The sequence below is a fragment of the Lytechinus pictus genome, chromosome 19, assembly GCF_037042905.1.
Source record: "Lytechinus pictus isolate F3 Inbred chromosome 19, Lp3.0, whole genome shotgun sequence".
Taxonomy (NCBI): Eukaryota; Metazoa; Echinodermata; class Echinoidea; order Temnopleuroida; family Toxopneustidae; genus Lytechinus; species Lytechinus pictus.
Genome location: NC_087263.1, coordinates 1,377,234 through 1,449,322, shown reverse-complemented (window position 1 = coordinate 1,449,322; position 72,089 = coordinate 1,377,234). Strand labels below are relative to the sequence as shown.

The 72,089-nt window shown below is 37.0% G+C and overlaps 1 protein-coding gene and 1 long non-coding RNA gene across 2 annotated transcripts; both read right to left on the bottom strand.

Annotated features, from left to right (window-relative positions):
• Positions 1 to 20,143: 20,143 nt before the first annotated feature.
• On the bottom strand, positions 20,144 to 52,250 carry LOC129283258 (sialidase-4-like). The gene is made up of 10 exons (XM_064113658.1): positions 52,141 to 52,250; positions 51,375 to 51,643; positions 49,218 to 49,257; positions 46,236 to 46,406; positions 38,139 to 38,274; positions 37,273 to 37,366; positions 36,626 to 36,712; positions 28,682 to 28,824; positions 23,600 to 23,794; positions 20,144 to 22,600 (listed from the first exon to the last, which is right to left on the bottom strand). The coding sequence occupies exons 2-10, from the start codon at positions 51,607 to 51,609 to the stop codon at positions 22,241 to 22,243; spliced, it is 1,461 nt and encodes a 486-aa protein (XP_063969728.1). The 5' UTR covers positions 51,610 to 51,643; positions 52,141 to 52,250; the 3' UTR covers positions 20,144 to 22,240.
• Positions 52,251 to 61,881: 9,631 nt separating this feature from the next.
• LOC135157640 (uncharacterized) lies at positions 61,882 to 70,301 on the bottom strand. The gene is made up of 2 exons (XR_010296626.1): positions 70,229 to 70,301; positions 61,882 to 65,238 (listed from the first exon to the last, which is right to left on the bottom strand). It is a non-coding gene; the product is annotated as an uncharacterized LOC135157640 (long non-coding RNA).
• Between the last annotated feature and the right edge of the window lie 1,788 nt (positions 70,302 to 72,089).

Below are 72,089 nucleotides of genomic sequence, written 5' to 3'. Positions count from 1 at the left end.
AGAGGATATAAAAATGGAGTCAAAGACAAAAGAAAAGAAGAAAAAACGCCAGGGGATCGCTGCACGGCCATGAACTAAGTCGACATACCAGACCATAACAGTACACTCAATGCCTGGGTGTTGTGTATACTAGTATTATGCGTTCAGCGCGCGCTGAGCTAGCCGCCGGAATTACTTTCCAGCTACTCACTTGATTGAACATCGTGATAAAATAAATGAGAAATAGTGAAAATATCATTCAATAACTCACTGTTTGCTATCTTACATCATGATTGAAGAGTTCATGGTGGTTATTCATACTGTTTTTTATACAGGGAAAGTAAAGATTTGTACATATCAGTCCTATTTGTTTGATTTGCAGAGTTGCTTTGAAAAAAAATTGTAAAATATCTTTCTCTCTCTGCATAGCATTTCTGTATGACATTCAGGCACCTCTTATACTAAATTCCCCCCGGTGACGTCACACTCCGAGTGACTTTTCTGTACACTCGTCTCTCGCGACAGGTGGCTAATTTCATAGACTTTCAAAGCAAAATATCGAGAAGGCAGAGGATTATTGTGACATGCTATGTGTTTGAACAACTTATATATACTATATATTGTATGTAGAACCTATATTTATGGAAACTCACCCCCTTCTTAATTCAACTTTAAACAAAATGGATAGGCCTAATCAATATAAGGCCTAGAGCGGACAACATACAATGGATATATTACATTTCTTCAGTGTTCAGGTTCAAAGATCCATAAGGAAAACACAAATAACATGAATAAACTGTATTAATGACCTAATGGGAATAGCCCAACAACCATCATTCCAAATGGAATTAGACCAAGTGGCATATGTAGACGAAACGAATAGACTATCTGGAAATTAGCCGAACGGGAAATTAAACCAACTACAATATAGACCAAAATGAATAATATAGTGAGGATGGGACGAATTGTTATTAGACCAACAAGAATTAGACCGAATGCAATAAGACCAAGTGACAATAAAACACATAAGACGAAATGGCAAATAGACCAAATGAAAATTAGACCAAGTGACGATTAGACCAAGTGACGATTAGCCCAACTGGGCATTAGACCAAATGGCTATCAGATCAAGTGGTCATTTAGACCAATTGGCTTGTAGACCGAATGAGATTTGGACTAAGTGGGTTAATTAAGCTCGAATGTTGTTAGCTCATCTGAAGACTAGACCAAGTGATATTATAGACCAACCGTCAGTAAACCCTAAAATACCCCCACCCCCCGAGAAAAAATGACAAGAATCAAACCTTTCTTTGACTGCGGAAAAAAATATATCATCGGATTTCAGTTTCTATTTTTATAAATCTGTTGCTCAGCGCTCATCATTTTAATGTAAGCTAAAAGGCTTTTATCTTGATTTAGAGGTTTTGTGGTTTTCATATGACTTGGTCCAACCATGGACCTACTAGGTCCATGGTCCAACCAAGACGCTGGCTGGCCCTTCGAGATTTTGTCCCCCACTCTTACTACGCTCTGTATCAATTGAATGGATTGAGCCATGCATGGACCAATTACTAGTGCCATCATGGAGCGCAGTGAGAGTATATAGAGGGGAATAATCTCGAAGCGCCAGCGCGCATCTAGACTTATTAATATGCCAAACCTTTCCAGGGGATGCTGAAGTAAATTTGAAAAAAAAAAAAAACAGTTTTCACCACAAAATTGGGATCAGTTGAAATTTTAAATTTTCCCCACATATCTTCTAGAATATACCTGGGGTGCTGCCTAAAACGGGGTACACGCAGCACCCCCTAGCCCCCCCCCCTCGCTTCCCATGGCCATGAACCTTCCACTTCAACTTTGATGAGAACTTTTCGGAACCATATTTGTTATTCTACCTACTTCTTGCTTTATCATGGGTTTTCCTCAGGACTCATAAACAAAGGCATTTACAAAGCATTGTGGGATAGAATGACGTAAATGATTCATTGGTGATTACACAAGACCAAAACAATATAGCTTTATTCATATCGGATATCCTCATTTCATTTTATTTTGTAGAAGTAGAGCTCGTCTCGTCCTGATAACCCAATTAAAGTTGTATACATCTCATTTTATATTGTGAATAGGATTGTCATCTTACACCAATAAAGATACCTTTTACTATGTGAGTATTCCTAAAATTACATATATTATCATGTCTATTATTCTTTTTATTATTTCTATTATGGAAACCTGATGTAGAGCCTATCCAAATTTCATGGCAACATGTATGCAATGGAGTTGGGGTTTAAAATGGTTATTCTTTAAGTGTGACATAAATATACTCAATATGCAAGTCTATGCATTTTCTTTTCATTATTACATATACCCAAGTACATGGGCGGAAATCCCAGGGGGGGACAGGGGGACGTGTCCCCTCTACTCAAAATAGTAGGGGGACACAATATCAACTGTCCCCCTACTATTTGTGGTCTTTTATGAAATTTTAAGAAATACATCATTCAAAATCGAAATAAAACATGTATTTTATAGGACGAGATGACCTTACTTTTTGGATGATAACCTTTTTTTTCTTTTTTTGCTTGTCAAATATATTTTCGTCGAAAATACCTTAAGTTTGAGAAGAAAACCTTTTTTTTGCTTGTCAAATTTTCCAGCCCCTTGCCCCCCCCCTACCTTCTGGGAGAGATTTCCGCCCCTGCCAACCAAATATGTATTTCTTCGGTTCTTCCCTTGTCATGTTTGTATGCCTTGAATATGTCGTGCAAACGATGTTTAAATATTGCTATACTTCAAAGAAAAGGGAAGAAAAGTAAATAGAGGGGAACAACATTGCGATGCCAAATCAAACTTACGTTATTACGTGTAAAACATTAAAAAAATAAAGATAAACATGTTGATGGGGAATTAGTCCGGGAGCAAGGACCTGTGAAAAATGAGTTCGTACAACCCACACCACAGAAATGGTTTGATACCATAGGTAGTTAGTATGGACCCTCTAGATCACTGCTAGTAGACTCAAATTGTGGTATCACGTTATTACTACCGTTGAATTCAAAGAGCAATGCAAGATAGCAAAAAATGAAGAAAAAAAATCAATAACTTTTAAGGAGAAGGTGACATGTAACTTGCCATATATCTCCGCTTGTATATGTCATAAATAGTCATTCATGTATCAAAATTTTGCTGGGTGACAGCTCTAACGTTACAGCAACATTCAAAAGTGAACTTGGGTATCGAACCTTCAAAATAGGAATACACTGATGGCCTGTGTCCATTTCCATCTCAAGTAGATATGAAAAAAGAGACGATAAATTGATTTTTGTGTTTAAATATGAGGCGCTCTATAAAACTATACTTGGATTATATATGTGTTATTCAAAACAAAATGAACATATTCAAATATATTCTAACTAGCTACTACAATCTTGTAGTGCCGTTAGTTTGGGATCCAACGCTGCTTAAATAAATTAAAATTACTTTTTACTGGCGATATAATCTGATCCAAACCAAATTCTTTATCACTGGTGTAGGACCCGCTGCACTCAAAAAATAAAATAATGGGGCCAGACATGGAGTATAGGACAAAATGTATAGTATAGTATAGTATTTATTTTCCGTATAAAAAACACAAAAAGCAAAACGGATGGATAGCCCATTTTCAGTTTAGTCGACATGACTATACTGTTCTTCCATGGTGTCCATATACAATACAAAGTAAAAAGTAAACACATATGAAAGAAGCATAACATATACGGTAAATCAAACAAAATAACGAAAATGACATGATATATGTTGTTACTAATAAGAAAAGATCATAAAATGAAATAGTTTGGCAAGAATTTACACTAAACATTTTTAAAATGAATGAATTGAATAAATTAGGCTGCTATATCACGTTATTGAAAAAGGTTTTCACAAGGAGCAAGGAATAATAAAATGAATAATATGAATATACATTGAATAAAAATTAATATGTAATCATTGTGACCTGTCATAATAACACAAGATTCTGGTTCATGCATACAATTTTAAGAGGACAACATTAAGAGTCTAAGGGTCTAAGGAACTGTGCGCTACCAAAGCGATGGGCCAGAAATTACGTTTTTAATACACCAATTTGTTTTTTGACAGATTATGACATTATCCACAACCTTTTACTTTCCTTTTCTTTCTTCTAACTTCGTTTTTTTAATCGTGAAATTTGTTTAGGGGTCAACGGCCCCAAGACCCTCATTTTTACAGCAGTATTCATTACTGAACATCATAAAATGTAAATATTTCCCAAGTCGTTTAGGCTTCAATTTCCTAGCAATTCTTTTTATGCAGCTGATAGAGAAAGAAGTACTATCCAAGTATCTTTAGGACGATTTGAAAGACTTGCTTTGCAACGGAAACAGCTTTTTGCCTGAATTGGGGCTCCAAAATGGCAGATTTTCACATAAATAGGCAGAATACGGAAAGGGGTGTGGAACTTCGCCAGCCCCTCAGTGTGGCAGAGGCTTTCATGTCCCAGCACTTCTCTGTTTGTAGCTGATAGAGAAAAGCCTACTCTTTTGTCCCAAAGTGATTTTATGACAATAAAAAATGGCTTTACTACATAGAAGAAATTTTATTTTTGCCTCGATAGGGACTTCAAAATGACAAATTTTCCAAGAAATAGACAAACTTACTTTGGCAATCTCCCCCCCCCCCCTAGGCAGCGGCGTAACAGGGGTCGGTGGCCAGGGGGGCAAGAGCCCAAAATTTCCCGGTCATATCATGGTATGAACAGGCGTAATGGTGTAATGAGGTGACTATTTTGAGAAGGCCAGATATTGCGTATCGGGCAGAATTTATCTTTAAAAACAGTTGCGAGTGAGCGAAGCGAGCGAGCAAAAATTTGGACCTTTTTAATACAAAAATCCGATTTTGTGATAGATTTTGACATGATATCCAGAAAGCAATATATTTCACTCTTCTCTCTTTAGATATTTTTTTTTGTGGTCTGTACGATACGCCACTGTGAACAGGACTCTTTGTGGCGTGAAGAGTAAAAAAAGAAGAAAAAAACAGGGGAGCAGTATAGCACATGTGCTAAAAAGCTGCTTTATATAAGTCCCGAGCGAACGAAGCGAGCGAGAAAAAAAATCACCTTTTCATGAGAATCTAACTTTGAGCTATTTTTTGACATTATATTCAGTAAATAAAATCATATCCTACATTTTTCCTTTGCTTTTCTTTCCTCCTTTTTTAAAATTCTTGTTTGTAGAACTTTTTGGGGCCATGGCCCAACCCTTCCATACGCAGTGCTGTGCGGTTGGGGTCCGGGCGGAGCCCCCGAAACTTTTTGGCATCAAAGCCATTTAAACCTCGCAGATTGCCGCTATTTTAATCAAATCGCGGTCATATACAGAATATAGCTTTTACACAACACATTTATTCAACCCGGTTGCATAATGAACCAAATATTTTTAAAGGGAAAAACATAGCAATGTGGGAAAATTTGTATAAACAAGTCGCCAGCATGCAAAGCGAACTGGAAAAAAAATTGCCAATTGAAATTAAATTCTAATTATGTGATAGCTTTTTCCATTATATTCAGCAAATAACGCATTTCATTGTTTCCATTCATTTCATGATATACGTTGTCTCCTACAATTTCTTTCATTTTCTCTTGGGTGTGGAACCAAGACCCCCCCCCCCCGCGCCTGTATGCCAGTGATTGATTGTGATTGAACGGGGGGCGTTATATAGAGCCATTTGAAGGTTATAAATGAAGAGCCCCTACTGCGTTGGGTCTGGGGCAAAGCCCCTGTAGCTTATTTGCATAAAATTTAGCAAGCTTATAGCACAATGTTTTATGCAGTCCATCTTTTTTCCCGCTCTTTAATTTCAACCATCGGCAGCCCGGTCGTGTTATTATTTTTTTTCCTTGTCCCTTTTCTTTTCCAAGTTAGTTTTTGACTAATTACTCTCCCTTCGTTTCCCGCTATTGGTTGCCATTTTGTCATCTTTTAATTCATTTCCCATCGTGCTATTGCATTACATAGGCCTATTTCGGAATGATTTGTTCCTTCTCAAATGTCAGTTCTTCTTTCGTACATTTTCCCGCTTTCCTTCCTTTTCCATTTGAAAAAAAGGTTTTCTTCGTTTTCTTTTCCCTTTCCCTTTTCTTTCCCCTTTCCTTCCCCTTTCCTTCCCCTTTCCCTTTCTTTCTCCCTCCTTTTTTTCTTTTTCCCGTTTTTCTTTTCTTTTCCCGGTGAAATCCGCCAGGGGGGGCAACTTGCCCCCCCTGCCCCCCCGCCTGTTACGCCACTGCCCCTAGGGTGAGGCCTTTCGGCCAATGAACCCCATAAAACTATTTACAATTTAAAGATATTAGAAAAAAAATAGTTTGAAGAAACAAATGGAATATGGTTGGGATCAGATTATATCCCCAGTGAAGAAATGCTAATTGATTCATGCAGCGTTGGATCTCAAACTAACGGCACTACAAGATTGTGAAAAGTAGCCCATATATGGTATTTAAAACATATCTAAATTGTTTAAAAAAATTGCCAAAATCTTCATTTTTTATAATGAATAACGCATATTTAGTCCCACTGTAGTTATATTTAGAGCGCCTCATGTTTAACAACACAAAATCACTATATTTGTATAATTTTTTTCATATCTTCTTGAGATGGAAGTGGATATTGGCCAGGCGTGTATTCCTATTTTGATATCGAAATTTTACTTTTCAAATGTTACTTTAACGTTAGAGCTGTCATTCAGAAATATTTTGATACATAAATGACGTATTTATGACATACAAGCGGAGATATGGCAACTTACATTTCACTTTACCCTTAAAGGTTATTGTTTTGTCAATTTTTTACTATTTTACATCGCTCTTTAAATTCGATTGTAGAAAAAAGGTGATACCACAATTTGAGACTACTACCTACCTAGCAGTAATCTAGAGGGTCCATACTACCCACTATGATGGTGTCAAACCTTTTCTGTGGTGTGGGTTGTACGAACTCCTTAAATATGGCTCCGATGAGATTTTGCTCCCGGACTATCAAGCTTCGACGGCAAGACAGCACGAACGGTATACTTACCGACGTCTTTACGTACTTACTCACTCTGCTAGGCCCCCTCTGGGTTCAAACCTCGAAGAGCTCATTAATGTACTTTGCTCTATCTTCTGACATCAATCGTCGACATATCCATCCCGAATCAGACGTCCGTACTGTCCGCGTACTGTACTGTGTCGAATTCGTTCAGTGAATTCCGAAGGGTTTAGGATTTCAGACACTCCTCACGCAAGCATTGTTATGCAATTAAATCGGATACTTTTGCTATGAAAAAAGGATCTCCCACATTGGTCCCTTCATGCTTGAAAGCACTAGCGTATCTACGGGGGGGGGGGGGGGCAGACTGCCCCCGACGAGTCACAACCCATGCAAGTGACGTATCCCTGCCCCCCCCCCCCCTGACGTCTGACGAGTCACAAGTGATCCCTGGGCCCCTCTCCTTTCAACTTGAAGACTTTTTTTTTTGCTTGTCAAATTTTTTTCTGGTACGAAATCCTTTATTTGTGGTTGAAGACCCTTTTTTTTTGGGCTTGTCAAATTCTTTGGCGGACGCAATTTGCATCTCCCCTGTTGAAAGTCTAGAACGTGTATGAAGCCTTTTTTCTTCTTCTTCTTCCAGGGCTCACAAGTGTGACGAAGACTCATTTGTCGGGAAGATCCTGAAAGAGTTTATTGAGTGCAACCTGCATCCGCATGAGGATCGGTTTGCGTATTGGAAAAACACCACTGTAGGCGTTTGTCTCATCACCAATACCAAGCCCACCGGTTGTGATGATACAATCTTCATAGCTAGTTGGTCCATTATCATAGTAAAGAACGAGCCGGCTGGGTTACACGCAGAGGAGATTCTGCTCAAACACATCAAGGAAAACGGATATCCAGATGATGCAAACATTAAACTGTTCTTAAGCTATTCGCCATGTAATGACAAAGACCATGAATGCAGCACTAAACTCAAGGAACTGCAATGTTTTTTCAAACAAGTAACGATTAAATTTAGTGGATTCTATTACATAAAAAGACCATCATGTCATTCGTATGGTAAATGTAATTGCAGAACAACAAACGCCGACTCATTCCCCAAACTGCTTGAGTTGGGCGCTGCACCTTTTGAGAAGGATGACTGGGAGACGCTGATAAAGTTACTAACCGAGTACGACAAAAATAGGCAGGAAATAGATGAGACGCGTACCCTGATAGCTGCTGACCTGAACGGCATTCGTTATGGAGAGGAGTACGGAGAGTGGCGTGACTGGGGGGATGACCGGATGATGGAGGATTACAATGAAATGCGCGATAAGCTACCGCCAGGCACACATCCTGATGAAGATGAAGAAGATGACATTTTCGGGGATGGCGCCGAAATAATTAGTATATAGACACGGTTGCTAGGCAACGCATTGCCTTTAGCAACCAGTACAGAGGAAGGCTATGGACCAATAATATCCAGTGCTAAGGATGCAATTTTGCATTAAAAACTCCGAAATTTATATTAAAATTATTTTTGAAGCTTTGTTGCTTTGGTAGTTCGGCATATACAACAATTTACATGTAAATTTCTTGCGGACTGTACTGCTGTATGTACTTCGTATTTATACAACTTGAATTGCATTGTTTATTTGTGATTTGTTACACAAAATCATGAAAACCCAATAAAAACTTTTAAAACAGAAGAATAAGAAAACATAGGTCCGTGACGATAGCAAAAAAAAAAAAATGATGTGGGGTGCACCTGAACTTTGGAATTTTCAGTTCATATTGCTTTCATCATGTTCATCATTCCTCCACTATTCGGACCGGATATCAACACAGAGTTTATGTTACAATAATTTACATGTATTTAAATAGGAAATAATGTTTCTGACTTTTTGTAACTGGAAGCCATCTTGCATGAATAATGGATTAGATCTATTTTCTTTTTAGGGGGAACGTGTGTCTTGGGGGACATCTAGGAAAGTTGATAAATTTGAATTGGTTATTGTGGCAATTAACAACGGAGTCGGGGGGTTTCATGTGTATTTAGCTCTCTTTATGGTGTCTTTTTATGGTAATTTTGTTACCTATAAGCAATGGTTATTTAGGGAAGTGTTAGAAATTCTGGTATGAGCCCTGAATGATCACCATGAGGTAAAGAAACAATTGTCCCAAGTTTTATGCTTTTAGCATGTTCTAAACAATGATAGGCGCTATACTTTGCCATGGCCCTTGGAAACAGGGGTGCTGAATCATTTATGGAGAAGGATGGGGCGCTGCGTTTGTCATTCACGACAGGCAGCATCATTCATATTTTTTTCATTTAAAATACGTATATGATGGTTACATATTATTTTTTCCACCAGATATGAGTAAAAATACAGAAAATGAATGGCTATATGCAGTATAATCAGAATTATGATACATTTTTTCAAAGCAAATATGAACCCCTAGTTAGCAATGTGTGTAACATTTCCATTTATTCGAACATGTTGAATGCAGGATAAAAGAGGTTTGTCGATTAAATGCCTTTCTCACGGGCATATGATTACGTGCGGCGGCCGAGCTAGGATCGAACCCCTGACTTTCATACACTGGTTTTTTGGTCTCACCCCCCCCCCGAAAAAGTCTGAGAACCTCGAATTACTGCAAATCTATCGTTTACCCTTGAAAACATGTAGCTTTAATAAAAATAAGCCTGCGCATGTTTGGTTATAGTGAATTTTGCAGGATGAAAAAAAAATCAATATAACCTGCAGTAATACACATATTTAAAAAGTTTTGCTACTTGAAATTTATTTATTTGAAAGAAATTATACTTGAATGTAGAACTTGTATATAATGCAGAAAGAAATAATATCTTATTATCAATGTATGTATTTTGAACTTATTTATGTATGTATAGGCCTATATTGAAAAAATTTAATAATGTTGAATAATTTATTTAGTATTTTAAATTTTATTGTAATATAGTAACTCGGGGTCTTTGATGGGTAAACTATAGAGTTTGACTATATATATATATATATATATTAATGAGGCAAAGTGGTAATGCATTGTACTTTGTTCCAACAGTTTATTTTGAATTCCAAATTTTCGACGTTAAACATACGTCTTCCTCAGGGATACAGGGTGAGCTTTATTGTATCCCTGAGGAAGACGTATGTTTAACGTCGAAAATTTGGAATTCAAAATAAACTGTTGGAACTAAGTACAATGCATTACCACTTTGCCTCATTAATATCTTCTATGTCCAACACGCGGAACGTAATATCGTTATATATATATATATATATATATATATATATATGTGTGTGTGTGTGTGTATGTGTGTGTGTGTGTGAGGGTGGGTGGGTGTGTGTTGAAAAAAAAAGTGTGTGTTATATTATACAATTAATGAATATTTATGAGTGCAATGGACAAAATGGACAGAGGTGAATGATGAAATGGTCCATTCAACAAGACCTACATGTATAGGGGAGAGTGGGTGTAAATAAGGCCATCTTTTTTATAATTCCAAATTTAAAAGCAGCCGAAACATGATTAGATGTCTATTACTTCATATATAGTAAGAGTAGACCGACAATATCCATTGAAAATGTTAGAAATAATCAGCTTAATTTGCATATTAATGAGCCAGTAATAAATTAATGTTAACAATATGTTTGCTACTAGTAAATGTTGAATGATTATATCGACCGCATTAACTATTTTTACTTCGAATACAGCAACATAAAATGGGTTTTGATAAGGCGGCCTCATTCGCCCCATTTCGGTGGGGGAAAATAAGGCCACCCGACAATAGTATTTATGGCTCATTACACTCTAAAAAGTTTACCCAATATTGGGTAAAATGGGAAACATACATATTTGTTGGGCAAAAAGATACCAAATATGTAAATTTTATGCAATCTTGCGTTGAAAATAATTTACCATTCATGCATTTTGCCCAAAAGGTGGGAAAATTCCCGGCAAATATGCATATTCCAATTCTACCCAATATTGGGTAAATTTTTACTGGTTCTTAGAGTGAAATAGGCAAATTGGGCTGATTAGTATTTCTAATGGATAATGTTGGTCTCCGGAGAATCTTGTAATAGACATATAATCATGTTTCTGCTACTTGACATTAAAATGATATAATTAGAACTACAAAAAGGTGGCATTATTTACCCCCACTCTCCCCTTTACTAATTAGAATTAGTTAATTACTTTTAGGGGGTGGGTAATCACATTTTTTCTAAGACTAGGAATTAGCTAAAAGTTTTGCCAAAACTACGATTGATAATGGAATATAAATATAATTGTATACAGCCCATCTAACTTGCCAATTAATCATGTTGTTGTGAAATACCTTATCTTATGAAAGCTTTGTATTGCCCAATAAAGTCACTTCTGTTTAGTTTTATTTAATCTACTTCAAATTTTGATCATTATGATACAGGCTATATTACATTTTTAAATATTATTTTGTGATATTGTCGTGCAAATTCAAAACACATCTGAATTACATAATTTCGTTTATCCATTATGTTGATTGATCAAAAGTAACATACATATTATTTCATTCAATTGTATATGATTTTATACACTGAATAAAATTGGTGGGAAATCAGTGAGTTACTAATTTGTTTTGCAAATTTGAATGGCACTGTTCAGTTTATACTTAAATGAATCTTACTAATGTGATACTGTGAATATCTTCAACAGAACTGCCTCCCACGGGGGGGGGGGGGTTCAAAAATATTTGAGAGTGACAGAGTCGGTTTCAAAATTGAAACGGCAACATAAATCATGATTGAAAACATGATTATAAAACGCTGATATAATGAGATACAAAGGGTGAGTTCTATGTCCTCCATTCCCACTCGTAAAATTTAGATATCGAAAAAGATAAATTCCATACAATATGCACATCCGACCCCATATTATGTGGGACTTTCATGAAAATTTTATCCCTGATTTCTGGTTCTTTCGACAGTCTGTAATACTTTCAAAGGACCATGACTTGGTCAGTTTACGAAGTGAAGTAAAACACTTGAGAAAAATGGGGGTCGGATGTACTGAAAGGTTGAGTATTTTACAGGAATTACCCGTTTGCAACAGCTTTATATTTTCGACATTGGACAATGCATCATTGGTCGTGTTTGTGTTTTGTGACTGACTTTTCAATCATGATTAATGTTGCTATTTAAATTTGAGAAAAAAACCTCGACATTGAACACACCCTAAATCACACTAAAATCTTTGTGAAGCACCCCCTTGTCATATAGTACACAAAGAAAAGGACAAAGCTCGTATCATAGATTAATAATCAAGCAATATATTCAAACGACTATATAATGCATTTTACATTAAAAAAGCAGATCCCGATATACAGATACAATAAATTTGAACAGTCTCATCCAGTACTTTTCAAGCAATTCTCAAATGGGTGTATTTTCACAGGAATGTATGTAGGTTTGCGATAGAGACTGAGCCCTCTATAGAAATCATGGGCCCGTATTCTGAAATCGGATTTAACTTAAACTCAGGTTTGAAGTTGTGGTTTAAGTATATGGAAAGCCAAAAGTACCAACATTTTTATTAAGTTGTATGTTTCTTACACAGCAAAAACTGTGGTGTTAACCGGTGTACATAGAGGACCACACCAGTTATTTTACTCCGGTGTTAAATTGATGGTGTTAGTTTAACACCTATAGGTGTTATTACAACACCTTTGGTTGTTACATTTACACTCTTTGGTGTTATGTTCCATCTCTAGGGTGTAATTTTAACACCTCGGGGTATGGTCCTCTATTAACACCAACTGGTGTCAGTTTTAACACCACAGTTTTTACAGTGTATGTTTACTGTGCTCTTTCCTTATTCATCGATGGTGAAGACAATCATCCATTTACACTTCCTAGACAATTATGAATGATTTGAGAGCCAAATGAGCTGAAGTATGATATCTCTACTGTTAGTGATTTATGTAACAATTGGCTATCCATACTTAAACCACAACTTTAAACCTGAGTTTAAGTTAAACCCGACTTCAGAATACGGGCCCATGTGTCCTACCAAAATCATTGGCCGGAATTCACGAAGGTGGTTTTGAAAACCATAGGGTGAACCCACGGTTTATGCACATTTCCTGTATAAATTTATACTCTTATTTACCACATACATTAAAAATAGTGTGCCAACGGTGCACTAAATTTACACCTGTTGCCATGGTTAAGTACACTACTTTATTCATTAATCCATTGTTTTTTTAAGAGTGGACTCATGAATATAATAGCATAGTTAACCATGGCAACAGGCATCAATTTGGGGCACTGTCACAAAAGCGAGTATCAGTAATGGAATTATTTTTGAGATACGCTGTAAATTAAAATAAGAAAGTTATGGCATTTTAAAGTTTCGCTTATTTTTCAAAAAACAGTGATATGCACGACTCAGTGACATGCAAATGAGACAGTCGATGATGTCCCTCACTCACTATTTATTTTGCTTTTTATTGTTTGAATTATACAATATTTCATTTTTTACAAATTTGACAATATGGACCAACTTGACTGAACCATATAATATTAATAAAGCCTAATTCCATATGTTCAGGGAGGAATTACTGTTGTAACACTTGACAATGAGGAGAAAATATTATATTTCATATAATAAAATACAAAACAAATAGTGAGTGGATGATGTCATCAGTCTCTTCATTTGCATACCGACAAGGATGTGCATATAACATTTTTGTGAAAGCAAAACTTTAAAATGCCATAACTTTCTTATTTCACATCCGATTTTGATGAAATTTTCAGTGTTATGTTCGTTGGAGTTTTCTCTTTTTATTCAAATAAACTTTTTGTTGGGATGGACTTGTCCTTTTAAGCATGATTTATACATAAAATCTGCATAAACCATGGGTTCAAGACTTCAAGCGATAGTTTTCAAAACCACCTTTAGGAGTTCGGGCCCTTCAGTCTAACAGGCTTGAAAGGTTGAAAGCAAAAATTCTCACTTTATGCATCAAACTGCAGGCACCTCGTCAAAATCACGTCTTCCCGCAGGAATCCCTCAAGTAGCTTGCTATAACCAATCCTCACATTTTATAGGGAAGGTGGGAAAATAGTCTGCAAACACAGACTAATATTTGTCACTTTAACCAAACCATGTCTAGAATGAAGACTAGATGCCAAACTCTCTGGCCCGTATTCTGAAGTAGGGTTTAACTTAGACCATGGTCTAACTCTGTGCTAAAATTATGGGAAGCCAAAAGTGTCATTTATTTTATTAAGTTGTACGTTTCTTATATTTACTGTGCTCTTTCCTGATTCTTCAATGGTGAAGACACTTCCTAGACAGTTATGAATGATTTAAGAGCCAAATTAGCTGAAATATGATACCTCTACTGTTAGTGATTTATGTAACAATTGGCTTTCCATACTTAAACCACAACTTTAAACCTGAGTTTAAGTTAAACCTGACTTCAGAATACGGGCCTCTATCTGTGTCAAATAAGAGTAGAGTAGAGCAAACCACAGTACCTAGTGAATGTACTCTCACGTACTACTTCATACTCGGTATTATGCTGGTCTGCAGGCACAGACCCTGATTGAAACTTTGATCATCAAGTGTGCCTCCACGCAAAGACTAGCACATACAAAACTTGCTGTTCCCATACAGGCGAGAGAGCCTTCAGTACAAAAGGCATGAGTAGGCTGCACATTCAGACTCTTAACTCTAGTGAAAGGTTTGCCCAGCAGACTAGTAGTATGCACTATATGCCAAGGGTCTATGTCTGCAGACTAATGAGAAAGCTGCAATGAGGATTGCTGTAAGAAGAAACAGTACAGACTTTTGAAAAGTTGCCTTTTACTGGCTTTCATTGGTAAGATGCCAAAAGGACCACAAAAAACTTCAGAATTTTGCTTTATTGCGCAAACTTTAAAAAAAGAATTGTTGACACTTATGAAACACCTCTAAGTTTGCCAAACTGTCAAGAGGATATAATTGCAAAATTACTGTATAGGATTACAGTATGTCATTTCTGGACATTTATGTATTTTACAAAATACCAGTTTGCCTGTGAAAAGCACCTAAAAGATCTGTGACACTATGGGGTGTTGCAAGAAAATATGTGCGATCAATTGCAAATATTCTGTTGCAATTTTACAACTGATAGATCAATGTTTGCTGTAGCAAATCGGATTAAACTTCTTGTTTCAAGCAGATTAGCAATCAATCACTAATTTGCAATTAACTGCAAGACATAGGGACCAAAAATAGACTTGCAATTGACCGCAAGTTTCTTGCAACACCCCATAAGACATTGCCAATATGACTTGACAGCACATAGAAACATTATATGCAGACTTTGGAGGTATTTAGGGCCCCGTCTTACAAAGAATTAAAATTGATCCAATCAATCTCAACTGTATGGAAATCTATCTATACCATAATTTTTTTCGACAGGAAATTAGCTCAATCTCCTTTTAAACAAAGAGAATCACACTGAACCTTCAAGAGAATTATTAAATGAATGAATATACATCATATCTGGAATATATTTGAAATAAATTGCAATTTAGATAATGATGTTGCTGGCCGTCCATAGCTGTGGTTGATCGGATCAATCACAACTCTTTCTAAGCCAGAGCCTTGCTCTTGCATCTAACTAAAGGGAATGTCTCGGTAATATTATACAACCTAAATGTGTATGTGACCAATATACAGCATCACCTTTATTATCATTATCATAACCTCACTAACTGTTGCCAATTTGATAATGATCTTAAAATATATCTCTTCTAAAGTCGTCAGTGTAAAATGAGAAACAAACACTAATAATTGCAATTCATTGACATCTTTTTGATGTTATGTACTAGACATACACAAATACCTCAGCAGTGTTGAAAAATTGCTTTGAAACCTCACAAAACGTTGCAAATTGAATGATTAAAAAAAAAAAAAGAATCTACCTTTCCTGAAAATTATTGGCGCAACATGAGACACATCAGCACCAATGTTAATTGTGATCGATTGTCATTACTATGATGTTAAGTATCAGTGCACAAATATTCACACAAACAAGAAAAAAATATATTTTCATGACTGCCTTGGGAACAAGATAACACTTTACATTTCTTTTGAAAACAGATTAAGTATTACAAATAACTGATGATATACATGTACAGTGCGTCCCAGAAAAGGGAAACCAGGATTCCCATGTATTTTCTTTAAAGGCAAATGAATTATGATGTTTCATTTACATCATACAGTTAAACAATTTCTCTATAGTTTTAAACTTAATGTGAGATGAACACTCGAAGGATTAATGAGCAACACTGTAGAAAATACTGGGTAAAATTTTAACCAGCACTAGAGTATATGTGTCCAACCAATTTGGGCAGTTTTTTACCCAATGCGGGAAGCATATTGTCCAGCAAGGTATAAAAATAAGGAGCAATTACTTTAGAATGGGCAAAATTTTCATCACATTGGATAAATAAAATACCACAAAGAAATGCCCAATGTTGGTTGGACAAGTAATTACCATCATGGAGCATTTTTACCCAGTATTTTTTAGAGTGAAGATGAGGTTGAAATTTTAATGCCAAAATGCAGACTGTTGAACAAGAAAAATTGGACAAGATTGGTTTGTGGTATGACGACCGTGCTTATTCGATGATTGGCTCATAAGCATTTCTTTTGAATTCTTTGTAAAATTTCTCTCACTGATCCCTGAAATGAGAGTGGATTTGGATCCACATGAGTTTCTGCGCAAATCGTTTCTGATATGCCTGTAATCTGCCGTGCATGAACAATTTGCTTAGCTGTTGGTCTCAAATTAAAGATGAGATTCCCCTCTTAGCATAAGCATCAAATTTATTGTGAGAAACATATTCAATAATTGTGAAATCTATCTCTGAAAACAGATTTCCTTTTTTGTGGGATGCACTGTACAGCAAGATATTTAGATCAGTACATATATGTATGCACAATGTTGTAGCTGGTAATCATTTTGTATATTGGCTCAAAATGCCTGTTTGGCATGGAAGATGGGTTATATTTCACACTTATGAAAAATAAGACATAAATCAAAGCAAAAGGAAAATGCAAAGCACATTAATAGCAAATGCCTTAGCAGTGGTGAACACATAGGCCCGTATTCTGAAGTCAGGTTTAACTTAGACCATGGTCTAACTCTGTGCTAAAATTATGGGAAGCCACAAGTGTCAAAATTTTTATTAAGTTGTATGTTTCTTATGTTTACCTTGTTCTTTCCTGATTCATTGATGGTGCAGACAATAATCTATTTACACTTCCTAAACAATTATGAATGATTTGAGAGCTAAATGAGGTGAAATATTATGTCTCTACTGTTAGTGATTTATGTAACAATTGGCTATCCATACTTAAACCACAACTTTAAACCTGAGTTTAAGTTAAACCCGACTTCAGAATACGGGCCATATAATTCATAATTAAATGCAATTGTCCAATCATATGGATATCAAAGTAGCTAAGATATAAATGGCAAGAAATACTCATTCCTCCCCAAAGTGAATAATTATCAATATATATACACTGTATACATTAATAAATACATTGCATTCTGAATATCAATTTTAATTGTCCAAAGTGGCTACAAAAGGAACATAAAGATAAAGCAAAATGAAAATGAAAATGAAAATTCAAGAGAAGCAAAGAAATGTGAGTTTACAATCCCTTCCCCACAGTACGGTGTAAGGATTGGGCCCGTTTTAGTACATTGCTGGTCTGTGCAGATTCATCAAAGGTGCTGATGAGGGGGAAATGCGCTGAGAGGTCGCACATGCCGTGATATGGATAGTTATTATTTTAATAAGATACTCTGTTCACTACACTGATTGTCTTTAAACCCTGGTTGGTGTTTCATAAGTGACACAACATTTGCTCCTTGCTCTGAGCTTAATTTCGTCTAAAGGCGACCGCACACCTTACGATTGGTCTGCGACCCGATTTTGGAATAAAACGTAGTAGAATTTGATGCTAATATTGAGACATGGAATATCATACTGTGTAATGTTATAAATCATCGTACGAATAACTATGTTCAAATCTGTGAATATGCTATCATCCTTCTTAGAATAAAAGCAAATTTAATATCTAGTCGTAATGACGTCATAGCAGTCCTACGATTGGCTACGATTTGAAACTAATTTGGCCTTTACTCCAAAATAAAGGCCTGCAACCTTTCAAAATGGTTATATTAGCATTCTTTCAATTAATTTTAACCTCAAATAAAATGATATGATCCATTCACATTTTCAGAAAATGAGCAAAATGCGATTTGTTCCAAAAATTGTCTTTGAACCCCATCCACACCATAATTTTTGTCTACAGGAAATTTGCACAATCTCCTTAGTAAACAAAGAGAATCGCAATGAATCTTCAAGAGAATGGTGAATGTATGAATATACATCATAGCTAGAAAATATTTTGAACAAACATGCATAATACATGTTGATGTTGCTGGCCGGCCATAGTTGTGATTGATCGGATCAATCGCGACTCTTTGTAAGACGGGGCCCAGTATTTTACTTCAAACATCTAGCTTATTTTACAATTCAAATTGTATGAATTAACTGTATGATGATCAACTGCATTACTATTAAGTCCAATTCGTGAGAAAAAAATTGCACGTGTCTAATAGAAAAATGGAAATAAAACACCAAGAAATTGCAACATGTTGAGAAAAAAAATACCACTGCTCATTTCTTGATAATCTGTGTGGCAGTTGTAAAAACCTCCAAAAACAATAACAAATATGAAAATCGTATGACAAATACACAAACATGTTATAGGTTTGTTGGTGCTGTAGATCTTTGTGTATGTAAACATGCATTTAATGACATCACAGTTTCATGTATGCGACTGCAGTGTTTTAGGAAGAATTATACTTCTTTGATCTTTGGTTCATAACAATAATAATGCTAATACATCTAATAATACTTGGTGCTCAAGGCGCTGATATATTACCCCGGCTAAGCTAGGCTATTGATTCCGGTGTGTACATCTTTTTGAGGAATTACATGTACTTCCTGCTGGCAATACCCATTTCCCTCAGATGGGTAGATAGCAGCACAATGAGGATCAATTACTTGAAGGAAATTACACCATGGCTGGGATTTGACTGGGGCCACGGAAGCAGGGGGGGGGGGGAGCTGAAGCCCCCCCCCCCTCACTTCCCCACTTTAAAAAAAAACCATGTACAAAAACGTAAAAATGCCCATACAGAATGATTGTGATCTTTTGCATGGTCAGCCCCCCACTTTGAATTGATAACTGTTTTGTGGCCCCTGATTTGAACCCACTGCCCTCTGTTGGTCTGGAGACCAATCCACTGGCCCCCCATTGAGCCACAAATGCCACATGCCTCTACTAATACTGTACATCCAAATCTATCAAAAAGTGGTTCCTTGATAATTGCTCAGACAACATTTTCTCCGGCGACAGTTGCTCTAATGGAAAATCTGCAAGTTAAGCCAAACATAAAATCCAACCTCCATATCTAAATAAACCCTAATCATTATCTTGACATTTTTCTGAACCAAAATATCTAATACAATCCTAACTCTAACCCTAAAGTATGCCCTCTGTGATATCAAGACCGGAGAAAATGTCGCTGGAGCAATTGCCGTCTCACAAAAAATGCACCCACGTGAAACAATATTCTTTGTCTAGTGATGACTGTAATGATGCATTTCATGATCATGTTGATGGCAATGATGTTGACTGTTGACAATGGGTGATTTCAAGTCCGGTGTTGGTGTTAGAATTTGGATTGCTTCCCCTAGCTCCAAAATCTATTCTGAGTTTGTAAAGCTTATCCAGATCACATTATTGACATCTCAACAACTAGTGAGTGACTTTTCAGGACCATCTTCATTTTATGTTTGGTGTTATATTCAGGTAACACCAACACCAAAAGGTCAACACTGAACTTGAAATCACCCAATGCTGATTGTGATAATGATGGCCATGAAAATGGTGCTAGTGATATCAAAGATAGCGATGGCAACATTGAAGAGATGTTAACATGAATTCCATTGAATAGCACTAAAATCATTTGCAAGCTCGGAGTCAATTGGTTTTTGAAGGAAAATATTATGCTGTCTATAGCATATATCAATGAAAAAACCCTGCATTTAATCAAAAAAGGGCAAATTAAAGTTACACATTTAGAAAATATATATTTAAAAACAATATTTTGATGAATCCATTCACGCATAAAACAGAAACATTAGAATATCATATATATTGTGAGTGTACAACACAAAACAGTTTTTGCGGTGGGTTGAATTTAAGCGTCAAACAGGATATCAAAAGCAAGTACATGTAAATTATATTTACATCATTACACCACATCACACAGGTCTGACAAAAGTGAACAGAAAAACATGGGGCAGATTTCTATAATTGATTGCACTGTTTTTCATAATCAATCATAAACAAATCAGGCCAATAATCAATCAGTATGCTTTGTCAAAAAGCTTCAGTATGTCCGTCTTTAAGGCTATTTTATGATATGTAAAGATCCCTGGGGTCCTATCTAACAGAGAGTTAGAGTTGAGCCAGGTGAGGGTAATGATATATTCATGGCAACACACAACATTAAACAACAATAACAAAAAATATCACAAGTAGATACTGATTACATAGTTGTCATCTTAATTATAAAACCGATGACTATCAATAAATATTCTATTTCACTTTAGCGTACTTTACATTTGCAATACTCGATGATTATCCTAATATATTTATTTCAGCTCATAGCTTTTTACAACAAATGAGAATGCTTGAAGTAATTAAGGTATATTCTAATGACTCTAAGTCATACATTGTACTTACATGTATATCTTTGTGGAACGCCCGCTGCAGCCAAACGTAAAATCATGGATTCACTCTTCAATGCAGTCATGGAAAACATGGTTTATTTTCATTTGGTCTAATGTCAATTCGTCCAATTGCCAACTTGTCTACTATCATTTGGCCTACCATCAGTTCATCATATTTCCACACATTGCCATTTCTTCTAATAACCAGTTGGTCCAATAGCCATTTAGTCCACGTACCATTTGCTTCAGTAGCGGACCGTGACCCGGAGGAGACATTGGAGGGGCACTGAATTGTTTGTGAACAATGCTGTGCTCCCCCAATGCTTTGTCTCCTCCGGGCCACGGTCTGCCCCTGATTTGCTTTAATTAGATTAAGTAATGAAAAAGAAAATGGATGTTACACCAACTGGTTATGAGGCAAAATGGTCATAGACAAACTGTTGATTAGACAAAGTGGTCATTGGACCAAATGGTTGTTAGACGAAATGTTGGACAGAATGGTATTACACTAAATGAAGGTAGACCATGTGGTGAGTGAATGAGTTGGCAGTACACAAATTCGCAATTTACCGAAAACACGAAGGGCTGCCCGAGTTAAATCTACACGTCGTGCCCAAAGAAGATTAATAAGAAGTTTCAGAATGTGTGGACAAGTACAGCGTTCCAGTATACCGATTGTTAGTGTTGGAGTAGTCATGTTGCTTAGAGACAAAAATTGCACTCGATGTGAACACGAATATGGACTGTAATAATGTAGTTTTTATCTAGAGCATTTCAGACCGGTAAGGTCTCTCAGAGTGAATGAACGGAAACTATATCCCAGTCTAATCATTTGTGTTGGCAAAGTCAAGTAGGACATGTTTATCATACATAGGACCTGTTAGATTGCACTTGACGTGAAACGGCCACAGAAGTCGGCTTGCAATGACATCACGCACATGATAGAATCGCGACATTCACATTCTCAATTTAATAAATGAATGATGGAGAGAATGCAGCTCATGCGGAATGCCTTGAGATGACGTCACTACGAAGCAGTCCACTGTTTCATTTTGCAATCTAATACTCCCTAATGCCAGCACACTAAAGAGGTTCTCATGGAGAACTAAGTATAAATAAACCCTGGGGGTGTTTCACAAAGATATAAAGGTGACTTAAGTCACACTTCAATTCCAAGTTGCGTACGGTACAGAAGACATCACCACATTGGTCAGATCATGTGCATGGGATGTGTACGACCGCGCATCTATCAATCAGATTGCGTGTTACATATCGCGCGTGCGTCAGCATTGAAGTGCGACTCTAAGACCTGCTTAAATCTTTGTGAAACACCCCACAGATCTAAAACACAAAATTTCAAACTGCTGGATCAAATTTTAATTTCCCTTTATCGAGTCCACCTAAAAGGGATTCTATATTAAACATTTTTAACATAATACTATCGTGAGATGTTGTGTTGCCAGCTTCAAATAAAACAGCAAAATTTTGCGATTTTAGACCCGTGATTGGATTTCTCATCTCGAAGTACGTGAGGTCCGAATAGCCAGAGAAATTTGAAAATACGTTCCATGCGGGGCTCCACGTCTTGCATCCATCTTTGCTGAGGCGTATCGAGAGGCGCTCGCGAAACTTGGGCGACGCGGGGTTAGAGAAGAGGACCCACGTGCCGGAGTCTGTGACGTAGGGGCGGGGCGCTGGAAATCCTATCATACTGGCCTGTATAAAGAGAAGAATGATTTAAAGGGATGAATCAACTTTATAAAAAGGAGAAAAATATGTTTCTGGTGGCATAGACATTCATTGTTTTTTCGTAGACATTTTCTCACCTATTTATAACCATGTTGTAGCCCTTTTGAAAAATGAATAGAATTGAGAAAACAGCAAATTTCGACCATCTTGATTTCTCTTTAGTAATAAAATATCTTCAAAGTGTAGTAATGTAATTAAAATGTACCTCAAGTTTTTATATGAAATAGAAATCATAACTGTCTTAAAATGTGACAAAGCCAGGGGGGTGTTTCACAAAGATTTAACTATAATTTGTTGCAAATAAATGCTGACGCGTACATTGTATGCAACGCTCAATGTCATTGATTAATATGCAGTAGTGCAAAAATCATAGCCATTTTTTAGCAGTTTTTCAAAAACACTATAAAAACAGCTACAAATATGGAGACAAAAGGGCTGCAAAATGGCTACATAACAGCAAGCTACTCACTGTGTTTTAAAAAATGATTATATCTTTTCAACATGTACACTATATATAGATTTCATTACTTGCTCGATTACATACATGTACATCAAGATTTTAATCTATTGACCTAATATAAGGTACATGTAGTTAACAACAACAGTTTATCATCATCATCCAATTTAAGAGCAGAGTGCCTCAGGCAACCAATTATAGTGTTAAAACCATACACTGCATCTGCCCAACATGAACAAAAACATTTCTGTATTTCAAAAGCTGAAAATCAGTATTTTGGTGAAGAAATCAGCATTTTTCAAAAAAATCCCATATAGAAACACATAAAAAGTGAAACTTAAATAGAAATCAGTATTTTGTATGAAACCATAACTATTCTTCTCATTCTTCAATAAGAAATACAGAAAATCAGAACTACTTGGTAGCTCTGATACACTCAGGCCGTGTTTATAGGCATTTTAACCCCAAAATGGAAGAAAAAAACAACTTAAAAATGCAGCTACACGTACCTGGCAACCACCAGCCTTTGCAGGAATGACAAAATTTTCATCAGTTAACCTATAACCTGGTTCTACCAGCTCTCTGGCTAGACGCCCCGCCCCAAAGGTCTCGCCCCCATTCTCGCTGATGGCAACGACCCGCGTCAGATCAGCGTGAAGGGTTCGGCCATTTATACAAACATGGCCCTTATCAACCTCTACAGCCTGTGGATGAATGAAAGACAAAAAAAAATTATTAAAAGACATAAACAAAGGAAAGATGGTCTATAAAATATTGAAGAATTTTAAGAAAAAACTTTAATAACCTTATCAATCATTGCTTTTGATTTGGCATCACTAAAAAGTAAGCAAGGTCCGTGTGGAGCGTTGTGGCCCAGTGGATTAGTCTCCTAGCTTTGAAACAGAGGGTGGTGGGTTCAAATCCCAGCCATGGCGTAATTTCCTTCAGCAAGAAATTTATCCACATTGTGCTGCACTCAACACAGGTGAGGTGAATGGGTATCCGGCAGGATTAATTCCTTGAATGCATGGGTGCTGACAGGCGGCTCGAGCTAAAGCCGGGGTAATAACTAGAGATGCTCGGCGGGTCGCGCCGCCGAGCACATGTACATGAATCCCCCGAACCCACCGCGTCATCCGTCATTGCGATATATAGAGCTCACACAGAAATTTGACAAATAAATACAATTGTCATGGCGACAATGACCCTGCCCACATTTTGCCTGTGGGTACCAAATTTGATGACAATAATATGATGCAACAGCGTGACTCTGCAGAACCTAAAGTATTGTCCAGTATCACCTGTTGGGGAATACAATTATAGAGCAATCTGGATATATTTTGCAAACCTAACCCTAAGACCCCCAACCAAAAATGATAGGCATCTTCGATTCACCTTCCAATATTGCTTCTGTGTGCCAACTATTTTGACAAACTGGAAAAAAAGCAGAAGTTACAGGTTTTTCCAAATTTTCCACAAATATATGGTTACCATGGCAACCATATTTCCACCCACCCCAAAATCACTAGGCGGCTTTGCTTTACCATAATGGACCTTCATGCCACATTTGATGATGATCAGAGAAGAAATGCAGCCAGTAGAGCACTCACCAGGAAATCTCTATTTCCGCAAATACTCTTGTTACCATGGCAACGGTGTCTCCGCCCACACCAAAATCAATAGGCGGCTTGGCTTTACCATAATGGACCTTCATGCTACATTCGAAGATGATCGTTAAGAAATGCAGCTGGTAGAGCGCTCACAAGGACATCTCTGCTATTTCCACAAAAAATCTTGTTACCATGCCAACGATGTCTCCGGCCACACCAAAATCGATATGCGGCTTCGCTATACCATACTCGACCTTCATGCCAAATTTGAAGTTGATCGGAGAAGAAATGCAGCTGATAGAGCGCTCACAAGGAAATCTCTGCGGCGGCGGGACGAGGCCAAATCCATAGTATCCTCCGAACTCTGTTCGGGGGATACAATAATAATAACATCGCGCCTCGGAATAGAACATTTCGAGATAGATGGTGCTATATAAATGCCTATTATTATTATAAAAGCTGGGTCTCTGTACACAAAATAAGAAATTGTTTTTTTCCACTGGCAAGCTATTAACAATATACAAAAGAACTTTTTACTATGATACTAGCAATATAATTATAAATGAAAGGAGGTAACTTACTGCTGCAAGGTAGAGCATTTTAGTCGATTTGACAGTCCCGTAGGCTCAATACACCAACCTAGAAATGTTCTTTCCGATGAAGTTTTTTTCTTGATTCGTGTTCCTATGGGGTCCTAGAACAAATTCAGCTTGGTTGCCCAAAGTTGCCGTTTGGGCAATTCTGCTAATTTGCATAAATCCAAAATGGCCGCCAGATGCCATCTTAAAAACTTAACTTTTGAACCCCTTGCCCTAAAATGATGAGTAATGACTCTTTTTAGGGGTTTAGGAGTGTGTAGAATTCCTTTCTATAATCATTTTTGCAATATAACGTCATCTTCAGGTCAAATCCAAGATGGCCGCCAGATGCCATCTTGAAAATTGACTTTTGATCCCCTTTCCCCAGAATGACGAGTAATACCTCTGTTTAGGGGTTTTGGGGTGTGTAGAATCTCTTTCTGCTATCTATTTTGCAATATACGGTCATCTTCAGGTCAAATCCAAGATGACCGCCAGATGATACCACGATGATACCATTTTGAAAAATTTCCTTCTGAACCCTTTGTCCAAGAATCATGAATAATACCTCTTTTCGTGAGTTATTTAATATGTTGATTCCATTTCTGTTGATAATTTTGCAATATAGGATCATTCAGATAAAGAAAAAAAGATGGCCGGTAAACGCCATATTGAAAAAAAAACTACCCCCGAGACTATTGAACCTTAACGAAGTACTCTCCCAAAAATCGTACACGCTGTCCTGAAGAGATTTACTTTTATGTGTAGGAGCTCATGTAAGGGTATTTCAGTAAGAATGATTCAATTCTTTTAATTTCTCAATTTTTAGTGGTTAAGTAGGGTCTCAGATGGTCAGATGGTTGATATATTTCGTCATTAACCGCTCACCTTCGAATTAAACAATTCAAGGTTTGGGCTATGACCTATTTCGGGAGTGCTCATAATTTTTTTTATGTCCAGCCATATTTTTCTAGTGAAAGGACTTCAAAGTATTATTTTTTAACTAAAAAGTGAGTTCTCCGTATTTTTCAGAAAATTTGTTAACTTATAATACCTTCCTTTATAATTATCATTTCGTCCTGACAAAAGCCTTTGACTTGGTCAGCACGAGTGCACTTTTTAGCCTCCTGTAGAAGATAGGCTCCCCAAGACTGATCCATGGTCATATCATTCCATGTGAACAGTTTGCTACAATGCTGGAACATCTGGTAGCTTCCCTCAGTTCCTGTGAGCAGTGGCGTGAAGCAATTAGGCTGGGCCTGGCCCTGACACTCAGGATCTTCTTCTCAATGCTTCCCGAGTATGCACTTGGCGAATGACCAGAATGCATCTACATATCCGTACCAGAGCAGATGGGAAAGTCTTCAACATCGATCGACCGGCTACGTACCAAAACAATGGTCAGGATGGTTCTCATTCGTGAGATGTCGCCCCTGCCTTTCATAAAGAAGCTGGAGTAGGCCTACAAGACCTAGTCATACAGCCGCCTGTTTTTTGCATGTACATGATGTAAGGATTTGGATGACCCTGTAAGACAGAAAACCTGATCGACTCAAGACACTGACTGTCCTCCAGATATCTCTATCAACAGCACGCACTCGTTTGGTTGTGGTGGACTCCTCACCTACCTTGCATTGACTATCTGTCTCTAATTCCCTTTCACTGGACAAGAACATAAGCACCAGGATAGGAAACTCTGTCACAGCCATGGCCAAGCCCCTAAACGGAAATAAGTCATGGGGGAAAACGTACGCCGATCAAGAAAAGCGACTAAACACCTTCCATGTCAGATGCCTCGGACGTATACTACACATTAAATGGCAGGACAGAGTGAAAATATAAGGCCCTTCAGCGTACGTGCATGCTGGCATCCCCAGCTTATTTTTGCTCCTTAGGTGACTCATGTTCGCCGGATGAAACTTTGGCAAATCCTAGAAGGGATTCGCCAATGTAAGGTGAGCTGTGTGATTAGTCCCCAGATAGATCACCTCCGTTATAAACACACTTGTAAACGTGACATAAAACTTGCCGGCATAAACACTAACACTTGTGAAGATGTAGATGATAGACGCCATCTATATGGAGAGCTACTAAGTACAGGGGTCAAGACGTCAGAAAATAATCGGAATGCTACATTGGCAGCTAGGCCAAAGACCAAGAAGGAAGGCTAGGGCAGCATCTCTATCTGAACCTGTCTCAGCGCCATCCTCCTTCATCTGTACAAAATTTGCTTTAGAGACTGCCACTCTAGAGCGGAGCTCTACAGCCACTCTCGAAGATGATAGCGCGCTACACCATCGTCTTTTGAGACGTACTGATGCCTACCTATCATTGGACACTTTGATTTATGAAAAATATGGGAAAACACTTTCAAATTCAAATAAGACTTTAAAGCCTCGAGTACAAACGTACGGATGGACATTTAAAGAAATACAAATACAAAATTGATCATAGCCGAAACCTAAAGAGTATCTCTTTTAGGTGAGAAGTAAATGTCGAACGTCTGACATTTCAGATCTGACTTCCCCTTGAACTAAAACTTGAGAATTAATAAAAGAAATTAGTATTCTTACTGAGACCCCCTTACATAAGCTCTTACACTGTAAGCCTCGGAAAGTAATTTTTCAAGATGGCGCTTGGTGGCCATCTTGGATTTGATCTGAAGATTATCCTTTATAGCAAAATTACATCAGAAATTTAATCAACATACCAAATGACTCACGAATAAAGTTATTATTCATGATTCTGGGGCAAAGGGTTCACAAGTTAATATTTCAAGATGGCGTCATCTGGCGGCCATCTTGGATTTGACCTGAAGATGACCGTATATTGCAAAATAGATAGCAGAAAGAGATTCTACACACCCAAAACCCCTAAACAGAGGTATTACTCGTCATTCTGGGGCAAGGGGATCAAAAGTCAATTTTTCAAGATGGCATCTGGCGGCCATCTTGGATTTGACCTGAAGATGACGTTATATTACAAAAATAATAGAAATGGATTCTACACATTCCTAAACCCCTAAAAAGAGTCATTACTCATCATTTTAGGGCAAGGGGTTCAAAAGTTAAGTTTTTAAGATGGCATCTGGCGGCCATTTTGGATTTATGCAAATTAGCAAAATTGCCCAAACGGCAACTTTGGGCAACCAAGCTGAATTTGTTCTAGGACCCCATAGGAACACGAATCAAGAAAAAAACTTCATCGGAAAGAACATTTCTAGGTTCGGAAAATGTCAAATCGACTATTTATACCTCAGTCTAAATTGTTCTAACATTTTTTATTGGTAATAGCTACATAATAGTGGATTGAATAAAAATGAACAAAATGGCTGTTCCTTCCTTCCTTCCATCCATCTAACCACCGATCCATCCAGTTATCTCTCCAAATCTTTAATACTCACTGTTGCTTCATTTCCGTGAATTGGTCTCCAGAATGGGTCCACCCCAAACGGTATTCTCCCGCCAAGGAACCAGGTCTCACCATTGTCATCACTGGCGATCACATTAGCATAATTGGTGGTGTTATCAAAATTATCAAGATAATCTGAAAAGTAATATTGATAGATTTACAATGTGCTATATCCACTATGCAGAGTGCCCAATGTGCAATCAAACCACTTTTATTCAGGGCCCCGTCTTACAAAAAGTTACGATTGATCCAATCAACTTCAACTACATGGAAATCCATAATATATGATTTTCTTCAGGAAATGTGCACAAACAAAAGAGGAGCATACTGCATTGTCAAGACAGCAATGAACTTATGAATTTACATCATATCTAGAAAGTATTTTGAACGTTTATTTTAGATGTTGATGTCCCTGGATTTCCATTGTTGTGGTTGATTGGAACCTAGTAACTCAGTGTAAGACGGGGTCAAGATATCATTTTTAGCTTTTATCTTTAGTTTTTATTTTTCTTCAGAATTTTCTCACACGTTGATTCAAGCCTCTTTCAATGTACCTCATGTACCTCATAGTCAAATCAATCTTTGTCAGAATACTTCAAACAGCACTGGCGACATCCCTTCATTGAAAAGTAAATATAAACTTGAAATAATATTCTCATGGTATGAAGGTGAAATATGTTTGCATTATATAAATATTACCCAAGAGTATTGTATATCAACCACCGAGACAACCGTGATGTGTTAGTATATTCTATTGTAATAAGCCAGTTCGTAATTCCACTCTGCGCATGATCAGAGGAAGGTCATTTGTACTAAAGTGACATGGTGGTTTAATATTCACTGAGATAAGCACCAACTTTGATGTCTTGATTATTCAACTTTTGAGTTGTGTTTTTCATTTACAGGAATTGTGACCAGCCAGCCCAAACCAGGGGTCGTGTGGTCCAGTGGTTACAGCATTGGACTCACAATCGCAAGGTTGTGAGTCCAAATCCTCACTCTGCCATTGTCTCCACTTTGATAAAAAGGCCCGAGAGTCATATCTGTTGTCTTTAAGGTCAGCCACTATGACTGATTAACCTAGACATAAAAATGTTTCCTAGGTACATGTAATTGGCTATACACCAGCTTGGCGTTTACCAGCAAAAAAATGCTGTCCTGCAGAGTTCCTACGGAGTTACCATAAACAGAAACAGAAACCAACAATGCGATGCCAGGGCAGGTTCTCTTCAAATAGCTAAAATAGTTAGTTGTAGTATAATCTTCAAAAAGCAAAAAATCTTATTATCCACTCATATGATTATATTATGGTCTCGGAGCCCAGCCTTAGAAAGACCATTGGCCTATGCTGGCTCCCACATATTCTCATTTATTCTCTTATAAAATGTATATCTATTTTTGTATCTTTATTTGTATATAATGTATTCTTTGATTTGTATGTTGCATGTTTTTAATGAGAATTTGGAATAAATAAATGAAATGAAAAAATGAAACGCTTATCTGATAGAGTAGTTCTACTTCTTTATACCATCAAAATGTCAAGTTGCAAAGTTGAATAAAAAACATGATACATGTACATGTACACAAGTTTCTTTGACATAAGTTATTACAGACTGCTTGGAAGTTTCACTGAGATTTCACAGTATGCACATCTCATGCTTGAGTGAACCCTATATTTCAAATATTTTATCGTTATATTTTGAAGCTCTCGCTTAGTTTCATCTGCATTCAATCAAGTATTTGTGTGTGTTATTGTTGAGCAATCTTCACAAGCTATGTATCATTTGAGGGCTAAGGATGTGCTTTTTTTAACTTTTCCAAAATGAAAGTCTCAAAATTCATTCTGGGCAACTTATTGTAAGACCCCATATTACAACCCTCAATATTACCAGGTCCATGATATTACAACCCTCAACTTCAAATCCCTTTGAAATGTTTCCTTCGTACTCATATACAAAACAAGCTTTGTTTCCTAACAACCCAATGGTAGAAATCTATCCTTGTCATGTTTATCCTCCCAAGTGAAATGTGTTTTCTATTGTAGTGACTTGACTATATCTTTTTATATATCTACATCTATATATTCTTTCCTTGTATATATTTTCATTTATATTTCAACATTCTGTATATGTATATAAATTCTTTCTTTTATTTCCAATTTCATATATTCTCACTTGTTCACGCCATGTGTATGTACTACAATACTGTACATTCACAGAGCAAGACAATTTCCTGCCCAAATCTACTTGGCAAACACATTCTTATATTGAGAAACAACCTTTCTTTTGTTCCTAGACTTGTAGCAAACATCCTTTCATTGTTCCTTGTTTATTGCAATGAACTTGCAGGTATACAACATCACTACAAGATGCTTGCATGTTTGCTTTTCTCACAGTCTGCTTCTCTCTTCTTTGTTCTTCTGAACTGTGTTTTGCCCCCTTTTTGGCGCTTATTTCTGTCTCATCTTTTCTGATGTTGGTAAAAACAACTTGTTTTCTCTACCACATCATCACTCTACTCTCTGCCTTCGTCCTGACCACTCATGCTGACCATCTCATCCAGCTGCTAGTGAGGATCGACTCAAATCTTGTGGAGGATCAACTTATACTTATCTCTCTACATTTTCCAATTCTTACTTCTTACCGTCACTTCCACTCCTTCGAAGTCTATATTCACTCTGCATATTTAATGAGCTCATTACTTCACGAGTCATTTTGTGACATCTGTCCCTTTTTCTAATCTATTTGAAATTGTGAAGTGTATATATTTCTATTCACGGATTTGTGCAATTAATCTGAGCGGCTGGACCCCATTCTATCTTCTGGCGAGCAAGAATTAAGGTAGGACCTAACTTTTATATAAATATTAGGAGATTGTATAGCCAATTTCCTAAACTGGTGACCCCGACGTGATCCTGAATCCTTAATTTTCTTTTATCGCCCTCTATTCATTTCTCTCACTTCGCTATTCTTATTTCGCTATTTTTGTTTCCTTTCTACTCCTCAATTTTTCTTAACCCTACAACATGACTATCCCTAATGTTTCTTCTACTCCTGAATCTTTCCTTTCTCCAATCGACCAACTCTCCGCTCAGGTTGACCAGCTCACAATGCAGGTTCAAGCATTAACCTGCTCCATGCTGGAAAACCAGAGATGGACTCGTAGTCGACAGCGCAAGTCGGTTTCGCGCAGCCCGCATCACTGTAAACAGCATGCAGGTGCCCAGTGCTGGTATCACTGGAAGCATGGGAGCAGTGCTCAAAAGTGCATCAGTCCTTGCTCTTTCTCAAGTCAAGCCCAGGGAAACGGTCCCGCCAAGGAATAGCGGCGACTAACCCCCTTGGCAGCACCCAACCCAGTCGCCTTTTCTTCGTCAACGACAAGTACACTGGTACACGCTATCTCGTCGACACAGGTGCTGAGGTGAGCATTTTCCCTCATTCAAAATTGGGAAAACCGGCTAGGGTTGACGCGACAAATATCCAACTACAGGCTGTAAATCGATCACCAATCAAGACTTTCGGACAAAAGTCTTTCACACTTGATCTCGGTTTACGGCGTGTTTTCCGCTGGATATTTGTTGTGACAGACATACCTACGCCGATTTTGGGTGCCGATTTTCTTGACCAGTTTGGACTGTTGGTGGATATCAAACACCGCCGATTGATAGACACCACAACCACTCTTACAGTCCAGGGATGTGGTTCATATACTGGTACCATTAGCCCGATGTATGTTCAACATGACTCATCAGAGCGGTTTCACTCCATTCTCCGTCAGTATCCGGATATCACACGACCGGTTTACAAGCACTCAGAAGTGAAACATACTACCACGCATCACATCCCAACTCGAGGCCCGCCCGCGGCAGCGCGCCCTCGTCGACTTGCTCCAGATCGTCAGAGAATTGCCCAGGCAGAGTTCGAGCACATGCTTGAACTTGGCATTATCCGACAATCTGAGAGCAACTGGTCAAGTCCATTGCACATGGTTCCCAAGAAAACGCCAGGGGACTGGCGGCCTTGTGGTGATTATCGCTTGCTCAACGCTCGCACGGTCCCGGATCGATACCCTATCCCACACTTGCAAGATTTCTCTTCAACTCTTGCAGATAAGACAATTTTTTCCAAAATTGATCTCGTTAGGGCATATCATCAGATCCCAGTCGAGCCTAGCGACATTCACAAGACTGCCGTGACCACTCCATTCGGCTTATTCGAATTCGTTCGAATGCCATTCGGCCTTAGGAATGCAGCACAAACATTCCAGCGATTGATGGACACCGTCATTCGCGGCCTCCCATTTGTCTATGTTTATCTGGATGATATACATGTACATGTACTGGTAGCCAGTTCCTCTAAGGATGAACATGTGACACATCTCCGTCAGCTTTTCGATCGCCTGCAGGAGTATGGCATCATCGTCAATCCCTCGAAGTGTCAGTTTGGTGCTTCATCACTATCTTTTCTCGGACATATGGTGGACAACACCGGAATCCGCCCTCTTAGCGACAAAGTGAAAATCATCCGTGATTTTCCCGCACCTACGTCACTCACCAAACTTCGAGAATTCCTGGGATTGATAAACTTCTACAGGCAATTCATTCCTCGTTGTGCAGAGGTGCTGCAACCACTGACTGATCTGTTGAGAAACAGAACAAAAAAGAACATGCCAATTGATCTTGGAGAGAAAGAGCTTCTTGCTTTCAATCATGCTAAAGATCAATTGGCTAACTCTACTGTTCTTGTGCACCCTCGCACTGATGTTCCCTTGTGCCTACTAGTCCACGCTTCTGACGTAGGAGTTGGGGGAGCTATCCAACAACGAGTAGATGGAGTTTGGCAACCTCTGGCTTTCTTCTCTAAGAGGTTACAACCCGCTGAAACCAAATACAGCACTTTTGGTAGGGAGTTGCTTGCAGCATATCTGGGTATCAAGCACTTTCGCCATCTACTTGAAGGTAGGTCATTTACTATTTACACTGACCACAAACCTCTTACTCATGCACTCAAATCGAAACCGGATAGGCATTCGCCACGTGAAATCCGACAACTCGATTTCATTTCTCAGTTCACTTCTGATATACAGCACATTTCAGGTAAGGAGAACACAGCAGCAGACGCCCTCTCTCGTCTGTATATTGACAGAGTTGATTCTTCCTCAATCATAGACTTTGCGGCCATCGCAAAAGACCAGGAAGATGAAACTGAGGTGAAAGATTCCTCACTTCAACTCAAGTCAATTGCTCTCCCAGGTTCTAGCACTACAATTCTGTGCGATATATCAACTGGTACTGCCAGGCCTTTGGTACCAGTCAAACATAGAAGAGCTCTCTTTGATTCCCTTCATGGACTTTCTCATCCAGGAATCAGAGCTACTCAAAAGCTCATTACAGAGCGCTTTGTTTGGCCTAGCATCAACGCTGATGTTAGGAAATGGGCCAAAACATGCCTCGACTGTCAAAAGTGTAAAGTACATCGGCACACCAAATCACCACTTGGTACTTTCACTTCACCTGATGCACGCTTCTCTCATGTGCACATTGATCTTGTTGGCCCGCTTCCTTCATCAGAGGGTAACAATTATCTTCTTACTTGTGTTGATCGCTACACCAGATGGCCAGAAGCTATCCCTATCCCAGACATCACTGCGGAGACGGTAGCGCGAGCATTTGTGGCCAGATGGGTAGCAGTGTTTGGCGCACCTACTACCATAACAACAGACAGAGGTAGGCAATTTGAGTCAGCACTTTTCCTTTCACTCACCAACCTCCTTGGCACTAAACGCATCCGCACAACAGCATACCATCCTGCCGCAAATGGTTTAGTGGAGCGTTTTCATCGCCAACTTAAAGCCTCTCTCAAAGCTCATAACAAGGTCCGTTGGACTGAGTCACTCCCTTTAGTCTTGCTACGTATACGCACAGCAATCAAGGCGGACATTGGATGCTCTGCAGCAGAACTAGTATTTGGGACTACAGTCACTCTACCTGCACAATTTGTGGCTCCTTCACAAATTGATTCTGCCGATGACCCATCTAACTATGCCCACAGACTAAAGAGAATGATGCGGGAATTACATCCCACTCCTACTCGAGAACAGCACACTCGAACGCAGGTACATCCTGAACTGCATTCTTCATCTCACATCTTTCTAAGAGATGATGCTGTTAAAAAGCCACTGCAGCCTCCATACAGAGGACCCTTCCGAGTCATCCGTCGCACTGACAAGTATTTTACCATCGATTATAATGGTAAACATGAAAATGTCAGTGTCGACAGACTGAAACCGGCTTTCATCGAGCAGGGGGCGACCACTCCATTTCATCATCAAGATCCACCTGACCAAGTTCATCAACAATCCAACTCCACGGACTTGGCAGGGGATCCTGATGACAAGCATATGCCTCCCGAAATTCGTAAGACCCGTTCTGGTCGCCATGTCAGGTTTCCTGCCAAGTACGTTCAATTTTTCGGAGACGGTTGAAACAGTTCTCAAAATTCACTGATGTTTCCACTCCTTTTATTTTCTTGTTTTATATAGCCAAGTTCCCTTTTACTTTCCCTTGTCGATTTGTTACTACATTTCTATTCGGTACAAATCTAGGGGGGAGCTACTGTAGTGACTTGACTATATCTTTTTATATATCTACATCTATATATTCTTTCCTTGTATATATTTTCATTTATATTTCAACATTCTGTATATGTATATAAATTCTTTCTTTTATTTCCAATTTCATATATTCTCACTTGTTCACGCCATGTGTATGTACTACAATACTGTACATTCACAGAGCAAGACAATTTCGTGCCCAAATCTACTTGGCAAACACATTCTTATATTGAGAAACAACCTTTCTTTTGTTCCTAGACTTGTAGCAAACATCCTTTCATTGTTCCTTGTTTATTGCAATGAACTTGCAGGTATACAACATCATACAGAGATGCTTGCATGTTTGCTTTTCTCACAGTCTGCTTCTCTCTTCTTTGTTCTTCTCAACTGTGTTTTGCCCCCTTTTTGGCGCTTATTTCTTTGTCTCATCTTTTCTGATGTTGGTAAAAACAACTTGTTTTCTCTACCACATCATCACTCTACTCTCTGCCTTCGTCCTGACCACTCATGCTGACCATCTCATCCAGCTACTAGTGAGGATCGACTCAAATCTTGTGGAGGATCAACTTATACTTATCTCTCTACATTTTCCAACTCTTACTTCTTACCGTCACTTCCACTCCTTCGAAGTCTATATTCACTCTGCATATTTAATGAGCTCATTACTTCACGAGTAATTTTGTGACATCTGTCCCTTTTTCTAATCTATTTGAAATTGTGAAGTGTATATATTTCTATTCACGGATTTGTGCAATTAATCTGAGCGGCTGGACCCCATTCTATCTTCTGGCGAGCAAGAATTAAGGTAGGACCTAACTTTTATATAAATATTAGGAGATTGTATAGCCAATTTCCTAAACTATGGTCAATCACCCTAGTAACATGTGCTGTTTGTATGGTCTCCGTTATGGTCATTAATGACATTCCGACATTCCATTCTACTGTATAAAAGCCCACCCTTTTATAATTCAGTGTTCTTTCTCCAGGGTGCCTCTCCACCTATGGGTGAGGTTCCATACTTCTAGTTTCAACCATTATCATCACTTGCAGAATGTTCTATACTTCACCTATCATAATCTACAAGTATTAATTAAACTACGAGATATAACTATAAATGACTGGAGTGAAGTGTATTTTTCTGTTAGGCGTGTGTTGTTGAAGTGACACTCTATTCATCTTGCCATCGAAGAATTCTATAATAATATCCACGATAAAATAGAGTGTTACATTATTAATAAACCATTTTGAATTGAATTGAATTGAAGACGGATCAGATGTTGTGCCATCGTACATAGTAATCCATAGGTATCACATGACTTACGTAATAATGGTCCAACCTCGTCTTTGACAAAATAATTCCCAGCTACAAGCAATCTTCCAGATTTCAGCTGAATACCATGCCCAGGTCCTGAAAAAAAAAATAACAAGTTTTATTCATTTCAATCATTGTGGTTTTAAACAAACTGTAGTCCCAAGGCTGAAATGCATATTATGTGCAGACAACATAATTCACAGATTATTGGAAAGGTACATACATAGCACCACTAGTGTAGGTTTATTTCCAATTCATCATACATGTATGTCTGTGTCAATTGTGTCTGTACAGTGGTAGAGCAAGCCACAGTATATAGTGAATCTAGTCTCACTAGTACAGACTTTGCAATATGTACTATGTAAATTGCAAAGTTGAAGGTCTGAATCTGCAGACTACCCCCCAGGCATTCACCTCTCCTCTCTCTTCCCCCCTCCCCATCTCTACCCCCCTCTCTCTCTCTCTCTACCCCCTGTGCGTGTGTATTTGAGTTTTGTCAGACGTGTATCGATCAGATATGATTATTTACGTCTGGGACCGACCTTTAACGTCACCATCCGAAAGACGTGACCAGGGTTCGAACCTCTGCATCAATTTGTAACTTCCCCACGTAGCTTGGATTACAGGCGCACGCCACAACCCCCTCTCTCTCTTACCTGGTGCATATAGTGCTGGGGGAGGCTTCATCTGTCCAAGTGTAGATGCAGTGATATCTTTGGCTATTGTCCACGTCTCTCCATTATCAAAACTCTGTGAAGCAAAACACAAGTGAAAATGACTTCGAATCTTATCTGTTTTCGGCTGTCTTTTCAAGGACATATTGGCAAATTAATGGTAATAATAATGAAAAGAAAACTCAATATTACATAATGTCGAGACACTGGAATGTCACTGAAGCTATTTAAAAATCAACAATGTGGTTCAAAGTCTGGAGATCTAACCACGCCTATCTTTCTACCTATCTATCTATTTGTCTGTCTGTCTAGCTGTCTGTTTTTTTTGCCTATCACTCATGAAGCAAACGTTTTACCCATGACTAACTGCTTGAAGACACTTTCCGTGATCAGCTCCCATCGACTATTAACCCAGGTAGTGATAAGATGCCAAACCAGTCTGTCTGTCAGTGTGTTTGTCAGTCTGTGTGTCTGTCTATCAGTAACGGAGCAGCAATAATCTCACCCTTGTAACCACGACTAACTGCTTGAAGACACCTTCCCAGATTTTATCAGATGCTATTTAAACTAGTTTGTCTGTCAGTCTGTGTGCCTATCAATTACAAAGCAACCATTGTAACCATAACTACTTAAAGACACCTTCCCTAATCAGCTTCCACCCACTAACCCAGGTAGTGATAAAAGATGGTAAACCAGTCTGTCTGTCTGTGAATATCTTTCTTTCTTTCTTCCTTCCTTCCTTCCTTCCTTCCTTCCTTTCTTTCTTTCTTTCTTTCTTTCTTTCTTTCTTTCTTTCTTTCGGTGTGTCTTTCTATTTGTCTATCTAGCAGCAATACATGTAATCTCACCCTTGTAACCATGACTAACTGCTTAAAGACGCCATCCCTAATCAGCTTCCACTGACTGACCCAGGTGGGTATAAGATGGTAAACCAGAAGAATCACATCGAGGACCTTGTCAACGATCGGTACAGGGTTCATGGCTCTGTCAACAGGAAAGAAGAAAGGAAATGGGTTTGAGCAGACACAGGAATCCAACGGTCATCATATTAAAGGCTATGGTCATGACTATACTAGTAGATTTATATGTTTTTGTATGTTGTGAACATGGACAAATATGTTTGTATTATACACTTATTCTCAGTTTTGGTTGCACTGTTGGAGATTGAGCATGTTTGTGTAGTACCAGAATGCATTATGGGGTTCATGGAAATTGTGTGCTATAGCATAATCACCCAGTGTCAAAGGAGGTTTCTTAAAATTTTCTCTGGCGACAACTACTCCGCTCTAATTCCACACACTTTTTGAATAACTTCAACCCTGGGTTTAACACTAACTAGACTGGGCTATTTTGACGCCTAAGAAGACTGAGGGGGGGGGGGGCTGATTCAGCCCCCCTTATGATCTCGGCCGTCGATCGCATGATCGGGACGAAGATCGGCAAATGCGTTGCCCATGGCATAGTCTCCAAAACTATAAGATCAAATTCTGAAAAAATCTCATTGGTAATTAATTATGCTAATTTATGCATGAAATCAAAAGTTTGCTCTAATTACATGTAACTAAATAATGCCCCTAAAATGCTTATATTTGGTACACAGACTCTTTATAGGGATCTGATCAAATGTACTTTAAAAAAATTTCAACATCAGCTTTATTTTCTTATGTATTTTATTGTTTTTGAAATTTCTTATGTATTTCTCTGTTTTTTTACTTTTTGTTTTATATTGTTCTTTCAATGAAAAATGTCGAGTTTATTCTGACCATAAAGAAGATGGAATTAATTGATTTTAATCAGTAAAAGTGAAAATAATGATACATTTATGAATTTTGGCTACAAAAACTATTTGCATTGGATTTGTGCACAAATTCACGTTTTTGAGCAATTTTGGGTATGCAAGCTCTGTAATTTCGGAACCGCGTAACCGAGGGTCACAATTTTGGTCTAAAAAGTTGCACGAGACTTGAAAGAAAAGTCAGTGAGCTACGCAATAAAAAAAAATTGCGTGGCGGAGTTATCGTCAAAAATTTAGAGGGGGGGGGCTGAATCAGCCCCCCCCCCCAGTCTTCTTAGGGTTAATACTATACCCTACCCGAAACCTAACATAAAACCCTTTTGCAGCCCTAACCCTACATCTAATTACACGAAATTAAGCCCGGAGCAATTTTCACAGGAGCAAATGTTGGGTCACCCTCCAAGGCATATCCATCCCAACATTATGGCCCGTATTCTGAAGTCAGTTTTAACTTAGACCATGGTCTAACTCTGTGCTAAAATCATATATTTATCCTTCCTAGATAATTATGAATGACTTGAGAGCCAAATGAGCTGAAATATGATATCTCTACTGTTAGTGATTTATGTAACAATTGGCTATCCATACTTAAACAACAACTTTCAACCTGAGATTAAGTTAAACCTGACTTCAGAATACGGGCATTTGTATTTAAACAGTAATAAGAAAGCCCTGATGAGGGGCATCGTAGTTTAGTGGTTACGACTCTCGTCTTTCAAACTGAGGGACGTGGGTTTGATTCCCAGCCATGGCATGTTTTCCTTCAGCAAGAAATTTACCCACATTGTGCTGCACTCGACCCAGGTGAGGTAAATAGGTACCCGGTAGGAAGAAATTCCTTGAATGCTTCAGCGCCTATATGGCAACACAGCTACAAGTAAAGCCAAGGTAATTATAACAGCGCTTTGTATACTCAGGCAAAAAGCACTTAGTATATCCAGCTATTATTAGGTGGTCTGTCATGAATATGACAGATCACCTATTATATTCGTCAGAATTTACTTTATTTATTTTTATTGCCAAATTTTGTTCCCACTTTATCTCAAAATCGGGCTTGTCAAATTTCTTGATTTTCATGTCATGTATGGAAATTATTATGGAATCGCGAAACGAAACTTTTCAAGGTTATCAAATCATGATGACGTCATCTAGGCGCCATTTTGTAAAAATGAATTATTGATCATATCACCGCAACTAATCATAAAAAATCATCCATATTTGCATCATATCAAGTTCAGGTGACAGGTCATCAGGACATGTCATCAGAGGTCATGCAAAGGTCACGACGCGCACGTACGCGCGCGTCAAAATTTAAAAATTCCCCAAATCAACCGTGGTCAAGTTTGGGTACGTTTCAGGTCATTTTGAGCATGTCAAGAATTTGCGCGCGCACAGGTATGCGTGCGCGTTCTTGCACCTACCATCGGTATGCATCTTCGAGTCATCATTTATTTTATGTCTGTCCATTGTCCATTAGCTTCTGATTAATTTGATACCTCATTCAGCCTCTTACGGCCAATAATACGGGAATGCGCGTCCATTCAAATTTGCATTACACGCGCGTGCAAACTCGCAAAATAAGTCATAAGTGGGCAAAAATATGCCTATATAAAATTCACTGTAGCTCTTCAGGGAGTCCGTTGACCCCCAATTTTTTTTTCCTATTCGAATAGAGTATGAAAAGGAGATATGATTTCATGCCACATTTGACCCTTAAAAACATCGTGACGTCATCAAAATGGCGTCGGAACTAAAAATTAACGTTTTCTGTTTCATGATGTCACCACACTCATGTAAATTGATTCTAATTCCGTAAATATTGGTTATTTCTCGCCAAATTTTCAATATCTTTTAGCTTAGAATGTACCCTTTAGACAATATGTCCATTGTATCATTTTAAAGCTTGTGCTATTCTCAAAACTAGAACTTGTAGAGGTTTGTCATCATGCCAATTTTCTACTTGCAAAAATTTACATTGACAATATGTTTCCTGTTTTGCATTTGCCGTCTGTCGGAAACATTGTGGTCGACTGGATAACGCACCTGACTAGTAAAGCTGGGGTCGGTGGTTCAAACCTTGCCTGCCTTTTTTTTTTTTTTTTTTTTCCTTTTTAGGTGGTCTGTCATGAATATGACAGATCACCTATTATATTCGTCAGAATTTACTTTATTTATTTTTATTGCCAAATTTTGTTCCCACTTTATCTCAAAATCGGGCTTGTCAAATTTCTTGATTTTCATGTCATGTATGGAAATTATTATGGAATCGCGAAACGAAACTTTTCAAGGTTATCAAATCATGATGACGTCATCTAGGCGCCATTTTGTAAAAATGAATTATTGATCATATCACCGCAACTAATCATAAAAAATCATCCATATTTGCATCATATCAAGTTCAGGTGACAGGTCATCAGGACATGTCATCAGAGGTCATGCAAAGGTCACGACGCGCACGTACGCGCGCGTCAAAATTTAAAACTTCCCCAAATCAACCGTGGTCAAGTTTGGGTACGTTTCAGGTCATTTTGAGCATGTCCAGAATTTGCGCGCGCACAGGTATGCGTGCGCGTTCTTGCACCTACCATCGGTATGCATCTTCGAGTCATCATTTATTTTATGTCTGTCCATTGTCCATTAGCTTCTGATTAATTTGATACCTCATTCAGCCTCTTACGGCCAATAATACGGGAATGCGCGTCCATTCAAATTTGCATTACACGCGCGTGCAAACTCGCAAAATAAGTCATAAGTGGGCAAAAATATGCCTATATAAAATTCACTGTAGCTCTTCAGGGAGTCCGTTGACCCCCAATTTTTTTTTCCTATTCGAATAGAGTATGAAAAGGAGATATGATTTCATGCCACATTTGACCCTTAAAAACATCGTGACGTCATCAAAATGGCGTCGGAACTAAAAATTAACGTTTTCTGTTTCATGATGTCACCACACTCATGTAAATTGATTCTAATTCCGTAAATATTGGTTATTTCTCGCCAAATTTTCAATATCTTTTAGCTTAGAATGTACCCTTTAGACAATATGTCCATTGTATCATTTTAAAGCTTGTGCTATTCTCAAAACTAGAACTTGTAGAGGTTTGTCATCATGCCAATTTTCTACTTGCAAAAATTTACATTGACAATATGTTTCCTGTTTTGCATTTGCCGTCTGTCGGAAACATTGTGGTCGACTGGATAACGCACCTGACTAGTAAAGCTGGGGTCGGTGGTTCAAACCTTGCCTGCCTTTTTTTTTTTTTTTTTTTTCCTTTTTAGGTGGTCTGTCATGAATATGACAGATCACCTATTATATTCGTCAGAATTTACTTTATTTATTTTTATTGCCAAATTTTGTTCCCACTTTATCTCAAAATCGGGCTTGTCAAATTTCTTGATTTTCATGTCATGTATGGAAATTATTATGGAATCGCGAAACGAAACTTTTCAAGGTTATCAAATCATGATGACGTCATCTAGGCGCCATTTTGTAAAAATGAATTATTGATCATATCACCGCAACTAATCATAAAAAATCATCCATATTTGCATCATATCAAGTTCAGGTGACAGGTTATCAGGACATGTCATCAGAGGTCATGCAAAGGTCACGACGCGCACGTACGCGCGCGTCAAAATTTAAAAATTCCCCAAATCAACCGTGGTCAAGTTTGGGTACGTTTCAGGTCATTTTGAGCATGTCAAGAATTTGCGCGCGCACAGGTATGCGTGCGCGTTCTTGCACCTACCATCGGTATGCATCTTCGAGTCATCATTTATTTTATGTCTGTCCATTGTCCATTAGCTTCTGATTAATTTGATACCTCATTCAGCCTCTTACGGCCAATAATACGGGAATGCGCGTCCATTCAAATTTGCATTACACGCGCGTGCAAACTCGCAAAATAAGTCATAAGTGGGCAAAAATATGCCTATATAAAATTCACTGTAGCTCTTCAGGGAGTCCGTTGACCCCCAATTTTTTTTTCCTATTCGAATAGAGTATGAAAAGGAGATATGATTTCATGCCACATTTGACCCTTAAAAACATCGTGACGTCATCAAAATGGCGTCGGAACTAAAAATTAACGTTTTCTGTTTCATGATGTCACCACACTCATGTAAATTGATTCTAATTCCGTAAATATTGGTTATTTCTCGCCAAATTTTCAATATCTTTTAGCTTAGAATGTACCCTTTAGACAATATGTCCATTGTATCATTTTAAAGCTTGTGCTATTCTCAAAACTAGAACTTGTAGAGGTTTGTCATCATGCCAATTTTCTACTTGCAAAAATTTACATTGACAATATGTTTCCTGTTTTGCATTTGCCGTCTGTCGGAAACATTGTGGTCGACTGGATAACGCACCTGACTAGTAAAGCTGGGGTCGGTGGTTCAAACCTTGCCTGCCTTTTTTTTTTTTTTTTTTTTTTCCTTTTTAGGTGGTCTGTCATGAATATGACAGATCACCTATTATATTCGTCAGAATTTACTTTATTTATTTTTATTGCCAAATTTTGTTCCCACTTTATCTCAAAATCGGGCTTGTCAAATTTCTTGATTTTCATGTCATGTATGGAAATTATTATGGAATCGCGAAACGAAACTTTTCAAGGTTATCAAATCATGATGACGTCATCTAGGCGCCATTTTGTAAAAATGAATTATTGATCATATCACCGCAACTAATCATAAAAAATCATCCATATTTGCATCATATCAAGTTCAGGTGACAGGTCATCAGGACATGTCATCAGAGGTCATGCAAAGGTCACGACGCGCACGTACGCGCGCGTCAAAATTTAAAACTTCCCCAAATCAACCGTGGTCAAGTTTGGGTACGTTTCAGGTTATTTTGAGCATGTCAAGAATTTGCGCGCGCACAGGTATGCGTGCGCGTTCTTGCACCTACCATCGGTATGCATCTTCGAGTCATCATTTATTTTATGTCTGTCCATTGTCCATTAGCTTCTGATTAATTTGATACCTCATTCAGCCTCTTACGGCCAATAATACGGGAATGCGCGTCCATTCAAATTTGCATTACACGCGCGTGCAAACTCGCAAAATAAGTCATAAGTGGGCAAAAATATGCCTATATAAAATTCACTGTAGCTCTTCAGGGAGTCCGTTGACCCCCTACTTTTCCTCACTCTTGGATATAGTCAAAATATCATCTGGAGATTGCGTAATAACGTCAAAATTACGTTAGAAGTGAAAATTAAACTTTTTCGCAATTACGTCAACGTATTTATGCATATTTGACCATATCTTCGTTATTACTAGTCAATCTTCTCTCAAATTTCGATATGATGTAGTGAAAACAATCCTCTACAAATAATGTGTGAATGATTTTCACTTTCAACCACAGCATTAGTGTGTTATTACCTGTTTAAGTTTTTGTAAATTTTTTCTGGACCTAATTTTTGAGAATTTTTTCATGAAAATGCTTTATTAATCAATTGTACGGTCTTGCTGAAAATATCAAGCCCACTTGCTTTGCGTTTTTTTATGTAGGACATTTTTTTTAATATTGCCGGAACTTTTTAAGATGTAGTTTTAACATTGTAAAACATCATTTATGCATTGAAACGCTATTTGGTTGATTAATTTCATTCTAGACATTTTGCGGAAAATCCTGGATTTTTTTCTATTTGGTTATTTTTTCTAAATATAACATATAACAAATTTTCAGATACCTTCTGTGAAATTAAAAATAGTGCAATTTAGTAAAATACTAATTTTCCCGAAATTTTGCGGGAAAATTGCCAGTATTTGAATCTTTTACCTGACTTTTTCAGTAAAATCATCAAGAAAGAATTTTCAAGTAAATGTTAAAGTCATACACAATTAATAAATGGATATTGAAAATTCTTGACGGAAAATATTATGTGAAATGTTTAGGAATTTGCAGAAATTTTGCAAATATTTCCCCTCAAAAAATTCTACTTAATTCTTTTATCAAATACACCACTGATGATGAGTTTTGAAGTGAATGCTGTGAAAATGTATCATTGCGAAACTTCTCATTAAAAATAATTGAAATTTAGCAGAAATTTTGAATAAAAATATTTAAGATATTTTAGTTTTCAAAAAGTATCACCTAAGAATTTTCAAGCACTCTGTGAAATTGATACCCACTGACATTGTGGAAATTCTTGCTTGAAATCTTAAAAGAAAAATTGCTGACAGTAGAAAGAAATTTTAAAAAGATTTTGCATAAAAAATATGAAACTGTCCATTAAAAATTAACTGCTCTGAAAATGAAGGCGCCTTTTATTGCGCAATTTTGGAAAGCCAATTTCGGTAAATCGTCTGAAATTTTTGAGGAGTTTTTAAGGCATTTTACGTGCTCCAAACTTAATTTTGTATTTACCGTATTGCATTATCACCACCATCATTATAATCATCACGGTTGTCATCACCACATTAATAATCACATTTAGCAATGGTCAAAATGCATTCCTATGATGTCTATGATCAAGATTATCAATCATATCTAAATGATTCATTTCATACAACATTAGCCGACACTGAATGAAAAATCATGACAGACCACCTAATTCGTCCTCATGACGAATTAAAATCTAGTTGTTATAAATATGTTCACGTCATTTTGTGGAGGAGGTTCCCCTAAAATATTATCAAAAAATGATCTTTTGAAAAAGATCATTCCTGGGTCCCGTTGCAAAAAGTTACTATTAATTATGGTAACTTCGCCATCCAATGGTACATTGTAGCTACCATGGTAACAATGTTCAACAGCCCATCAAAATTATGGATAAAAAAAAAAGACACCATTGCATGGCAAAGTTATTATAATAGTAACTTTCATGCAATTGGGGCTGTGGAGACCATGTCATGAAAGAAGCAGTTGTTGACTTTTACTGACTGCACTTGCTTTCAGCCAATCAAATGCAAGGATTTCAGTAGCTTATAACAGTTGTCAATGAAATCATTGATTATTTCTTTCATGAAATGCCTCCCCTGTTTTAAGGCGCAGTCACATTTGTCCTACAACAGCCGTAGGGCAAGTCATAACAGACGTTTTGATATTTTTTATAGGTGGTTTGAATGAAAATGAACAAGAGGACTGTTTTCAACTCGCCGTACGGCCGTCGTAGGAGAAATGCGAGTGCACCATTACCTGTAACCATGCCTGGATGCAACCACCTGTAATTCACCCCATTTGACCTTCCACCCTGACCTCTGACCCCTGCGTAGGACGATGTGGATGTTGCCGATGTCATGGCTTGTGTCTTTACGAGCTTCACAGAACGCAAGAAAGGTGCCCTTGTGGTGCACTATCGCAGGTATTCTACACATGTTTGGAAACACAAGAGGAAAGACACCAACAAATTTTAATTATTTTTAAGGATGGGTGGGTATTGTTACATCTGAGCTGCCATCCTGAACACAAAGGCCCATAATTCTGAAGTCAGGTTTAACTTAGACCATGGTCTAACTCTGTGCTAAAATTATGAGAAGCCAAAAGTGTCAAGATTTTTATAAAGATGTGTTTCTTTTGTTTTCTGTGCTCTTTCCCGATTCATCAATTGTGAAGACAATCATATATTTATACTTTCTAGACAATTATGAATGATTTGAGAGCCAAATGAGCTGTAATATTGTATCTCTTCTACTGGTGATTAAGGTAACAATTGGCTATCTCTACTTAAACCACAACTTTAAATCTGAGTTTAAGTTAAACCCGACTTCAGAATACGGGCCAAATATTTCAGAATTTGAAATGCAGAAAAACAGTATTTTCAAAGAAGCATCATAGGGCAACACATCAAACTGAAACTTTAGAAATCAGTATTTTGCATGAAACCATCAGTAATCTTCTCTTCTTCAGTACTACATACAAAAAATATGTAGGCCTACCACATGGCAGATCTGTTACATGTACTTTTACCTGTTAAAGGGGAAGTTCACCCTGAAAAAAACTTTGTTGCAAAAATAACAGAAAAAATAGTAAAAAATATTGGTGAAGGTTTGAGGAAAATCTGTTAAAGAGTAAGAAAGTTATAAGAGTTCAAAGTTTTGGATTTGTGACGTCATAAACGAGCAGCTGCCCCATGTGTTATGTAATATAAAATGCATGAATTTCAAATTTTGCATGGTTCCTGATGAATTAATTTTGTTTTCTATTCATTATCGGGTGTGAAATAATTTGTCTATTGATATACAAAAGGTACAGTGAAAACCATTTTCAATTTTCTAAGAAAATGACATTTCATTGAATTTTTACCATTCGCTATGTAGGAATGCTGCTCGCATATGACGTCACAAATCAAATAATTGAAATTCTAATAACTTTTTAATCATTTGATGAATTTTTCTCAAACCTTCGGCAATATTTTCTATTATTTTTTCTGCTATTTTTACAATAAAGTTTTTGTCAGGGTGAACTTCCCCTTTAAATGTTTTTAAATGTTTTTATACATGTATTTTTTTTTTCATTTTAACATATATGTATTTGCCTTATTCAGATGAACTTTTACTGCTTATATTTCTTTCTTGTTTCTAAATTCTATTCTGATTTTTAGTCATAGAGCTTGTAGGGTAATAATCAAGAAAGTTATTATAATCACTTCATTTCTTTATCGAGTCAAAGATATGTTGTAAAATAGCAATCTAAATCAAGAGTTAACATACATACATGTATGTTAATTATTTATTGATTTAATCCATTTATACATGATCCTCCATAATCAACATCTTTAATGATGATTACATGTAGGACATGTTAATAAATGTGATCACCATTGCTATCATCATAATTCCAGTAAGTACTAATCATGTATAAAATCATAACAGACCTGCCAACCTCTGGGAATGAACAATTGTATTCTGTGAAAAAAAAAAGTATTTTCCCCCCAAAAAGTGTATTTCATAATAAAATGTGTGGCGCACTCGCTCATCGCGGCGCTCAAGCTGCATGCAAGCTAAAATGCGCACTGCTCTTGCAGATGAAAAAAAAAAAACATTGAAACATGTGTATATCTCACCCTGGTTTTAACAAAATGATTGAAAAAAAAAAAGTTACCTGAAATTACATTGATCTAATAACCATATTTGTGCACGTTTTACGAAATAGAGACATATAGAGATGATTTTTCTCAATAAATTTTTTTTTTAACCAAAACATATTTTTAAAGGAAAAAACGTACTGCCGTATTTTGGTTGCAAAAACATATTGGTTGACAGGTCTGTCATAATCATTGTTGCTGTCATGAATGAAATGATTTCTCCACTGCATAAAGTCACAATCAAACTCTCTTTTATTGCCTGATCAGATTAAACACTTGTAATCTTTTAAAATATTTGATCAGCTATGATTACCTTCATTCCAATGAGATGAATTTTAGAATGTTTCTCTTTATTCGTCAGAATATGATTTTTTTATGGGTGATTTCTGCGACGTTTCACCCAGGGACCCCACATCTCATTGGTCTCATAATGTACTGTACATGACTTTGAAGTAGTTTCCTGGGTCTGTATGATTTTGTTGACATTGCAGGCCAAGATCGATTGAACTACCAGTACACAACGTAAATACTAGACAACACTTCACTTCAAGTACAGTATACACACTCAATATCAGATGGTCACAGATTACGTTACATGTGGTTCTGTGCTATGAAAATATTGTGATATTTCTGAAAGGAAATATGGTGATATAATTTCCTCTTGTCATGTACATGTATTACAGAAATATGTGTAATGTAATATTCCTTCATTGCATACCCATACATACCAATCATAGTAATGTCTCTATCTTCAATGTCTGAAGAAAAAAAAATTGAAGAGTGTGGTCATGAATAATCATGAGGTTTGAATTTAATTTTCCCTAAGAAAAATCTGCTGCACAAAGTATGTAAAAATAACAAAATTGCAATGTGGTGAATTGAGAAAAATATAACAATATGGGGTCCACTGGAGAGCATTCATGCATTGTTTTTCAACTGACATATTTTGGGATTTATTCCAGTATTCATTTGTTAATATCTGTTGATTCATTATGAATTAATTCATCAAAGGTATATTCATGTACACTGTACTGTATTTGCTATGAGGTGATATAAATTCTATAACATCCCAAAATAGAGAAAAAATCACTCACCTTGAAGTGTTATATATTCCCATTCCAGACTTGAATATAACTATAGATATAAGAGAAATTGATATCAAACATAGAGTGAAAAACAACAGTAAATACTGGGAAGACCCACATGTATGATCAGGAACAAATCTCAGGCTTGTACACGTACAGTGTAGATGTTTTTTAAATGACTGACTGATTTTACTTGCCAGGTAAGACTATTGGAACAAGGATAACATTAAGCATCAAAATACCTTGACAGGATAGCCTATGAAAGCTGTGATGGATTTATACTGGCAATAGGGAAAATATGAACATGCATGGATGGGTTTCATGACATTTGCTCTGCTCTAAATTCAAATTTGAATGCCCAAGTTCAATCATGTATTTAACATTATATCCTACATAGAGTAAATCCTGTATAGTGATTGGTTCAAGTAGCATCATGTGACCTAATATATTTCAACTATGATGTTGCGTGACGTCAGACCTCATTATTTCGCAAAACTGGATATCTAGCTAAACTCTCGGGCGCACCGGCCAGCGCGCTCTCTCTCCCGGGCAAGTCCCGCGATGCGTCAGCGCAGGCACTAATCTGCGTTCCGCTGAGCGCGGTGGCTCGGAGAAAAGGTAGGTAATTCAACTCAAGTAACCGGACTTTGCAAGCTCAACACATAGATTTTGGTTGTAAATTATCAAAAGTAGGATATAAAACAAACAAGTGGAATGCCTCTGGCCGTCTCACCTGCATCACGCGATTCAATATAGCAGCAGTGCTGATTTTGAAAACTACTATAACTCGCACAAGATGTTCAGTGATACTTGGTTACTCGTATTTCCACGTTTTATGAATTAGACCAATACACTTATAGAGATATGATGGCAATTCAACAAATACCCCCAACGTGGCCAAAGTTCTTTGACCTTACATGACCTTTGACCTTGATCATGTGACCTGAAACTCGCACAAGATGTTCAGTGATACTTGATTACTCTTATGTCCAAGTTTTATGAACTAGACCAACACACTTTCAAATTTATGGCTGTAATTCAACAAATACCCCAATTTGGCCAAAGTTCATTGACCCTAAATGACCTTTGACCTTGATCATGTGACCTGAAACTTGCACAGGATGTTCAGTAATACTTGATTACTATTATGTCCAAGTTTCATGAATCAGATCCATAAACTTTCAAAGTTATGATGGTAATTCAACAGATACCCCCAATTCGGCCAAAGTTCATTGACCCTAAATGACCTTTGACCTTGGTCATGTGACGTGAAACTCATGCAGGATGTTCAGTGATACTTGATTAACCTTATGTATAAGTTTCATGAACTAGGTCCATATATTTTCTAATTTATGATGACATTTCAAAAACTTAACCTTAGGTTAAGATTTTGATGTTGATTCCCCCAACATGGTCTAAGTTCATTGACCCTAAATGACCTTTGACCTTGGTCATGTGACATGAAACTCAGGCAGGATGTTCAGTAATACTTGATTAACCTTATGGCCAAGTTTCATGAACTAGGTCCATATACTTTCTAAGTTAAGCTGTCATTTCAAAAACTTAACCTCAGGTTAAGATTTGGTGTTGACGCCGCCGTCGCCGCCGCCGCCGCCGCCGTCGCCGTCGGAAAAGCGGCGCCTATAGTCTCACTCTGCTATGCAGGTGAGACAATATACCAGGCGTTTCATTCGAAAGCATAGTGGGAATTATTAATCCTCGGTTGGACTGGCAAAACTACTATATTTCCCTCGGGGCTTTGCCCCTCGGGAAAAATAGTAATTGCCAGACCAACCTCGGATAAATTATTCCACTATACTTTCTCAAAGCCTGATATATTTGTTTACTATACCCTACCCTTAAAATAACCCTCAGCATAACATAAAACCCTATTGCAACTACATGTAACCTGAACCTTACATCTTAGCAAATTTAAGCCCGGAGCAATTGATGCAGGAGCAAATGTTGTGCCACCATTTATACAGATCTACACAATACTGTTTACACAGTGTGGAGAATTTGGAAAAATGCTATCTGAAGCATCAATTTATAATCTGTGGCAACCCCCAAAATCATAGAAAAAGTTTGACCTTTGAAAAATATCTGGTGATGACAGTCATCGAATAAAGAAGCCTACCCAGGACAAAAGTAATTGAGCATTCTTACCTTCTGGTTCTGTTTCTTGCGGTGTCATCGTCGCAAACATATCCTTGGTCTGGAGGATCTCCTCTTTGATGACGACGTCCATCGGGCCCTGCATCTGACGGACAACAATGACCACCATCATGACGCTGACGATGATGACCAGTAGCTGTGTGCTGATACAGGACCGTACGTCCCGCAGGACTGCCTTGCGTACCCCCACCAACATGGCTCGAAGAAGCACCCGAAGGCAACGCATGGGATCAGACAGACTGCCTTAAAATCCACTCAACCTAGTGGAAACAAACATGAAAATAATTAAAAACATAAAATTGCAGTGGTCACTCAAGGTTCCATGGCTTTTGCTCCAGCGACAATTGCTCCTAATGGAATGACCAACTTCAACCCTGGATTTAACACTTATACCATATGATCTCAAACCTAACCTTAAAATGAGCACTAAGCCTACATCTTAGACGAAATAAAGTCCGGAGCAATTGTCACTGGAGGAAATGTCATGTCATTGTTATTATACATTATCTACACAACATAGAATTTACAAGTACCTTACATAATCTGGGGCCCGTTGCAGAAAGAGTTGCAATCAAACGCAACTTGATTTTCAACCAATCAACAGTGCGCATTTTGATTGATTTTTTGACTTGCGTTGAAACACAACTTTTTCTGCAACGGACCCCTGAAATGAAAAGAAGCAGGAATAATAGCCATTGTGCAGAAGACCATTTAATTCTGCTTTAAAAACAATGACCCCCAAAACCAAATCACCTACCGAGTGGCCATTTTCTTCACCTTGCTCGGGAAAAACAGTCTTACACCACAGATTAGAAATGAAGAACATGGAACATACATGTATATGTCATGTGTCAGGCTTTAACACTTGTAAGAAAAACTAATTGAGAAGAGCAATACCAATATGAGCGAGAGATCAAAGTGTGAGATAAGCCATATATGTGTGACGGTAAGTCTTCCCACATCTATGAGGCTGTTCTCACTACGTTCCTAAAACTAGTTTACTGGGAACCGGTTCAGAAAGCCAGTTTGGAAGATCGCTTTGCTAGCGTTCTCACTTGATCACACGAAAGTGGTTTTCAAAATCACTTCACGTAAAGCGCTCTTGTTGCTATGGAAACGCTCTCAGTGGGGTGACACGTTTCGCGCGAAATTCGAAACCGCAGCATAGGCATTCTACACCTGTCGTGTGGAGTAGCGCGCTCAAAATGTGCGAAGATCGCTTCCCGAAGAACGGTTGTGTCCTCACTTACGCTAAAACCACTTTTCCGATTCGAAGCGATCTTGAAAACTACATCGCGAGGTGGTCTTCCAAACTGGTTTGGAAGAGCGCTTCCAAGAGCGCTTCGACCGTTCTCACTTAGCGTTAAACTAGTTTCCACTAAACTAGTTTAAGGAACTGAGTGAGAACAGCCTCAAAAAAGCAAACTGATATGGACGCGTTCACACCCATTAGACCACAAAAACACCTAGGCCCCGTTGCATAAAAGTTATCATTATGGTAACTTTGCCATCCAATGGTAACTACCATGGTAACACTGATCAACAGCCAATCAGAATCAAGGATTCCATACAAGCAAACATTGAATGGCAAAGTTATCATTATGGTAACTTTGCCATTCAATGGTAACTACCATGGTAACACTGATCAACAGCCAATCAGAATCAAGGATTCCATACAAGCAAACATTGAATGGCAAAGTTATCATTATGGTAACTTTGCCATTCAATGGTAACTACCATGGTAACACTGATCAACAGCCAATCAGAATCAAGGATTCCATACAAGCAAACATTGAATGGCAAAGTTACCATAATGGTTGCGACAGGGCCCTGTAATTATGTATAACAGTTTATTCAGGCCTCGTAATAACACACTGTGCACATTTAAAAATTTGGTTAAAGGTAAATGCTAGTTTTGGTAACGATATCAAAATGAGTTCGTACAGAATCCAATGAAATGACCTCCAAAGTGTCTGTTTGTATAAATAAAACGCATGTGCCAAAGGATTCTGGAAGAAATTGTGTAATTGCTGAGAAATCAGCAAATAAGCACAGGATTCGGGTAGAGCGTCGGGCGCGACGCTCAAAGCAATAATTATACACTGTCCCACGTGCGCTTATCTGTGTTGGGGAAGTTCAGTCTGAACATTTTTCAGCGTAGATTTCAAGATTTCACAAAGTTCAGTTTATGTAACTGTACCAGATCTAGATCCTCGATGATATACTGACAATTAAGCCTGGTTTTACAGACTTTCTCATGAAATCAGTGTTTACTGCAACTACTGGAATTTCTCTTTAAACTTTATTTTCAATTGGTCTAATGCTAGTTCCTCCAATGACCAACCCCTCTACTATCATTTGGTCTACCATCAGTTCCTGTTCCTCTACATGGTCTAATTGCTATTTCGTCCACTCACCATTTCGTCTAATAACTAGTTGGTCTTACAGCCATTTAGTCCATATCCCATTTGGTCTAATTGGGCATAAAAGACAAACTAGTCATGAGACGAAATTGTCAAAGACCAACTGGTGATTACAAAAAGTGATTATTGGACCAAATGGTAATTGGACAAAACAGTTGTTAGGCAAAATGTTGATGGACGGAATAGCATTAGACTAAATAACAGCAGACCATGTGATGAGTAAGAAATAGACAAACTAGCAATTTACCAGTACTTTCAAGCATTCACGCCTGCTAATTAAGTTTTTATTTTGTAGTGTACACGAATGTAGTACCATACTCAAGAGAGGGACTTTCTCCAAGCCTCATAAAGGTCTCAATGTTCTTGCATCCTTTCAGCCTTGTTTGTTAATTCAAATTTTGTTTGTGAATCGTTGGTTCAAGACCTTATTCAGAGTGAATTCATCTGTTGTTTTTTAATCTTCTGATGATTTGATGTTGTCTTTTGTTTTCTCTCCTTTGTAAAATTGTAATACTACATACTGTATCTTGCCTTGTTATTTACATTGTGATGAATTGTACAGTATTGTCTGAATCATTATCAGAGTTTAATGTCTTGAGACATATTTTTTTTAATTAAAAAATATTTTGAAATAATCATTTTATGTTTATTGTTGTCATTTTTTTCAAGCAATCTGCTTATAATGACAGTCCTTCTCCTGCAAAGTTCATAACTTTTTTTGTCGGTAGTAGATCATATATTTAGAACGAATTTCTATTTAGTATTTTTTTTTGTTTATGAAAATATACATGTACCAGTAATTTCATACCAAAATCAATTTACAGATATATTATGTTCATTACTTGTATACGAATGTTATGAATGCAGAAGAAAACAATAAATCAAATCAAATGTTACACTCAAGGCAGAAGGCTTCCATTGTCACAGTAACTACGACCCCCATTCTCATAATACCGTCCTAAAACTGGTTTACTGGAAACTAGTTCAATGTTTAAATGAGAAGATGAGAATGGTTAAAGCTGTATTGGAAGCAATCTTCTAAACCGGTATGGAAAACACCTCGCAATGTACGGTAGTTTTCAAGATAGCTTTGCCTTGTTAAACTGGTTATTGGAAATAAAACACAACCGTTCTTCAGGAATCGATCTTTGCACATTTAAACGCACTAATACTCCACACACTGAGTGTCAAATTTCTCTGAGTTCTTATTATTCAAGGGGATTTCCATGTTGATGGCTACATTGTGAATTCCAGATTTTCAGAGAAGGTAAAAAAATGTATTTTTCCTGAGAAGGGTGTAAAGGCACCTGTTATGAGGAGTACGATGTTCAATATTTACATATATAGCTTGGATAAAGAACAAATCATACAAAACAAATAGAGTTTGATTTCTCCTTGACACATGAAGGTGACCCCTATTGATCAACATAACCCGTTTGGTTTTCAAGAGCAAATTTACATTATCTTAAAGAATTTCAAAAATGCTCATTTTAAATTTATTGATCAATGCAAAAATAAGAATATGTAAAAAGACACACTAAAAATAAGGTTCCATGACATTTCCTCTGGTATGAATTCCTAAATCAAATGGCCATCTGTAACCCTGGGTTAAACATTGCTTGTATAACAGTATACCCTACCCTAAACCTAACTCTAAAACCTAACATAAAACCCTTGTGCAACCCTAATCCTAACCCTAGATCTTAGACAAAATTAAGCCCTGAGCAAATGTCACAGGAGCAAATCATGTCGCCAAAGCAAATGTCGTGTCACCCTGCAATCTCACAGTGCATTTATTTTCTCTTTAAAGTCAATATCCACTTTTCAATATATTATCACTATTAAACGTTCAATGACCTATAACATGCATGATGCCAGTTCCAACAAGAAAAACATACTGTATATAAACAACATGGTGCATAGTCCATGAAGATATCTATATGTACACATGTACATGTAGTGTGTCTTAAGTTAACATTATGAAGTCAAAATAAGAGGACTAATAAAAAAAAAATCTAGGTACTAGGTATATGGGCAATTCCATGGAAAATGTTCACTTTAGAGAAAAAATAAAGTTTCAGATTTCACTTAAGCAGTCAAATTTTCTTAAAAAGTAATCTATAAAGTCTCAATTTCCAATAGAAAAATCGCAATATTGATAAAATTTTGTAGTTTTTTCCATCATCAAAAAAATAGAATAGTAAATTGCAAAATGTAAAAAATGTGGCTATTTTCAAACAATTCATGTTTCCTGTCTCTACTAAAAGCAAACAAGGTCCCAGAGGTCTCTTTTAACTTTGAATAGTTGATTAATGTTTAAATCAACAGAAAATCATCGTTAAATTTTATGCCATTCATCAATTTTAGAGAAATCTGTCTTCAGATTTGTGTGATTTCTTTACCATTATCAGTGTCATGTCCGTTACGTTTTTCACTTAAAGTTTTCATAGCTTACAGGAAATTTGTCTAAAGGTACCGCAGATTCAGATTCTATGTTAGAATTAAACCCCCTACCATGTGTAGCAATCATTTTCCCTTACCACTTCTCATTTTCATAAAAATGGCGTAACGGACATGACAATTTGCGTAACGGACATGACGCCTTATATATGACAAAAGGCAGCATTTACAAAAACAAAATATTAGGCTCAGTGTCACAGACTAAGGTCAGTCTCAATTGCTTGAGGATAGCTGGATGTAATAACTCCTAGAATCTGCATGTCATTCAAGCTATTTTTAGAAGTTGGTGAATGATGAAAGTTCAGCTCTTGTTCTGGTATATTTTTCTGAGAATTAACGGTATGCAACATAATATTAGGATAAGATGCAGCTAGATCTGGCAACATACTCAGATCACAATCTGCATCATTTGTGTTTGAACAATACAATTGATTATCTTAGGTGTTTGCACTGACAGTTTGGAGCATGATAAAACTCCAACTTGTGAATTCATGAGATCATTGATGATATTGCTTCAAAGTATCTGACTTTCACCAACCTCTACTTCTTCAGTGATGGCACGGGCTCACATTTAAAAACAAGTTTGTATTCAGATATCTGTGATACATGATGTAGCACTATGAATCCATGAATCTACAGTGGCACTTCTTTGCAATATCACAAAGTAAAGGGGCTGTGAAAGGAATGTGGCGCGATCAATAAATTATGTCATCATAGTATTTTGGTCAGCCATAATCACGATTTGAATGATGTATCTTCATTTGTACACAAGCAGCGCGGACAATGCAACGAAATTAGATACAGCCACATTTGTCAGCAAGCAAGATCGTAAGATTTAGAACATCCAAGATTTGATGAAAGGATGATAATACTCAGGATGATATTTATTTTGAACGAAAAAAAATCTCAGTAAGCGATTTACAAACATTCCGATTACCTTTCAACTCATACATCATCGATAATGAAAGACTTGTTTCCAGGTACTGCTATTAAATTCTAAAATACTTTTTAATATCATTTTTTTTTTATCTTAAAACTGACATTAATACTAGTACATATTCTTTATCATGAAATTCATTTCATAATATGTTCATCTTGGATTTATACAGGTCTGGTACATTCTGTTTTCTTCTCACAAAAAATAAGATTTGGTCTTCTCAGTGTGCCGTAGTGGTACGATAAACATTGTATTCTATATAAAATTATCATGTAGGCTATAGCTATTAAATTAATGATACCTGCCAATAATATCTACATATTTTTCTTAAGAATGTTAGTAAAGGTACTTTGCTGTTACATAATTACATTCATTATTCATATTTCTTTCATTTTGAAACTAAGAAGTGCTGATGAAGTTCACTTCGTAAGGGTGTCATGTCCGTTACGCTAGTGTATATTATCAAATAGTAAGCCATGAATAAAAAATAATCTTTACAAACAACTTTTTCTCCTTTAATTAGGTGTGGCGGATGGTAGTAACTGGAAAATACTCATTATCTGTTGTTAACTGGTGTAAAATAAATTTTTCTAAATATTTTTTGTTTTATAAATATTGTACGAAAAGACCCCCTCTCAAATTGCAAAATAATAGGAGATATTACAGATTACCAGTTATGATGTGTGTCTCTAACCTCTAGCCTTAACATGTAAACAATTAGACTTGTACCATATCTTGTAATAAAATAATTATATTTCCTTACAAAAAGTGGACGAAACTGTCATGTCCGTTACGCTTCGTGTGTCATGTCCGTTACGCTACATTTTCAGCTATGAATACAGAATGCACTGCAAAACTGTTGTTAAACACCATTTTATGGATAGAGCATGATCTTAAGGTTAAATTAACACCAAAGTCAGGTGCATGCAATCTAAGAATTCACAGGAATTTTGATAAGCAATAGGAGGTAAAAATGCTTCGTCCATTTCGTGTCATGTCCGTTACGCTCACAAAGAGTGCAATTTCTCCGCAACTGTTCAATGAAACGATTTGAAATTTCATGTGTATGTAACTGATACTTAAATGTGTCTGATAAGCTCAGTAAAAATTATCAAAAGACTGCTAATTCTACTGTATAAACCTTTGAATTAAAAAAATTTGTCTGAACGTCATGTCCGTTACGCTGGAATTGACCATATACAAAATGTATATAAACCAGAATATGACAAAAACTATAGACAAGAGAAATTCATGAAACCATGAATAACAGATGGATAGTCAAAATGGCAATTTCTTTTCAGTCTTCTGAATCATATTTAATAGAAGATATCAATAGAATATTTTGTTTTTTTCTTTATACCATATTTGAAATCATTTGCATAATTTTTTTACAATCTTGAAAGAAACTCTGTGCGTTCTCTATGGGAACAAAGTGTCCCATACGTATTAACACCTCCTCTCCAACTTAAACAAAGGCTAACAAAAGACTAAAATCCCTTTAAGGGAAGTTCACCCGAAGAATAATTTGTTTTAAAATAATATAAACATATTGGTGAAGGTTCAAGAAAATTCCATTAAAGATTTATGAAAGTTATAGAGAGAGAGAGAGAGAGAGAGATCTTTTGAAAATGAGATTGTAGAGATGCCAAGTTCATAGACCATGGGTCCGTTTCATAAAGAGTTACAACTGTTGCAACTTTGCCATTATTGTAACTACCATGGAAACCTTGATTTTGATTGGCTGATGAGCGATGTTGCCATGGTAGTTGCCATAATGACAAAGTTACCATAGTTGCAACTCTTTATGAAACGGGCCCCAGCAATGCACGAGACAAAGTAGGGAACCATGACAGCGGCGTGAGATACATCAGGCAAGGCATTGCGACTGCAACTGTCTGAGTACACAGGGGTGATCGAGGATTTTCCAAAGGGGGGGGGCACATTTTCATTTTCCCTTCCCCCCCCCCCCCCCCCCCGAGGAAACATTTGACAAGAAAAAAAAATATTTCAAACTTGTCTTTTAACAGGATTTTGATAATACAAATTTCAATTGTGCATCTCAAAAGGGGTGGGGGCACAGCCGGTCTGAATGAGTACATGAATCTACATGAAGATAGGCTTTGACGAAGGCATGAGAAAGAGACTGTACAATGTACTTCCAATTATTGAGCATGCGCCAGCTTAGCTCAATAAAGTAATGGGGTCCCCCAAAAATGTGCAAAAAATGAAGAAATGTAATTTTGCTCCTATTTTACAATTGTTCTCACAATTTTGGATCGTTTCTTCAAAATGAACAATAAAATATATACCGCACTGAATTTGCACAAAAATCAAGTTGATGGAGTTCCTTGAACATGCGGCTCAAGCATGGGTGTCGGTCCGAAGGGGGAGGGGGTACATGTATACATTACCAGTCACAACTCTTGGACTACCTGTTTACCTGTTTTGGACTCCACTGAATCTACTGTTCTCTGGTGAAACAAGTAAACAGGTAGTCAAAGAATTTTGACTGGTACTGTATATCCCCACCCCAATATTTCAGATGGGGGGATGGCCTCTGTTATCATCCCCACAAATAATTTAAAGTTGAACAATATATTTTAAAGGTAAATGCTAGTTTTGGTAACGATATCAAAATGAGTTCGTACAGAATCCAATGAAATGACCACCAAAGTGTCTGTTTGTATATAAATAAAACGCATGTGCCAAAGGATTCTGGAAGAAATTGTGTAATTGCTGAGAAATCAGCAAATAAGCAAAGGATTCGGGTAGAGCGTCGGGCCCGACGCTCAAAGCAATAATTATACACTGTCCCACGTGCGCTTATCTGTGTTGGGGTAGTTCAGTCTGAACATTTTTCAGCGTAGATTTCAAGATTTCACAAAGTTCAGTTTATGTAACTGTACCAGATCTAGATCCTCGATGATATACTGACAATTAAGCCTGGTTTTACAGACTTTCTCATGAAATCAGTGTTTACTGCAACTACTGGAATTTCTCTTTAATACAATGAATCATATGATCGTAATACTAATAATATATTAATACTATTATCATTACTATTATTATTAACTATGATTATTGTTATCATCATCATAGTCATTATAAAATGAGTATTATCATCATATCATCATCACCATGGGCATCATAGTGATAATTAAAGGACAAGTCCACCCCCACAAAAAGTTGATTTGAGTAAAAAGAGAAAAATCCAACAAGCATAACACTGAAAATTTCATCAAAATCGGATGTAAAAAAAGAAAATTAAGATATTTTCAAGTTTTGCTAAATTTCACTATTTCAGTTATATGCACATCCTGGTCAGTATGCAAATGAGGGAACTGATGTCATCCACCCACTATTTCTTTTGTATTTTATTTTATGAAATATTCTAATTTTCTTCTCATTAAGTTAAACAATGATTAATTCCTCCCTGAACATGTGGAATGAGCATTGTTTAATACTATATGGTTCAGTCAAGCTGGTCCTTATTGTCAAATATGTAAAAAATGAAATGTTGTATAATTCAAACAATAAAAAACAAAAGAAATAGTGAGTGATGGACATCATCGACTCTCTCATTTGCATATCGCTGAGTTGTGCATTTAACTGTTTTGTGAAAAATAAGCAAAAGTTAAAAATGTCATAACTTTCTTATTTTACATCCGATTTTGATGAAATTTGCAGCGTTATGTTTGTTTGATTTTTCTCTATCGATTCAAATCAATAATTTTCTGGGGTGGACTTGGCCTTTAATAATGATAATCAATGATTATCGCGATGGTAGCGATCCCCATAATAAGGGACTCATTCATGGGTATCAATCACGGATTGGGGGTGAGGGTGAAAGAGGTCTGCCAATGACTCCTAGCAAACATTATGGTATTTTCCCACAATCATAATTAAATGAAAATTTGAGCTCACTACCAAATGATTTCAAACAAAATGTCTCTTTTCTTTTAATACGAATCTCAATTTGATCCAAAAATTCTAAGCAAAACCAAGAGTTTGCTTGATTCTAAATTTCTGCAAAACAAACTGAAAAGCAAAGAATATCATCTAGAATATAAAAGCCTAGCTAAAAGACTTCTTATAGAATTTAAAGTCAGGGCAGAACTGTTCCACGCAACATGGGGAATTTACTAGATGCAAAGAAGACAAGCACAATTCAGCTTGTTTCTTCCACTTTAACCCTAACTAGGCCGGGCTTTTTTGGCTGTTCTGTGGCGGGGGGGGGGGGGGGGGGGGGGTTGATTCAACCCCCCCCCCTGAGATCTTGGCCGCCGATCGCCGCAAAAATTTGCACGCTGGTAGTGTGCGATGTAATCTACAAGGCTGTATGGTAGAATTTTCCAAAATAATGAGATTTTATTTTATATGAATTAATTATGCTAATTTATGCATAAATCATACTTTTTGCTCTTATTCACTAAATAAAGCTCCTAGAATGCTAATTTTTGGTAAAAATATTCCTTGTAGCATTCTTAACAATGGCAATTGAAAAAACTTTGGTTTGGAAATCAATTTCTTATGTATTTTATTGTTTTATGAATTTCTTATGTAATTATATGTTTTTCAACCTTTTGTTTTTCTTTGTTTTTTTCACCAGATTTATTGCACAACCTTTTTGAAGCATAATTATGCTAAAATCCATTGCTTTCAGCTGTTTAAAGTAAAAATAATCATATCTTTATGAATAAGATGAGAAAACTCAATTTGCATTGACTTTGTACACAAAATCACGTTTTGGAACAATTTTTGGTCTGACATGCACTTACAAAATGTTGCGTAATTTCGGAACCGCGTACCCGGGCATCGTAAATTTGGTCTTAAAAGATGCGCGAGACTTAAAAGTATAAACTCTGAGAGTGACGTGGTCAAAAAAATTCGCGCGGCGGAATGATCGCAGAAAATGTTGAGGGGGGGGGTTGATTCAACCCCCCCCCCGGCCATTTTAGGGTTAAAAAGCATAAAATAAAGTTTCTGACCCTACTTTGGGATGATAATTGATATACATGTTTTGCAGAAGAATTATTATCTTGTCAACGACAATAAAATACAGTCTATCCCGATTCCAATGCGTAAAACCAAGCAAAGTATTCAAAACAGTTATCTAGTTATTTTTTTAACAAGGAACTTCCTTTGGAAAATGGTTGAAATAAAAAAGTATCCATGATGCATTTTATGGTGAATCAAACAAACAGGATGATGGAGGTGACCATACTGAAATATCATAGGCAGAAATGACACTCTGCATCAAACAAATCCTCAGCTCAAATTGTGAAAGAAGACAAGCACATTTCAGCTTATTTCATTCACTATTAAAATGAGCCACAACCACACACAAAATTATGAAAATTCAACTCAGAATCATTCAAATATGATACAAGCAAAACATGGGAAGGAGACTAAAATCTTGCAATCACATTTATCCTCTCACTCTCAGTCTTTACTTTACGGGTCAATATGTAAACCCCAGAAAATATATCTTAGGCCACTGAGATTATTGGAATTGTAACTCTAATCTCTCTCTCTCTCTCTAAAAAAAAGAAAAAAAGCTGAATTTATCACATATGGTGCTTGGTACACTGAGAATTTTAAGTACCGAAAAACTTGTTAAAACATTAATCCCTCTTGTTAGAAAGCTCTTCTTTTATATAATATCTCATAGATCTTCAATCAACAACCATATCGTTTTCGGGAAGTAATCCCCCTATTGATTGCTTATTCCTCAGTTTTTTGTTTCATATGTATTTAAATGTTTTTTTTTCTTTCTTTCATAGAAAAAAGGAATGAATATAAAAGAAATAAGAAAAATAATATTCTTAGCAATCAGTTAAAAAATCACCACCACCACCACCATCACATGTAAAATAGTTTTTATGCCTAGCCCTTGTCTTTTCTTTGTATAGTGTCTTTGATATGAAGATAATTCATGCGCCCTCTTTAATGACATGTCTTTAGCTAAGTGAGTTTAAGTAGATGAAAAATTTGGGAAATAGAAGCAAGCTCCGTATTTTGTCAAAGAGAAGAAAAATCAACGCTTAAATGATGCTATTTGAGGGATATTCATCATATCACTAGGGGGAATAGCACTAGCTCACTGCAACCATCCACCCAAGGGTTCATTACATGCCGCCGCACACAGAAAAATCAAGCCATAGAAGTCGTGTGTTGTGGACACCAGAAGTGAGATCACAGCACGTGCGACCCACTAGTTAGATATCCACTGCCAAATGCGGTTCATGGTGCGAGGTTAGTATAATACTAACCTCGCAATACGTGTGAGTGGCAACCATCCTGCCTGTGGGGAATCTACAGGTAGCACTATGGTATGCCAATGCTGTACAGAGCACACACTTTAAAAAATCATTAAAATATCACTTTTGTGACCAAAATTACTAATTTCCATACAGTTGCAATTTTTAGTAACTTGGGAATAATTTTTGTATTCACCAGAGCACTCAAAAACTTGAATTTTGGGCATATTTTGTGTATGCCCTCTATTGGTGGAAAGTAATATAAGAAAATTCTCATTTTTCAATCTCTATTTTTAATTAAGAAAAAAATAATTTAAAATTAAAGAATCAAATTTACTTAATCAAGCATTTGTCCCAAAGAAAAAGAGAAAATATGCCAAACATTGCCACCCTTATTTTGCCACACATGGAGATTTAACAGAGAACAAGGTTATATCACAACCTTGTTCATTGAATGAGTGGGGGAATACACTTCACATCGCATCGTTTGGTAAGTTTCGTAGAACTAGTCTAGTAGTAGGACTTTATTTTATTTGATAAAACCTCTTCTGAAATTCGAGGGAGTTTGTTGCAGTTTAGGGCAAGACTTCCATATATGTCCCCTCCACTAAAATTGAAAAAAAAAATATGGAGGTTTATCAAGAATTATCTAAGAGATTTAGGAAGGAAAAGTCGGATACATACCAAAATATGGCTTTATTCCGTCAAAATCTTGAGTGTGTGTAATTGACAATGGCATCGGTTTATTTAGTCAGAAAAATAAATACCCAATACTATTGGAGAGTAGACTAGTCGTAATATCAGTTGATAACCGTTATGAAACCCATGGCTTTCAACGATTCCTGCTAGCACAGTGAGTAAGGCGACAGACTGAAGATGCCTCGATTAGCAGCGAGAGGTTCAAATCCAAGCTCCAACCGGAAGAAGAAAAAAAGAAGGAAAGGAAGGTTTTTTTTAGAGAAGTACATGTAGATCAGGGGCCTGTTGCATGACGAGATGAGCGATACGAAGGAATGTCCTAGGACCATTCTTCCGAGATAGGAAGATTGGCGACAAATCAGCACTTTCCGTTCCATGAGGGCAATTTTGTCTTCCAAGTCCGCGACATCGTTTAATATCGATAGTATCAGAAAAATATTTAGTCTTCATCGTCACCTGAACCTTTTATTTCAGAATGACGATTTTTCATAAAATCATATATTTCCATAAATGAAGATCAAATAATGTTTTATTTATTACGGATTGTAGAATTAATGTATGGAGCTTACTTTATGAGGTAAACGGAGAAAAAAATTTAAAGATTAAAAAACAAACTGGATGAAATCAAAATTTTCATTATTTCCCTTAAGCAGAACACGGTGTCCTTTTAGAGACACCTTTCATTGATATTTCAACGAAAGGGACCCTTGTCCGACATAAAAATTGAACTAACTAAGCAATTTCGACATTGTATTAGTTAAATATTCTGATTTTTTTATAGAATACTTATTTATAATGATAATTTTACAAATTATGCGTTAAATGTTATTCGTTGAGGTAAAAATATGGTTTGAATGGAGTAAACAATATCAATGTGTCTGATTATTTGAGACTAAAAAGGAAAATATGAGAGGCTGCATGTGAAAAATCTAATTTATTTATTTTATTTGTCAGATATCACGCAAGAAATAAAAATGTGAGTGTTTAGAGTATAAACATACCTTTGCATGATGAGTAATCGAAGACAAGCAAAATATGAAAATTGCTGCAAACATGTCCAAGTGGGTAAAGTAGTGCTTTGCAATGATAAAACAGAAAAAATATGTGAAATCAATCCGCAATGGAAAAAATATAATTTTCAGAAACAATGCTAAAAATGACAACGATCATAAACGCTGGTCATATTTAAAGTTAATAACTCTATGGAAGTTTATATAAGAATATAAACTTTTAGAAAATGAAAAATATATATGCTCAACATTTCAAAGTTAAGGAGTCGAGACTACATTATTGCTTTAACATGACATAGGGGCCAATATAGGGCCTAGCCTATACGATTCAATTAATCAATTATTGAATTAACTATTTTTACTGCTGATTTTTTGTTTGTTTCACTTCATCATATCAAGTAAGCAAAAATATAATTTTCAATGATTAAAACTAATCTCAGCAAAAAAAATGTCATTATGAAAATGAAATAAAATAAATGATTTAGCATGTTTATTAACATCTTAGTTTTGTATTGTATCTGTTTATTTTTTTTTTTGCTTAACGTTATAAACACGTTTTTTTACTATTCATAAATTCTTTAAAATGTTTTGTTTTCATGTTGTTTATCTAATGAGATCGATTGCCGTCCATTTCGATATTTCCAGTTTAATTGAAAAAAAAAACTGGAAAGGGGGGGGGGGGAGACAGGAGGGAAAATAAAAGAATACATATTAAAAAAAAATATTTGGGCCTAGATTGACCCCGGAGTTGTTAAAATGACATCCGTTTTGAGTCGTCTTGCAGTGAAAGACGACCTGATATTATACCCCCATATAAAGAATAACTTGGCGCCATCAGATATAAAATGCATCTGAGTGCAATCAAATGACCCCCCAAAAATAATTAAAGGTGTCAGTGTGGCTTGCCGTAAACGCATATTCTCTCAATGCTGACGGTGGCGGGCGGTGTGCAAAGAAGATCATGCCTACGGCTACGTAGGACTAGCCTGGAGGCGTCTGGGGAGTAAAAGTCATATACTCTACGTATGGTTACTCCACTGACGCCTGGGATCCCAAGCTATATTCACACACGTACGGGTACAAAACCTGAAACTTTCACCCCCGAGATTTCTACTTTCCCTCTAAAAGATCTAGCCCTAAAACATGTACATGGGGTTCAACTTCATTTCCAACATTTCTGCGATATTGATTACATTTTTAAAGAAGAATTCATTAAAAAAACAAGAGAAATGTTATGAAAAGATGGGAAGAGCTTACGGCCGTGTTTACGTCGCCCTCTTGATTTCTTTGTCTTCCGCTTGGCGACAGCACGCAATCGCGCGATTTGCGTGCTGTCGCCAAGCGGACGCTCGCGTCCGTAACGTTGGGGAAGCACGATAAGAAACAAGATGGCGGCGTAAACATCGGGCAAGTCTCTTCTGTCTTTTCACAATATTTTTTCATTTTTTTTAATGAATTCTTGTTTAAAAATAACGAGAGCGTAGAAATGTTGGAAATGAAGTTTTATCCCATGTACATGATTTAGAGCTAGATCTTTTTCTAAGTTTTAGAAGGAAAGTAGAAATCTCGGGGGCGAAAGTTTCAGGGTTTCAGGTTGGGGTGAGCATTTCTGCCCGTTCACCCTTTTGAGATTTATAGTAAACATTTTGGAATTAAATATGTTGTTAATACTAGTTATGTGCCCCCCCCCCTCATGAGAATCACGTACAGCATTATTTGTAATGGGGATATTTCGTTCATATTCTTTTCTCTTTTTGGCCTTTTTTTTTTATTGCCAAATTCAAAATTTTACTGGGAACAAATTAACAATATGACTTTCTATACATCACTTTTAGGGACAAACTTTTTTTATGGGGGTGGGGGTTGGGGGCTTGCCAAATATAATCAATGGTGGAAAAAATGACCTTCTTTTAAGTGACAACTTTATAAAACAAGTGGAATGCCTCTGGCCGTCTCACCTGCATCACGCGATTCAATATAGCAGCAGTGCTGATTTTGAAAACTACTATAACTCGCACAAGATGTTCAGTGATACTTGGTTACTCTTATTTCCACGTTTTATGAACTAGACCAATACACTTATAGAGATATGATGGCAATTCAACAAATACCCCCAACGTGGCCAAAGTTCTTTGACCTTACATGACCTTTGACCTTGATCATGTGACCTGAAACTCGCACAGGATGTTCAGTGATACTTGATTACTCTTATGTCCAAGTTTTATGAACTAGACCAACACACTTTCAAATTTATGGCTGTAATTCAACAAATACCCCAATTTGGCCAAAGTTCATTGACCCTAAATGACCTTTGACCTTGATCATGTGACCTGAAACTTGCACAGGATGTTCAGTAATACTTGATTACTATTATGTCCAAGTTTCATGAATCAGATCCATAAACTTTCAAAGTTATGATGGTAATTCAACAGATACCCCCAATTCGGCCAAAGTTCATTGACCCTAAATGACCTTTGACCTTGGTCATGTGACGTGAAACTCATGCAGGATGTTCAGTGATACTTGATTAACCTTATGTATAAGTTTCATGAACTAGGTCCATATATTTTCTAAGTTATGATGACATTTCAAAAACTTAACCTTGGGTTAAGATTTTGATGTTGATTCCCCCAACATGGTCTAAGTTCATTGACCCTAAATGACCTTTGACCTTGGTCATGTGACATGAAACTCAGGCAGGATGTTCAGTAATACTTGATTAACCTTATGGACAAGTTTCATGAACTAGGTCCATATACTTTCTAAGTTATGCTGTCATTTCAAAAACTTAACCTCAGGTTAAGATTTGGTGTTGACGCCGCCGCCGCCGTCGCCGTCGCCGCCGCCGCCGCCGCCGCCGTCGGAAAAGCGGCGCCTATAGTCTCACTCTGCTATGCAGGTGAGACAAAAATTGTCAAATTTTACGCGAGACAAAATGACCTTCGATCATTGCTATAGTTAAAACCTTTTTTTTTTTTTTTTTTTTTTTTTTTTTGGGGGGGGTTGCCAAATATCACGTGGACAAAATGACTTTCCCTTTTCTTATTTTTGTGGGGGGGGGGGGGGGCTTGCCGAATATTACGCGGACAAAATGACTTTCATTTTGAGTGACCATTTTTTTTTAACTTGTCAAACTTTACGCGAGACAATATAATGACCGGTTTTTTTTTTTTAGTAAGAACCTTTTTTGGGAGTTGTCAAATTTTACTTGAGAAAATTCACCCCGCCCCCCCCCCCTACTTAATTTGGAAAATCTTGGATGCGCCTCTATATAGTTTGAATCATAATGAAGATTAAGATCATGCGTATATATAGCTTACATCCACGGCAGAGGCGTAAACCGCTGGGGGCATGCAGGCTGGCCCTTGATCCCCGGTCCAGTGGATTTCACAAAAAAAAAAACGGGATAAAAGAAAAGGAATGAAGGAAGGAAAAGAAAGAAAGAAAGAAAGACAGAAAGAGAAAGGGAAGAGAAATAAAAGGCCATAAAAAAGCAAAAGGAAAGAAAAATGCATGCGAGAATAATTCCGAATGTTATGTCAAAATCTATTGCAAAATTGATATTTGTAATAAAAGTGACAAAGGTTTTGCTCGCTCGCCTCTTCATCTGGTAGGCGCGTAGCTAGGGGCGGTGCCCCCCGAAAAGGTCCCTCCCCCCAAAAAAAGATAAGGAGGGAATAGAGAAAATAAAAAGCGAAATGAGAAAAGGGGGATGTATATAACTTAGTTTATAATTGTTTTTCCTTTTTTTGGGGGGGAAGGGGTCAAAACATTAACGTTATGTTTTTCTATAAATAGGTCTAATTGCTAAATATCCAGAGTTATCGAGACCCACCTGCTGATATTGCACTGGGGGTACACGATGGAAGGGTTAGGCCTAGGGGCCCCCGAAAGTTCTACAACCAAGATAAAAAAGAAATGAAGGGAATTAATGAAAAGAAAAGGAAAAGTGTAAGTTAAGATATCTATCTCAAATTTAGATTTGCACGAAAAGTTTTTTTCTCGCTTGCTTCACTCGCTTGGAACATATAAAGCAACTTTATCCCCACGCGCCAAGTATGCCTACATTGGCCCTCTTTAGTCTTTCTTTCTTTTATTTTATTTTTTTTTACTCATCACGCTACCGTACTGCCACACACGGGTTTGCCCTAATGATCGTGGACAATCATAAAAAAAATCATTTTCATACCATGTGACTGGGAAATTTTTGGCTCCACCCCCCCCCCCCCCCTCTCGATCCCTGTATCGATTTTGACTTGATAGGGGCATATACCTGATGGAATTTGCTTCATTCAATATAAAATCATAACGGATAGAACGCCTTGAATACAGGCCAAACAGCCTAACGACATTGCCGTGTCACGTGACAACCAGTATTAAACGAGAATGTGCACAACCCTATGGCGACAAAATTTGCCGCAAAAGTTGAGCAAGTTCTGGACAAAAAGGCTTCAATACCCCAAGAAAAGACCAGGCGAGTACTATTTATACATTTTTTTCAATTTAGTAAGATCTAGAGTCTAATTTAAGAATAGATTTCGTCATGGAGCTCCATGGTAAGATCTAGTAATTTAAGTCCAACATTTAATTCGCGTGCACTCACTTTTTTAACACAGGAATTAATAGCCTGTCCCGTGGTCCGAGTTGTCCCGACCCCGACTTGGTGCTAGTTAGAGTGGTCTTTCCCAATTTAGCATGCGCCGTGCCTTCAATTTTCCTGTACATGGCGGCAGTAATGCATAATAATAATAATAATTCAATACTTATATAGCGCCTAACACAATTTCTCTAAGCGCTTGGGTGAGCCCAACTCAACTTCTCAAATCATGACATTAAATTTTGCATTTTTTTTATTTAAAAAAAATGCGACGGGAAAATCGATATGCGGGACTACACGAATCTCGCTTTACTTTGCGATTGCGGTTTGGTCAATATAATTCAACGCACACACCGTTACTAAACGTAGGTTTACAACTCAAATGAAATATTTAAGTAGTAAATATACCACTACAGTCATCAAAACATCATCTATATTTTACATAGTACAGAAACTTACAATTATTTTCAAGTGAATTTGCAATCAGTCACTCACTTCCTTCGTCACTCCATCAGAAACACCATTCCTATATGGTAAATAAAATTACTGCCATCTTGGGTCCAAGACAATATAGTTTTTGGGATGGCAAGGGGACTCGAGGGGATAAAGGAAGGGCAAAATCGCAAAAAAGGGGAAGAGAGAGAAATGAATAAGGAAAAGAAGGGAAAGGGGATGAAAAAAAGAGGGAGACAATGCGAGGAGGAAAATTTGAGAGAGAGAAAGAAAAATGGAAGGAAGAGGAAAAACGGAAGGAATTGGCCTTAATGAGGGTATCTACCCTGAGAAGAGAAGGACAAATGTATGGGAGAATGAGTGAATGAAGGAAAGGGAGAGGGCAGGGGAAATAAAAGGAAGGGGAAAGAAAGGAAAGGAAGTGAACCGGTGGAATGCACTGGGGAAAGGGAAATCAAAGAAAAAAAAAAGAAAGAACTGGATAAAAGAGAGATGGTACAAAAAAGTATAAAAAGCTATTTTTCACAAAATTGTGAATATAGGCAATTAAATAAAAAAAAATCAAAACTCGTGAATCTAATAAAAAGATTACGTATGGAAGTAAAAAGATGCAGGTGGATCCAGGGGGCAAAGCGGCATCCCCCCATGCGGATTATAAGTAGGGTTACTTTTAGACGACATACAGACGGTATCTTTTTTTCCTTTTTTTATTATTTTTTTTTTTACAAACAATATATACCCTGAAAATTAATTATATTTATCAATTACATCTTGCGATACTGATGTACCAGGATATAAACCATTAATTACCCTCCGTTCTTAACAATATTATATTTGAAGAGTTTAGTTGCAAAGGGCTTAGGTCCACTTTGGACCATTCCGAGAAAAACCATGTGTTTTTATTATCACTTACTGCAATATTCTTATGAGAAACTAAATTGTCATGATGTACTACTTTATAATGTGAACATAAAATTGGATATAAAAGAAATCTACCTGCCTTCAATTTTTTTCTATATATTCTTTTAAAAATCATCATTGTGGACCTAACCCCTTTTGCAAGTAAACTGAAATGAATCCAATATATTTTGATTAAAAAAGTGATTTTTCTTTGCCACTTTTTTTCACGTTTTCATGAAAATTTTAAATTTTCTTCGTTTTCATCAGAGCGACTAAAAATTTAGAGATTTTTAGACAGAAAACAATAAAATTTATGAAAATGGACCTAACCCCTTTTGACAAATGAGCTCTTCAGAAGAGTTTGTTTGCAAAAGGGGTTAGGTCCACTCAAAGAAAATCACTTTTTTTATTCTCCCATAATCAGATAATGCAATATTCTTATGCGATACTAAATTTTTATGATACCTTACCATGATAACATAAAATAGGGTATAAAAGAAATTTACCTGTCTTCATACTTTTTATGATATTCTTTTCCAAAAAAATTATGTGTGGACCTAACCCCTTTTGCAACTAAACTGAAATTGACCTAACCCCTTTTGAAAAAAAGTGATTTTTCTTTGCCATTTTACTTCACTTTTTAATAGGAATTTCAACTTTTCTTTGGTATCATCTTATAGAGCTATTAAAAATCTATACATTGAGACATAAAAATCAAATTTGATGAAAAATGGACCTAACCCCTTTTGCAAGTGAACTCTTCATTTGTGAAATTCACCATTACCCAACCAGACAAACTATCACCTGCATTGCCAAGGACTCGCTTTTACAAAACACTTTCATATTCACTGCCCCACATGAATTTTTGAATTCCTTATATAGATTATAATAGAGAGCTTAAGCTTAAGTACATTTAAACTTAAAGTAAAAAAATAATCATCCTACTCCCAACAAACCTCCTCACAAA

What these genes read in the sequence shown, in the direction of transcription:
- LOC129283258 (XM_064113658.1), bottom strand. Translation starts at nt 51,609, where the DNA reads ATGCGTTGCCTTCGGGTGCTTCTTCGAGCCATGTTGGTGGGGGTACGC. An exon ending in CGAGGTTGGACCATTATTAC is followed by an intron (nt 28,825 to 36,625) that starts GTAAGTCATGTG and finishes ATTACTTTTCAG; the next exon opens with ATTATCTTGATAATTTTGAT. An exon ending in TTCACGGAAATGAAGCAACA is followed by an intron (nt 23,795 to 28,681) that starts GTGAGTATTAAA and finishes ATTCATCCACAG; the next exon opens with GCTGTAGAGGTTGATAAGGG.